The following is a 64,969-nucleotide window of genomic DNA, read 5'->3' on the forward strand; positions in this document are numbered from 1 at the left end:
AAAGGAACCCGAAAGGGAGTAAATAAATAAATATCACTTAATTTTATTCTTATTTTATTCTTTATTTATTTATTTGTTTCTAACAACTAACTATTCATCACTTTTGTACATTACAATACCATTAAACCGGTATTGGAATTTATTCCACAAAATCGAGATGATATTCAAAGGTACTAAATAATTATGTAATAGGGGATTGTTTACCATTATACCGGCGTTAGAATTTATTCTAACAAAGTCGAGATGGGGCGAAGAAGGAATGACTTATTCACATGATTATTAGAAGTAAGTTGTAACTGGAATATTCTTGAAACCATTATACCGGCGTTGGAATTTATTTCAACAGCCGAGATGTCGAACAAAGAATAAAACCGAGTTCACTTACTTAATCAAATAAAAAGGAAACACACCGAAATAAATGAGGATATTCCGCTTTCAAAAAATTACCGCCGCTGCCGCGGACGATTTGTTGAGAGGGGTAAAATCTCTAAGAAACTCTTTCAACAAATTAGCGTCGTTGCTGGGGGAATTGCTTTAATAATAGAACATTTCATATATATATGTCATTTATCAAATAATTGTGCATAACATTTTCTGTCTCTTTTGTATAAATATATTTTTCCTTTTGTACATCTTTATTTTTATGTTTTGTACATTTGAAAAAATTAAAAACTCAAAAAGAAAAAAAGTGAATTAGTGGAGTGAAAACTCACTAGTTAAGAAACCTTTTATTGTTGTTATAAAAATTTTAAGAGATGTGGAGGTACCCCTCATCAACTTTTTCAAAAGAACAACATAAAATGGATTGAAATAAACAAGGATTAGTGGCTAGACTTTTTGTTCAAGAAGGGAAGCCACTTAAATCCTTAAAGGTTTAGAATTCACCATGTACTTTTTGATGATGATACTTCATCTTGTGATACTTTAACCAAACATCTCCATCAACATGCCTTAGTAAATGATTTTGAAATTGTCAAATTAACTTTTAAAACTAAGAGCATGCTTGTTACATTTATGCCAAAAATGAATTTTTCCAAACTTGACAACTCCTAAAATTTGTGTTATTTGGTTCACCATTTAACAAAATAAATTCATGAAATTATGAATGGATTTATTTATGGATATTTGGTGTGATAAAATTTGTTTTGAAGTTCCATAAATTTTGTTTGGACTTCCATTTTATCACTTGGATTTGAAATATGATCGAAATGTTTTTCTATAAAAAAAAAGCATGTTGTTTGGTTGGAATTCTCTCAATCAAATTTAATTCATGAACTTAGTGTCTTAGGAAATTATAAATTCATGTGAATTGTTAGACTAACCTCAAAGCAAAAGAAAATTGCATGTTCGAAATGATTTACAGGAAAACAAGTCCAATAAATAGACAATAATGAGGAGTTGATGGCACCACTATCTAGGAGAGGATAGTGAAAACAAGGAGAATGAAATTTTTTGTTCTCCTAAAAATGGTGGTTAGTTTTAATTTTGTTTTTCATTCTTTCAAAATATTATACAAACTTCCCAAAATAAAATTTTGAAAGAATAAAATTTTGCTGTATTTTAAAATTTTCTGCTATTTCTGTTGTATTTTAATTCCTGAGTGTGTTTATTTTTTATTTTTGTTGTGCTTACTTGTTAAAATTATTTTTTAGTGTGTTTCTTTTTTTTCATTTTGAAGATTTATTTAAAAAGTGAATTTGTTGAAACTAAACAAGGTAAATAAACACAAAGTTGGCTTTAACATTTTTCAAGATCAATGACTTTTTAAATTACAAGCTTTTATGAGCAACATCAGATGAAAAATTGAAAATTTTGTGAATAATTCATGACGTTATAACTTGGATAAAATGCAATTTTTTTGGAAAATCATTTATCATGACCTTGTGAATTTGTTTAAAAATCAAAGAGTTGTACATAAACTAATCTTGTGAGGGAATGTAAGCCCAACACAATAATTATGTGACCTTAGTGAGAAATGTTTTGGTTTTGCACAATTGATTTTGTTTGAATCTTTTTTTACTTGGTTGCACACAATTTTATAGGATATAATCAAGGCAAGTTCTTTCAATTAGAATGAGCAACTTGACCAAAAAATGACAAACCAAAAATAGGAATATCCTTTGTTAACCACTTTGAGCCTTAAAATAAAATTATATTTTCAAACTCAACCCTTGAGCCTAATATGGAAAAACAAAAATAATCTCCAATACTTTTCTAAGTAAAAAGAGAGCAATTTTCAAAAGGAAGGTTTATGAAAGAAATTAAGTTGGGGGGAATGGTTGGTCATGTAACAAAGTGTTCAAAGAAAAATTCTCAATCTCTTTACAAATAAAAAAGTAAAGAAAAAGATCCAAAATAAAAAAGAGTGAAAAGAGATTGAGAAAATTAAAGAGAAGTTACACAAAAAGGTCAAGAAAAATAATGAGGGAAGGAAAAATGGAAATTTTTGAAAGGAGTATATGTTTTTAATGAAAAATTAAATTTTGCTCTCTTTCAATCTCTTCCCAAGCTCTGTATGCTCTTTTTCCGATCTTTATTTCATTCTTTCCCTTGAATGAATTCTTTTTCAAATTTGGGCAATTCATCTTCATGTGACCAGCCTTGCCACATTCGAAGCATGTAAAAGTCTGATTTGAAGTAGAGGCATCGTTGTTCTTGGTAAACTTTCTTATTTGTCCAGTTCGATCACCTTTATTCCTTTTGAGGAATTTTCTGAATTTCTTCACAAGAAGACTCATGTCTTCTATATCTTCTTTATCGGATTCATCCTCTGATGACTTATATTTGTCAACTTTTGATCCAGTTGGCTGAGTTATCTTCTTTAGAGAAATATTCTTCTTTTTCGTCTCATGTTCTACATGTTGATCCAGTTGGCTGAGTTCTAACTCGTGTTCCTGCAATTTTTGCAAATAACGGAACCAAAGACATTTTCGATAAATATTTCTTTTCAGAAATGCATGTTACCTTTGGTTGCCATGTTCTGCTAAGTGATCTTAGAACTTTCAAGTTCAAGTCACTGTTAGATAATACCTTACCAAGAGTAAGAAGGTGATTTGTAAGATGGGTGAATCTCTTATGAAGATCTAGTATCTTCTCTCCAGGTTTCATTCGAAACATTTCATATTCTTGACAGAGAGTGTTTAGCCTTGACCTTTTTACTTCCACTGTTCCTTCATGTGTGGTCTCTAGAGTATCCCACATTTCCTTGTTCCTCCTTGAAGATTTAGGCTTTATTTCCCTTACACTGTTTATAACTGTGAAGGGTTCATATGGTCTTTCTTCAATTGCGTTCCATATTACCAAGTCTTGGTATTCTATTAATATCTTCATTCTGATTTTCCAGAAGTCATAGCATTCTCCAACAAAACGTGAAGGGCAGTTTATGTTAGAACCTTCTCCTAGGAATGATCTTGCGGCCATCTTTGATATAGGATCAGTTTTGAGAATAACTTACTCAAAAAAAGCTCTGGTGCTAATTGTAAGATGCAACTAAGGGGGGGTGAACTAGTTGACTAGAAATTATGACCACTTTTTCTGCAAAATGAAGAGTTAAAGTGCAGCGGATAATATTGCAGAAAATAAACAAGAATAAATCAAAGAGCTAAGGGAGAAGAGAGTACACAAGGATTTTATACTGGGTCACCTTCTTGTCCACTGAAGACTACGTGCAATACTCTTGCAGCACAAGAGATTTTCCACTAAATATTATGAGTTGTAATTACAATATCTCACCCCGAGATCTCTATGTACCTTACACACTCACTAGTACTTATCACATTGGAAAACACAAGAAAGTAATTACAATAAAAGAAGAATTTGAATGATGGCTTGGACTGCCTTTACAAGTATGAAATATAATAACACTTCCAATCAACTCTTTTGTATACTTAGTAACTAATGATCTTTAAGTTTTACAAATCTTCAAAACACTTTACTTCAAGCAACTCATAAAAATAGCTTTGAAAGTTTGAGTTCAAGTTGCTAGAAATGCAGAAAACTATTTCAGAAAAGTGTAGGAAAGTTGTGAGAAAAGTGTGAAAGAGTTATGAAAGAGTTGTTTTCATTGTGAGTTTGTAAGGCCTTTAAATAGGCTTTCCAATCAGTCATTGTGCCTTTATGAAAGAATAAGAATTGTTTGGAATGAAGGCATTTCGTTTGGGATGAAACCTTGAGTTTCAAATCTGAAAAACTGATGTAGAACTCTCCGTAACCGATTACAGCAAGTGGGTAATCGGTTACCCAAACCTCACATTTTGAAATATTACCTTGAGTAATTGGTTATTCACTTGAGTAATCAGTTACTCAAACTCTCTATCCAACAGTGAATTTAAAATTCACTTAGAGTAATCAGTTACTCTAATTTGTGTAATCGATTACTCCAATTTAAATATTGTTGGATAACGGGTTCTCACTCATGTAAGCTGTTACTTAAATTTCAGTAACATGTTACACAGTATTTTGAAAAATGTTTTCATTAAAAACATGAAGTGTTTCAATTTCGTTTTAAAATATTTTGAGCATTACTATTTTGGTATATTAAAGAGTATAGGATAGAAGTAACTATTTAGACTTAGACTAATTGTCTTCAAGCTTTAATCTTCTTGATCTTCATAAGTAATCTTCCTTTTCTTCTTTTTGGTGATGTTGGGGTCTTCATGAAAACCTTGCCAAGGTCAGAAGCAAAGATCTTCTTCACAAATTTTCCATTTCATACACTATGTGACCAAACTTTTAAATGATGTGCAATGCAATTAAGAAACTATTGAAAAAGAGTTGTTTTCCATAATGTATGCTTTGGAAAAATTATGAAGCTTCCCCTTACGCTTTAAGTTAGTAATTCATAATGATCATGTTGTGAAGCTACCCCATACGCTTTAAGCTACCCCAAACCTCGACTAATATGTTGGGCTTTGTTGCTCCAAGAGTTTGATTTGGAAATTCGAGATAAAAGTGGAATAGAGAATGTCATAGATGACCACTTCTTGAGGTTGGTCAATTTTGACGTCACTGCAAGAGAAAGGGAATTCACTTATATGTTTTCTACTAAGGTTCTCCAATCTCAGTTTTATTGGCAATGCAGATTTGTGAAGCATGCTAGTGTACTGGGGGAAATGGGTGGCATAATGAGATGTCCCTAAAAAATATTCTAAAATTAGATGTGTTTGATTGTTGGGGCATCGCTTTTATGGGTCCTTTTCTATCCGCCACTATAATTTTTATATCATTGTGGGGGTGAAATATGTGACTAAATGGATAAAGGAAATTGCCTCTCCTACTGATGATGTCAAAACATATATCAAATTTCTCAAACGAATAATTTTTAACTAATATGGTACACCGCGAGTCATCATCAGTGATGGAGGCTCCCGCTTCTATAATGAAAATATTGCCAAGGTTCACACTCACTATGGGGTGAAACATAGGGTGATCTCACCTTATCATCCTCAAACTAATGGGTAAGTTGAGGTATCCAATCGAGATGTTTAGCGCATACTTGAGAAATTTGTTTCCTCATCTCATAAGGATTGGTCTTTTAATGTGGATGATCTTATTAGACAACTTTCAAAACACCCACTAGGTTACCCCCTTTCAGCTCATTTATGGGAAATCATGTCATTTACCTATAGAGCTGGCCTATATAGCTTATTGGGCACTTAAGTTCTTGAACTTCGATTAAAGCTTATCTAGTGAGAAAAGAATAACTCAAATGTATCAATTAGAAAAATTCAGGCTTGAGGCCTATAATTCATCTGGGTTACACATAGAGTGTGTCAAGAAATATAATGACAACAAGCTTCTCAAGATGGAATTTCATGTAGGCCAACATGTCCTACTTTTAAACTCTAGGTTGAGATTAATCCCATGGAAATTAAATATTTAGCGGTTTGGTCCCATTGTGATCAAAGATGTTATGCCCCACAAGGCTATTTAGTTGATGGACTCGACCACAAAAAATCGTGGATAGTGAATGAGTCACGAGTAATCAAATGTCAAGCTATTGACGTTAAAAGAGTGCTTCTTGTGAAGCAACCTAACTTATTTTATTGTTTTATTTTTGCTTTTTGTATTTTTGTGCTTTGGTGTGTGTTGTTGTGCAGATGTGAGCTTACTTTTGTTGGACTGAGGACAGTCTAAACTCCGCCCAGGGAGTGAATTTGAGCAAAGTTGGATACTAGTTCCAATCTTTAGAGAAATTCTTTTAATTTTATTTGATGCTGATTAATATTGTGTAGGATGGTTTTTGTACTGAAACTTTCTAGCATCTAAATGGTTGCATGATTAGGATCATATATTGCATGAAGAGTTAATTGCTTAAGAAATAACATGTTTATAAAAAATATATATGTACTCTGATTGTAATAGTCATACTTAGTCATTATAGTCTTATAAATTTACAATAGAATATGAAGTTGTAAACTCAGAACACTCTTCCATATTATGATCTGTAGTTCCATGCATCATGCAAACATCATTTTCATATCGATCTCCTTTCACAACTTCAATTGAAATTTGTCTCCACATCTCAATAAAGATGACTCTCAATGGTGTCTTTATATCTTCCACATTATCGACAAGAGCTCTCGCATCATCCCACTGCAAGACATTTATTCCTTGGTTGCTATGGTTGGGTAAAGGGTTGCTCGTGACAGTGGGAACATTATCCTTAAAATTTATCCATTTTGAGTCAATGAGGTCTTGCACCATGTGCTTCAATACTCTACAAGTTTCAATAGAGTGTCCTACTACCCTAAAATGGTAGGCGAAACTAGCATTAGAGTTGTACTAGGCGGTCATGGTAATTGGGATTCTCTATAATATAGGTGCTAGGATACGCTCTACCTGCATGGTGGTGAAAAGTTCAGCATATGTCATGGGAATAGGGTCAAAGACTTTTCTTTCCTGGGTTTGGAATTGTGCAAGTGGATTTTGGTGTTAAATGTTAAAATTCCAAATTTATTTGTTTTGTAGAGTGAGTTGTGAACTTGTGTCATTTATTTATATTTTGTGGTTGTTAAGTGATACTTTTGGATTGATATATGTTTTGTAATTTAGAATTTGAATTTGTTAAAGACTTAAAGTTGTTTGTTTATGTGAATTTTGAGTAGATTATGACTATGGATTATAAATTTGAGTATCTACCTATTTGAGTATCTACCTATTTGAATTTTTTTTGTTATAGGTTTATATATATAAATATAAGTATGTATGTCCGGTTTAACCGGCATGCGGTTTAATTACTGAACCACCGGTTGAACTACTGTACCACTATATCAGTACCCTGACCGGTTTGATAACCGGTACGGTTTTAACAACACTAATAATTAGTCAACCATAGTAATATAAGTATAAAGAACCTATTGAATATATTAACTAAATATACTTATAATGTATCGATACTTTGATAGGATAACGTATCGCATATTACATACTTGTATCGAAGAGAACCGCGTATCATGTGACTATGATCAGGCCTAAGAGAAAAGATAAAGTGTAGAAAAAAATCAGAGAAGGAAAGTAAGAATGGAAGAAGGTAAAAATGCAAATATAAAATGCAACCTCTTAAGCACTATGCATCCAGCCATCAGGGACTTGTAATTTAGGGTGTTGAAGCAGGTTCAAATTTTAGTTACACAATCAACATAATTAGGTAGCATAGATGAACAGTTTTAAATGAGATAATCACAAAGCAAAAGTCATGGCATATTGCTAAGTTTCAGTGGGAAATTCAATGTCACGGTCAATGGAGCGAACTTCGACTCCATTTTTCACGTCTATCATCTCTCCCTAATAGATTCATATTCAATTCACAAGAAATGAAAAAAATAATATAAAGACGTGGAGAAGATGATCCTAACCTATTTATCGAGTTGAGGCTTAAGGTTGATCTCCACTTCCTTCCACTACATTTTAGAACCAGAGTCATTGTGCTTCTCGTCGTGAACCACCCATGGTTGTGGCCTTCTTTCACCATCGTGAATCGCCACTAGAGAGGGGAACTGTTGGGTGTCGTGGATCACTTACTCTAGTTTTCCTATAATTTGCGCAAAACTAAAACACACTTCACTTAAGCCATTAGGTTTGGTTTTAATCGATTAAACAATGCTAGAACTTAGATAATTATGCTTGTGGATAATCGATTATCTGGACACTTGCACTACTTGATTCTTTGGTTTCTTGCACAGCAAGTTACCGATTACCAAATCTTTAGACAATTGATTGATTATTGAAGTTAGAGAAAAACAGTAAAATAGATTATAACATGCGACTCATATTAACACAATTAATCAACAAAGTAAAGAATAAAAGTAAAGAGATGTAGATAGAAAGAGGTGCACAAAGAATTGTTATCCTGGTTCGTTTGCGCTTTACTGCAAACTACATCCAGGCCTCCCCTTCTGATCTTGAGAGATTTTTCTTCACTGCAATTGTAAGTTTACAAACACACTTCCAATTACAAAAACATAAAAACTAAGTCGATCCTTTCTTAGAACCTATGAGCTTGATAACCTAGGTTTGACCTAACTAAATCGACTACTAAGATCTCCTATCCTTTCGCGATTCGGCCTCAGCCTCGGTATCGCTCGAACCAAGACCGCTTAGTCTCTATGAAGATTATCAAGATCTCTCTTATAGTGAAACAATTCACAAAGAGATCAACTTCCTTGTTCAAAACAGATTATATTGAGTTGACGTGAGTACTTAATACTCAAATTCAAGAATTGAAACTCAATCAAAAACACAAAGTAGAGAATCCGCAAGAACCTAATTCTAAATGAAATTTTAATGCATTAGGTTTTCCAAATTAGAGAAACATGCAATGATTTTAATCTCTAAGCCTAACTCATAATGCTCTCACTCTCTAAGTTTTCTAAATGCACTTTCTCACTGTAATGCAATCTATGAAAATGTATGCTTTCTAACTATTTTAGAAATATGCAAGTTATGTCACATTGGCAAGAATTACAGCATTTATACTAATCTTACTAATACTGATATTATTTGATTATTCATCCACTTAATCGATTAACAGACTATTAAAAATTAGTTTTTTTTATGTGTTAGTCGATTATATAGTGTCTTAAACGGTTAACGTGCTAACAACATTAGATTAGTTAGCAACTGAATTCTAGATAATCGATTACACAAACTGCTTAATTGATTATACTGATTTAAAAACGTTTTTCTTGATATATGGTAAACTACCTACATGATATGAACATACTATACATAGCTTTTCAAAATATAATGTATTTTAATGCATTAGAGTATGTATGTGTATGCATGAACTTACTTATCATAAGATATCTACATGTTATGCCTCAATTTTAGTCTTGTTCAATTTTAGTTCTTGTGAGACTTCTCATCTAGGTTTACCTAACCTAGACTCAATCTAAGACAATCATCTTAAGACTTCTAATACAAGTAAATATTATAACGCCCTAAGTCTATAGATGCAACCTATGAGTCTTCGGCTCGTTGTTTGTTGTACGATCATCAAGCTTTCTTGTATGTCCGTTTTCTTCATCAAAACTTTGGTCAGCCTTAAATGTGTATGTCTTGACTCCTTTCACTTTCAATCTCCCTTTTTTTATGATGACAAACTCTACACCTATTCCTTGTTTGATAAGTTTGATGATGATCAACATATGTTTGCTTAGGTTGGATAAATATCAAAGTTGTGTTGCTCCCCCTCACTTTGTTCTCCCCCTCAACCAAGCAATGAGATGATATACACAAGATTAGGTAGCAAACTTACGGAAGCTCAACAACTTGAAACACATCAAACGATAAAATAATCTTTCTCCCTCTTTTGACATTATCGAAAAGTGTAGACAATTAAATGATAATAACTGGTCAAAAGTAAGAAGATATATAATATTTTGTGAAGAGAAATTGTAATTAATCAGTAAGTATAGGCTTTGATTTGATTAACCAATTTTTAGAAAATTGAACATATGCACAAATCAGTGCTTTTAATTTATTATCAAGGACAATTAATCGATTAAACCTACAAAAAACAACATATGAACTAGGTTTGCATGACACATCCAACATGTAAACATTTAATCAGGCATGAAATGATTAATAGTTCTGATATATTCAAGTTAAGCATGTACTAATCAAACAAACATGCTATACACGTAAGATATGATCAAGATTCTCATAAAACCATAATCCATAAATTATTCGACATAATTGACCATTGTTCAACAAAGTATGAAATTGCGAATTTTAAAACGAGTACATAAGCAGAGTTTGATAACATATTACATGCAAAAAGAACACAATGCTCAAAATGACATGAAGTACAAGAACCAAACGAGATACTAGACGATAAAAGATCACACCCTAAAGGCTACACACAACTAGACTTTCCTAAGATGGTGAAGGAGGACGTCAGAGTTTGATAACATATTACATGCAAAAAGAACACAATGCTCAAAATAACATGAAGTACAAGAACCAAACGAGATACAAGACAATAAAACATCACACCCTAAAGGCTACACACAACTAGACTATTCCTAATATGGTGAAGGAGGACGTCTTGCATATGGATGTATAATGTCATGGGTGGTCCAAATGAGGAAGTCTAAAGAATTCATTTCTTCATTTAAACGGTCATTTTGCCTCTCAAACCTCGACTGAAGCATGTTCCTTAGAGACTCATAGTGTGTGTCAATGCGAGCATTGAGCCTTCGTTCCATAACATCTAAATGAGCTATTCTGAATAGTGGTTCTTGAGGCACAACAGAAGCTTCCCCCTGATTTTCTGGAATTGGTTCATTCATAGGAACATTTTCATAAGATAACTCCAAATCCACAGTTGTGTTTTGATCCTCCTGGTATTCCCAAACACTATTATACTTGTAGATCCCCATTTTGTGCATTAGATTATCGCCAATCAAGTGCTCACGGGAGTTTGTTGTGATAATCAATGTATTAGATGTATCTACTCCTAGATGGTCAATGATACGTGATATGAACATTCCATAAGCAAGCAACTTGGAAGATGAGGTCGAGATGCCATACATGACCTTTATAATTTCCCTAGGCCATTTGATCATTATGTTTTCTCGAATAGCAAACATGAATTTTAGGTCGTTGATAGTTAGCTGAGCATGATTAGTGTTTCTTTGTACTAGAATATATGCCACAATATAGTGCAGAAGACGGTTTTCAACCGATAATGATCCAGTCTTTGTTAACTCACCTTGCACGTGCAAGTATGGTCCCTTGAGAGAAAAGATTTGTACATTCCAGTTGCATCAAATGAGTTCCATAACTCATTCGAGCAGTCTCCAAGGTCGGAACCATCACCAGAAAACCCACCCACATCCAGAAATAATGATTCATTTAGCTCAAATAGTTTTCCCGAAGCATAAACCAATAATTACTATCTTTGTATCTGAAGTTAGCATAGAATTTCCTAACTAGATTAGGGTATACCTTACCATTAAGCTCGAGAAATAGGTTCACACCCTGAACTTCCAATCCGTGTGGAAACTCGAAGCCTTGTGCTATAATCCGAGCCATATCCGCATAGTGAATGTAGGTTGGTTTCCTTCCTTGTAAGTTTTCTAAACGAGTTTCTTGTAGAATTAGTGAGTAGTATGGGTCACCGCGATCCCTCTTATCACCATGGCCAGAACTACAACTGGATTCAGTTTTCCTTGGATGATTAGCAGTTGTTTTGACTCTTTTTTGTTTTCCATCAGCCATTTTTCTGAGGTTAGAGAGTTATAATCGATTATGTAATCAATTTGGGATGATTCTGGGCTAGGGTTTTAAGTTGGGAAAAACTAGATTTTCGAATATCTGAGAATTGGGAGCTAATAGGAGACTAGCAAGACTTAAGGAAGCTCGGTTTGGATTACTATAGTGATAGGATAGATCAATTTCACGACTTAATAGAGAAAATGATAGGAATTTGTGGTTTTAGGATTTAAAAAAGCTTTCCCAAATGCATACTGAATCTGTTATATGTCAGTGTCGTTAATCGACTAAGGCTCTTGTTAATTGATTAAGACCAGTTAACGTCTTAAGAATTTGAGCCCAATTAATTGATTTAAGATATAGATTTTAAAAAGCTTAAGCTACTAGAACTCAGTTTAATCGATTATCATAGAGGATAGTCGATTAACATCGGTAAAATTGCATATTGGAGTATGTTTTTGAGATTGACAAGGTATGCTAACACACTTAACCTAAGAAACTATTCTAGACAGAATTACACATTTCTAGCACATAAACATGAATGCAATTTATTAAGCACAAAGGGAAACATGAATTTAATATATAGCATGTAGATAAGAATATTTATCATACAAAAGGCACAAAACACCATTAACCAAACTAGTCAAGATATTACTCATCAATAATTCCAAGTTCTCTTCTAAGAACAAAGAATGAGTCCCGTGAAAGGGGCTTGGTGAAAATATCTACTTGTTGTTTAGTGGTTTCAAAAAATTCAAGAACACAATCACCTATTTGTACATGATCACGCAAAAAATGATCCTTATCTCTATATGCTTAGTTCTAGAATTCAAGATGAGATTCTTGGATAGGTTTATCGCGTTTGCATTGTCGCGTTTAATCAGTATCTTTTCTAAAGAGAGACTGAAATCCATAAGTTGTTGCTTCAGCCAAAGGATTTGAGCACAACACACACCAACGACAATGTACTCCGCTTCGATGGTCGTTAAATAAACACAAGCTTGTTTTTTGCTATGTCATGACACTACAGAGCTGCCTAATAGGTGGCAAGTTTCACTACTGCTTTTCCGATCTAGTTTACACCCAGTGAAATCATAATCGGAATATCCTACCAGGATAGTGAGACATCCGTAAGATACCATAATCTCATATCAAGGGTTCTCTTTAAATATCTCATGATACATTTAACAGAAGTAAAGTGCGATTCCTTAGGCATATATTGATATCTCGCACACATGCAAACACTAAACTTAATATCAGGACGACTTGTAGTTAAATACAATAGAGAGCCTATCATGCCATGATATTTAGTTACCTCTACCACTTTCCCTTTTTCATTATTGTCTAAGTAGCATGAGGATGCCATAGGAGTCGATGCTTCTTTACATTTTTCCATCTCAAATTTGTGTAGCAATTATTTGCAGTATTTTGATTGGTGAACAAATATGCCACTGTTTATTTGCTTGATTTGTAATCCTAGGAAGAATGTAAGCGCTTCCATCATTGACATTTCAAATTCATCATGCATCAAATCAGAAAAATCTATGCAAAGAAGGTCATTAGTAGCTCCAAATATAATATCATCAACATAAATTTGAACTAATAAAACATAATTATCTAATTTTTGGATAAAGAGCGTTGTGTCGACTTTGCCACGAACGAGCCCATTATCTGAGAGAAAAGTAGTCAGTCTATCATACAAGCTCGAGGAGCTTGATTTAGGCTATAAGGTGCCTTTTGAGTTTATAGACACGGTTTGGAAATTTGTAGTCTTCAAAATCAGGCGGTTGCTCAACATAAACCTCCTTTTGAATGAATCCACTCAAGAAGGCGTTCTTGACATCTATTTGGAACAACATAAAATTAATGATCGATGCAAATGCCAATAGCATCCTAATGGCCTCTAACCTCACATCCGGGGTGTAGGTTTCTTCGCAATCGATACATTCCTCTTGGTTGTATTCCTTGGCCACAAGGCGTGATTTGTTTTGTATTATTAAGCCATATTCATGAAGTTTATTTCTAAAGGCCCATTTAGTGCCAATTATCGGATGGTCTTTTTGTTTTGGGGAACAAATCCCACACATTATTTCACTCAAATTGGTTTATTTATTCTTGCATCGCTATACCCCAATGCACATCCTCTATGGCCTCATCTATGGTCTTAGGCTCTATTTGTGACACGAAAGCAACAAAATTACAAAAATTACGCAAAGAACTATGGGTTACCACCCGTAGAGATATCACCTAATACTTTATGAAGTGGATGGTCTTTCTTGATTTTCCATGTACTCGGAAAATCATGATGTTCCTCATTAACTTCTTGATCATCCTTATCTTCTTTGTCATTTTCCAAGTCCTTAGTGTATGCTTCTTCCAAAGCACATGTAACATCATCAAACAAAACCTTTCTCTTCTCTTTTTGAGAAGATTCATCAAAATGTACATGGATCGATTCTTCTACAATCATAGTGTATTTATTAAAAACTCTAAATACATCACTAAGCATCGAATACCCTAAAAATATACCATCACCACCCTTTGAATCAAATTTTCCTAAAGCTCGTTTTCGAATGTTTAAAATAAAACACTTGCATCCAAAGGCATGAAGATAAGATATATTAGATTTTCGGCCTCTCAATAACCTAAGGACTTTTTAACAATTTTGGCCTAAGAAGTACTCAATTTATGACATAGCAAGTCGTATGTACAACATCGGCCCAAAAGTATTTAGGCAATTTTATTTCATTAAGTATAGTCTTGGCTAGCTCCTCTAATACATGATTTTTCCTCTCAACTACTCCATTTTGTTAAGGAGTTCTAGGAGCCCAGTATTGGTACGGGATACCATATTTATTGCAAAACTTGTCAAACAAATGGTTCTCAAACTCACCACCATGGTCACTTCGTATATATACAATTTTCAGGTTAAGTTGGTTTTGGATTTACTTGGCAAGGCTTTTAAAAGATTTAAATGCACCGCTTTTAGCAGAAAGGAACAGGGTCCATGTAAACCTAGAGAAATCATCTACGATTACTAAGGCATATTAGCTACCTTCGAAACTCATGATTTGCGATGGTCCAAACAGGTCCATATGGAGGAGCTCCAAATGCCTTGTTATAGAGATCACATTTTTAGACGCAAATGAGTTCTTAACTTGCTTACACTTCTGGCAAGTGTCGCAAGCTTCTTAAGATTTGAAACGAAGTTTATGTAGACCAACAACTAAATCGTGAGATGACAATTTATCTAAGTGTTTAATATGTATATGTGCAACGCGTCTATGCCAAAGCCAGATGTCATTCTCTCTAGAGATAAAACATTTTGAGAACAATGTAGTGACATCCTCCAAATTAACCATGTATATGTTGTTTATATGATGACTAACAAACTTAGCATTATTAGATATACTACCACGAATAATGCAACAATCAGAATCGAAGGATACTTTATTACCTTTATCGCACAATTGGTTGATACTTAATAAGTTGCGCTGCAAGCCTTCCACGTAGAGCATATTCTCGATCATAGCTTGAGAAGTATTATCAATAGTTCCAACTCCAAGTATCTTCCCTCGATTATTGTCACTATAAGTGACATACCTTTTTTCTTTGAGTGAGAGATATAGGAATTTCGATCTGTCACCTGTCATATGCCTCGAACACCCTCTATCTAAGTACTAGTGATGTCCATGTATTTGTAGGCATACCTGCAAAACAAATTACTTGTCTTGTTTAGGTACTCAATTGATATTGGGTCCCTTTCTGTTAGTAACCATGGCATTTTGTCCCCTTTTCACCCAAATATAAGTTCCATCAGGCACACCATACTTTCTAATATAACATGAAGTGGTAGTATGGCCATAAGTGTCGCAGTAAAAACAAGTAGGCATGTGAGTGTATGACTTTTTACGATTATGGACTAGAAGTTTCCATTATGGTCTTTTCTTGCTAGTTTGGGGTTTATAACCTAATCTCATGTGGTTACCAACATTTCTAGATTCAACAAGTAAAGTGTCAAGGTTAAATCTACTATATGTAAGTTTTTCTTTTAAATTTGAATTTTCAATTTGCAAAGTCTCGCAAGTATTGCATATAGCAGGTTGACATAAATTATGTTCCGAGCCATTAGATGAGATACAAGATTAGATTAAGTCATGGGTTTCATTTTCTAGTTTTAATTCATCTAATTCTTTTTGCATTTTAATTATTTGATGTTGATGCAATAGGATTACCCTTTTTCTATCGATGTTAATCCTAACCCTTCTTGGTTGAGTCTCATATGTCCAACCTTCCCGCATTCATGGCAAGTGAAGTGCTTCTTTGAGTTCTTGCCCTTCTTGGTTGAGTCTCGCGCTTCTTTCTTCTAAAACCTCTTAAATCCCCCTTTTTCTTCAGGAATTTGCCAAATTTTCGAAGTAGGAGATTCATGGTTTCCTTATCCAGGTCGGAATCAGAATCGCCATCCTCTTCTTGATCTTGAAAACTTGTTGCCTTGAGAGAGACACATTTCTTATTCCGGTCTGAATATTCATTCATGGTCAAATGCCCTAACTCCATCTTGTGTTCCTGAAATTTTCCAAATCGAGTCGCTAAGGCATGAAATCTAAGTATTGTGACTTCGTGATTGCAGTTACTTTCGGCTGCCATTTCATGTCGAGGCAATGAAAAACTTTGTTAGTTAACTTTCCTTTAGAAAACGTTTTATCTAGGGAAACTAAATGGTTAACAATGTGAGTAATTTGCTTTTGAATTTCACTAATTGATTCATTTGATAACATGTGAAATAACTCATATTCATGTGTTAACGCATTTAGCCTAGTGCGCTTAACCTCACTCGTGCCTTCGTGAGTCACTTGTAAAGTGTCCCATATTTTTTTAGCATTTTAGCATTGCGATACTCTAAAGAACTCATCATAAGATAGAGTTGATGTCATAATATTTTTGGCACGAAGGTTATGCTAAACCTTTTTACGCTCCGTAAACGTTTTGGTTTTTCTTTAGGTTCATCGTCCACCAAGTGAAGTGGAACAAAAGGACCATTGACCACAGATTCCCAAATATCTGTGTCAATCACCTCAATGAATATTTTCATGTGCACCTTCCAATAGGCGTATCCCTTGCCACTGAAAATCGGAGGGTGGTTGATAGACGCGCCATCACCTCCAAAAGGGTTTGTGGAACCCATCGTAGTATCCTCTAGGATCAAACGAATATATGGTCAAGCTAGTCCTTTCTTACTAGCTTTGATACCACTTATTGGGTATCAGCAGGCCAGAATACACCTAGAAGTGGGGATTGAATAGCTGTTGTAGATCACTTACTCCACTTTTCCTATAATTTGCGCAAAACTAAAACAGACTGCACTTAATCAATTAAACTAGTTTTTAATCGATTAAACAATGCTAGGACTTAATAGATTATGCTTGTGGATAATCGATTATCCTGACACTTGCACTACTTGATTCTTTGGTTTCTTGCATAGCAAGTTACCGATTACCAAATCTTCACACAATTGATTAATTATTGAAGTTACAGAAAAACAGTAAAACATATTATAACATGCGACTCATATTAACACAATTAATCAACAAAGTAAAGAGATTAGGGATAGAAAGAAATGCACAATAAATTTTGATCCTGGTTCTTTGTGGTTCACTACAAACTACATTCAGACCTCCCCTTCTGATCTCGAGAGATTTTTCTTCAGTATTTCAATTGTAAGTTTACAAACACACTTCCAATTACAAAAACAGAAAAACTAAGTCGGTCATTTCTTATAACCTATGAGCTTGACAACCTAGGTTTGACCTAACTAAATCGACTACTAGGATCTCCTATCCTTTCACGATTCGGCCTCAGCCCGGGTATCACTCGAACCAAGCCCTCTTAGTCCCTGTGAAGATTATCAATATCTCTCTTGTAGTGAAACAATTCACAAAAATATCAACTTCCTTGTTCAAAACAGATTATATTGAGTTGACTTGAGTACTTAATACTCGGATTTAACAATTGAAACTCAATCTAAAATACAAAGTAGAAAATCCACAAGAACCTAATTCTAAATTAAATTTAATGCATTAGGTTTTCCAAAAATTGATTTGCTCTCTTTTTAGAAAAATATTTTCCTCATTTCTCTCTCAAAGAAATCAAGAACTATATATAAGAATGCACTACATATAAAACTAGAGAAAACATGCAATGATTTTAATCTCTAAGCCTAACTCAGAATGCTTTCACTCTCTAAGTTTTCTAAATGCACTTTCTCACTGTAAGGCAATCTATGAAAATGCATGCTCTCTAACTATTTTAGAAAAATGCAAGTTATGCCACATTGACAAGAATTACAACATTTATACTAATCCTACTAATATTGATATTAATCGATTATTCATCTACTTAATTAATTAATGGGCTATTAAAAATTAGTTTTTTTGTTATATAGTGTCTTAATCTATTAAAGTGCTAACAATATCAGATTAGTTAGTAACTGAATTCTAGATAATCGATTACACAAATTGCTTAATCGATTATACTGATTTAAAAATGTTTTTCTTGATGTATGGTAAACTACCTATATGATATGGACATTCTCTACATAACTTTTCAAAATATAATACCTTTTAATGCATTAAACTATGTATGTGTATGTATGAGCCTACTTATCATAAGATATATAGATGTTATGCCTAAATTTTAGTCTTGTTCAATTTTAGTTCTTGTGAGACTTCCTACCTTGGTTTACCTAACCTAGACTCAATCTAAGGAAATCATCTTAATACTTCTAATACAAGTAAGTATTATAATGCCTTAAGTCTATAGATGCAGCCTATGATTCTTCGGCTCGTTGTTTGTTGTACGATCTTCAAGCTTTCTTGTACGTCTGTTTTCTTCATCAAAACTTCGGTTAGCCTTACATGTGTAAGTCTTGACTCTTTGCACTTTTAGGAACTCGTCGCTGAGTAGGGGTGAAAGGGAGAAAGGGGTATAGCAACCACATCATATGGCAATGGAACCTCGTTCATCACCACCTTCCTCCGCCGTCGTGAACCATAGCCATCATAAACTAGAGTCGATCTTCTAACTGAAAATTGGGTCGTGGCAGCTGGCGACTCTGCTGGGGAATTGAAATCAGAATCCAACCCAAATATTTACATAAATGACTACACATAGATTATGATCAAGCTTCTCAATTACCCATCTTTACATAAATCTCCACCTGTGCTTTAGAGAGTCGTCATTTAGATGACCGATTTTCATGTTGATAGGGTTTAGGGTTGGCGTAAGATGGAGATTGTTGATATTCACTAAGGTGGAGATTGTTGTGCAATGGCTCATATCTCCATATAGGACAAATACAAGTTATGGACTTGGACTGATATAAAAGGGTTGGGGTAGAGGGCTATATATTTATGTTATGTAAACCTAACATAACAAGAAGAACAATAACTAAACACAAATCTTAATTCTCTAATACATAGTGGTAGCCTCTCAATACTCTCGGGGTCATAGGCACAATTGGTTGAACCTCGTTACCAAACTTCTCGTGTTATTCTCTTTTCCCTAATCTCTTTTACTATTTGAATGCTCGCTTATTTCCAACATATCTCACTATATATACTAAAATAATAGGAGGGGCTCTAACTATGTCATGTGTAACCATGTCAGTAAAAAATATAGAATCAGCGTTCTTTGACAGATATAAAACCTATAAATTGTATTACATATCTGAAGTGATAATTACTAGGAAGCTACAGGAGTGGATGAGACTATTGGTTTTTTCTCTATGAAGGAAACGTAGATGGAGGAAAGGTAGGAGTGACATATAAGGTTAATATGGTTTTTTAATTAAGAGTATGTACTGTAATTTGTTAAAATATTGAAGGGCAAAATTGGAAAGAAATTATTGAAATATCCTTTCACTTTCTAAACGCTACTTGAAGTAGCTTTTTGAAAAGTAGCTTTCAAACGCTACAAGCTCCTTTTTTTAAAGGTTACAAGTTACCTTCAATTTTTGTTTATCAAACGCCTCTAATAATTTTTGAGTGACTCAAAAAGCTACATGCTACCTAAAAAGCTACTTTATAGTTTTGTCGAATAGTGCAAGTGATTAGTATTTGGGTGGTGAATCAACATAATAGAAGAAGTAATGAGGAGAAACATTCCATAGTTTTCTTGGTTTGGAATTGAATAGAACAATGCATAATATTTATTCCTTACAATTATGGTCGCAATATTATAGTTTTGGAAATCTCCAAAATAGTATGACAACAACATTTACAGACACATTTTGTACATTTCCCCAATTTTCTAATGATTAACATATTTAATCACAACCGCCCAATTTTATTCTAAGTGCTAATAAACACAATAATCATTACCACAATCACAAGTTAAAACAGGGACATAAAGAAATATACTACCACGAGTTTGTAGAAAAAGTCTTTCACCATCCTACCACTTCTCACAACACTCCCTTGCTAACAAGAAAAAGTCTTTCACCCTCCTACCACTTCTCACAACACTCCCTTTCTAACAAAGAACTCTTACATTTCTATCTTATCTATGAATCAAATCCAACCAATACTCTAAATAAAAACTAGGACTAATTCCCCTTAATTTTCACCTTACAACCCCATAACAACTATCACTACAAGAAGAAACTCCACATTTCTTTCATCATTAATTAATGTCCTTATCTCATCTATCTCCCCCTCCTTTTCCTTTGTTTTCCATTTTTATTTCTTTTTTTCATATTCCTTTATAATTTTATGGCTTTGATTGTGGATCAACAATCAAACTTCAAGCACTTTTGTAAAGTTTGCAAGAAAGGGTTTGGTTGTGGAAGAGCTCTAGGAGGACACAAGAGAGCACATGGCATAGGTGATGAAATAAGGCACATGGATGATGGTGAAGATGACCCTGAAGTTGATTGGGAAGAGAGGCATGGTGGAAGTGTACCACCAAATAATAAACGAATGTATGCCCTAAGAACAACCCCTAATAGGTTAAAAAGTTGTCGAATATGTGAGAATTGTGGCAAAGAATTCTTGTCATGTAAATATTTCCTTGAACATGGAAATGCACCCCCGAAGATGTTAAATCTCAAGTCTCATCTCCTGTTTCTGAAGCTGATGATGATTATGATGGCATTGCCAGAAGAAGTTGTGGTTGGTCCAAAAGGAAGAGATCATTCAGATCCAAAGTTGGTGATAGCATCAATAAATATAATTGCCATTTAAGCGAGGAAGAAGATCTAGCCAATTGTTTGATGATGTTGTCCAATGCCATTGTTGATCCTCATGTGGTTGAGCTTGAAGAGTCTTGTCCCTCAGCAAGCAAAGATGAGGAAAGAAGAAACCCTGTGAACTTCATTGCACCATTGCCATGTAGAGTTAATCATGTTGATAACAAGTCTAAGGGGGTTGCAAAAGGCTTGTTTGAATGTAAAGCATGCAAGAAAGTTTTCAATTCTCATCAAGCATTGGGTGGACATAGAGCTAGCCACAAAAAAGTTAAGGGATGTTTTGCTGCAAGAATTGATGATAGTCTAGCTGAGGATGATGTTATAACACAAGAATAGTTTTTTCCTACAAAATCAAACTCCACTCTTCAATTTCATCATGGCTCTACATTACCCTCTTCCTCTAAGAGCAAATCCAAAGTTCATCAGTGTTCCATTTGTCATAGGAGTTTCTCTTCTGGACAAGCATTGGGAGGACATAAAAGGTGTCATTGGATTACATCATCAAATACACCAGATACTTCTACCTTGGCTAGATTTCAACAATTTCATGACCATAAGGAACAAATACCAAAGTTTGATAGCTCTTCTGGGCCAATTGATCTCAAACTAGACCTTAACTTTCAAGCTTCTACCAACGACCTTGCCAGAAGGAATGTGTCCACAGAAATTTTCTTGCAGCCAAGGGTAGGAACAAAGGATATTATCAAAGATGATAATAATAATAATAACAACAACCAATGTAATATTCACAACCAGCATAACCAAACTGACAATGACAACAACAATGAGAACAAAATTAATAACACCAACAATGCTTTGATGCAAAATGAGGTGGATAATGAAGCTGATAGTAAGGTCAAGTTAGCAAAACTAAGTGAGCTAAAAGACATGAACCATAGTAGGAGTTCTTCACCATGGTTGCAGGTTGGAATTGCTTCAACTACTGATGTGGAGACAGACCAGTGATACTTTTTTTTTAAAACTAAGAAACTGTAATTATTTATACAAACATGATCACAATTTACAATTTGTTTATCATAACTTACAGTTATTTTTTATGTACTGTATACTGTTATGATCTTAAGTTATACTCTAATATAAATAAATTAAAAGGATAGTTTTTGCACAACTTCTTGTTCATTTTAAGTTTTATTAGTTTTAGTAGTGTGACAGGAAATGCTTTACCATTTTGTGATCATTTGAGATATCCAGTTTCCATGTTCACCAATGCTACAAACATAATTTAGTGAGAAAAATCCATATGGAGAAAGAGTATATGAGTTCTATACATTATTATTGTATCATTTACTATTCATATTTAATTATTATTGTCTTTTCAAATAAAATAATCCAAATGAGTGAATAGTGATATAATGAATATATACAAATTTTTATATTGATAATTTATAGATGTTATACAGCATGAAATAATTGAATTATTGTGATTCATTATTATACACAGCAATTATATAGTAATATGATTGTAGAAGTTACCATAATATTGCAGTATATTAGGTGAAATGTTCTGCAATTTGATACAATAGTTATCCGTTTATTTCAATTTGTGCCATAGTTTAAATAAATCCTTTGGATATATACACTCTTTTGCCCTTATTATATGACATCTTTTAAAAAGTTTTGTTGATCACTTTTTTTACATGTTCCATACCACATTTGTTAGTTTTCCCTCATATTAAATGTTTTGAGTACCACTATTCTTTTGTTACATACCACATTTTATCATATCTATTACTCCAATTTCATAAATTTGAATGGATGAATATTCAATTCATTTGATTTTCTTTATATTGAAACTAAAAATACTATTGAAGGAAATCATTATTTTCAAAACAAATATCTCAACAAAACATTTTTTACAATCACCTTTTAAAAAACACTTTTATAATTTAAATTTTTTTAAAATTTTTTGAACTTTTTAAAAAAATGAAATAGTTTACAAGCTTTATGACAATTAAGATTCTATGTGTACAGTTTTTAACAAATATTTATAGAATATAATACCTATGCACTATCAGTATAAAGATTAATACATAATTATTATATCATCTACTATTCATTTGGATAACTTTCTTTGAAGAGTCAGTAATGATTAAATATAAATGTTAAATATGTGCATTTTTTCTCATACTTATATATGTTATGTACTTATGAATAAAATTTTAATATTAACTACATACACATGTATTATAATTGATATCAATTTAATAAAATATTAAAAGTGAGAGTGTGAATCATGGATGTATATGCTTGAATTTAATTTTCTTAAATATTAAATGAAATTCAAAAACAAAAGAATATCATTTTTGAATTTTTGTTTTTTTGATGGATTGATCCAAATCGATACATCCATGAATATCTATTTGATATAATGGATGAATTTGAGTTCATCTATTATCAACAATATTTATTCGATTATATTATTAGCTCTAACGGATAAATTTGGATAAATTGTGGATAATATTGTCACATCTAATTATCAATTAACAAAATATAATAATGAGGATGGAATTGTAATCCTATAATATTTTAAAATATTAGAGAAAAGTTATTACTTTATTGATATGTAAAATTTAGTTGAGAGTATTTTATAATAAGGATGAGATGGAATATTTAATAAAATTATTATTCTTTTTCTCAAAAATTATTCATTTTTTACTAAAATAGTTGTGTGCATAGAGTTTTTAGTCTTTATTGTTTCAAAACAATTGCCCATTGGTAAAATTATTGACGTTTTTATGGAGTATCAATGCTATTCTCTCTTTTTTGGTAAGTAACAAATTTCTTTTGGAGCTTGTGATTATTCATCTCAATAAATATTACTCTCAGGAATTAAATTCTCGACTTTAAGAATCGAGTAAGACTTTACATTACTAGATTAATTTCTTGTTACTAAAAATTATTTACTTAGTCTGACATGAAGCATGTATAATTGGAATGTACTCCCATTTTTCTCGGCCTACTTTATTATTCCCTAAGTCAGAGTTGGGTTATCCATGAGTTGACATAAGAAGACATAGGCAGATCAATAGTTTATGTACATCATGCGTTTTCTATGCTAGCCACTGAACATCTGAGCTGCGAGACTCCTCTTTATTATTGGAGAAGGCAGTTATGAGAAATAATATTGAAAAACTAAATGACAAAGACATTTACATCCTTTAATTTATATTATATATATATTTTTACTCTTTAAAATACACTACCAAATTACATTATTCTTTCTATTAATAGAGATGAGTCTAACTCCTGAACATCCCCTTGAATCCACCCAATTCAAACAGAAAACACTACTTTTTTATTACTTAATTTTGTAAAAAGCAATAAATTATTTCATTTCTTTAAGAATTGAACTTTGGCCATTGTCTTGGCAAAATGGATCATGTGGTGATGTTTCTCAAATTAGTTATTAACATGCCACTTAACATGGGGTTGAATTGTGTTGTAAAACATTTTGGTTAATCAAAACAATTCAATTTTTAACAGACAAGTTTGATTAATGAACGATGATATTCTACATTAGATCTATATCAGACAAACTGATTGAAAGAGCATGCTTTAGAAAATAGTCTTAAACGTGGGATTGAATCTAGTGAATTTCACAATTTTAAGATAATAATCACATATATATGGGTGTACATATCTGCTGTCCTACACTTAGTGTCACCCTATATGCCATAACTTTATGATTGGTTGAAAAAATTTATTGAAGTTAAAATTTAATTTCTAAGTTTTTTTGATCATTCATAACTTATAGTGTATAAAGTGATACTGATTATGTGATAATAAATGTGCTCTGAGGTATATAATGAGATAGGAGAGAAAAAAGCATACAAGCAAGTATCTTACTTCATCTCAATGTGTAGCTACGTCCAATATTAGCATTTAGCTAAATTATCAGAATGATAACTAAGATACAGCATTCTTTCTACACAAAGTAACTCCTAGATCGTATCATACATCATTTATATATATTATTTTTATTTCAAATTATTAACATATAAATTTGGATGATTAAGTAACAAGTTAAAAACTCTTACCTTATATATTATTTTCTTATTTTTCATTTCATTGAATGTTGTGATAAAAAAAATTATTTTTATAATGAGCTGAGATCTTCGTGGGTTTGTACTGTTGTTGTAATGGTTATTTCATAACAGAAGTCATCATTCATATTAAAATCATTGATTTTAACTAAAAGTTATAAATATAATTCACAACATCAAAATTTAGTTTTATTAGGTCAGTTAAATGTATAGAATAATATCATAATATTTTGTCATAAATCAAAATCATACTTTTGATCCATATCTTAGGTGTTTGGTCGAATATTACTTGATTGTCAAATGCAAAATACAACTTCTACATTTTATGTAAAGACCAACTATTTATATTATCAAATACACATATGTAGGATTATAGAAAAAAAAAATGATATAATTTGTGTGGGTATACATATGGATGGAAATGAGTTGAGTCGAGCTTGACTCAACTACTTTCAATTTGTTGAGGATATTGTCTTGAGTTGGATTTCGAGTTAATTTTAATGTGAACTATTTTTTTAACTCAATATCGACTCTGTCAAGATTTCTTTGATTATGGAGAAGAAAGTGGAAAGAGAGTTAGAGTGAGCAAGATGGCGTGGATAAAGAAATGGGATAAATTCTTGTGTTGTATAGTACAATAGAAATAGAAAAGAAAGATGTATTTACTTCTCTCCATCTATTTGGTTGAATAGGAAGTGAGGAAAAATAAATGATGTTAGTTTTGAAAATACCAAAATACCCAAGCGATTGTGAACAACTAATATTATCTCGCTTATACTAGAGCAAAGGAAAAAAGGAGATAAAAATGCATTTTGGTAACTTTAGTGGTTTTATAGGGTAAAATAATTTGTTGGTTTTATAGTAATTTTTATTTTTTTATGGATGTTATAGTAATTTTGTAGTTTTATAAAGTTATTCATGAATTATTATTTTCAAATGGGCATTATTGTAATTATTATGGTTTTATAGAGTGGCATAATTATTATTTTTTTATCTATTTATGAGTTTTAGAGTAATTTTTAATAATTTTATAAAGTCATTAAATTATTGTACACAAGTAGGGTCATTCCAATAACTTTTGTTGTTGTATAACGGTAAGTGAAATATTCTTACACGATGAATGGTGTTATAAGTATTGTGTTGGCATTGTAAAATTAATAAATATTTTATCACAAAAAAACTTGAATTTTTAAATCTTTAGATATCTAAAATTATTTTTATTCTTTAATTGTTAGATTCCTTATTAATAAAACTTTTGGTAATGAAAAGTTTTGTAATTAATTAATTAATTCATCTTGAGTAATATAATTATTTAATTGGGATGTTACAAAATCTTTATTTGGTATAATCAAGGTATCTTTTCACCCTATCAGTAAGGAATTAATTTGTGCGTGTTTCCTCCCAACAAGTGTTGCTATGAGGAATCAAGTCTTTGACCTTTTAATTTACTTGAGGATCCAATGAATCTTCCACCACTAAATCAACATCTTGTTTGTGGTGGAAAACAAAAAACAATCTATCGAAGACGCTAACGCAATCACCAGTCATCAAAGCCAATCATGGACCAGCCAATGCGCTTGTTCGTCAGCCACTAGTTCACTCAGATCTATGATGGATACTGACGGGAACAATCTATCGAAGACTAGTGCCCCAACTCCCATTTTCCCTTGTAGCAGAAGACATGTGACTCACTATGTGCCTTGTATAGTGACACTAACACATGCCGTCAAGCGTCTAACTCGTTGTTTCTTTGATGATGTTATACTACATTAGAATTTCAAAATAATAATGCTTAAAGTTGACATTCAATGACGCTTTAAGATGATATCTATGTGAACCCAATAAAATGTGCGGCTAGATTCAATAGCACTATAGAAAGTGGTGAATCAACAACGCTTTTAAAGCAATGTTGAAAGTGTCACTTTCAATAGTGCTTGTTCTAGAAAGCAATGTCGAATGTGTCACTTTTAACAACATTTTCTTAAACAGGTGTTGTTGCATGTGCCATTTTCAACATTGCTTCCTCAAATGTTGCTATTGAATGTGCCACTTTCAATAACGTTTCCTTAAGCAAGCGTTATTGAATGTGTCAAATATCGACTTTCAACAGCATTTTTTCAATAGTGCTTGCAAGATCAAGCGCCATTGATTCTCATGGCATTACTATTTTATATAACAATATATTAAACATTATTGTTATATCAAACAGTTCCTGCATATATATCAAACAATTCAGAAAGACATATATATCAAACACAACACATAATCAATCTCATTTATTAGTACAACAATAATTACATTGTCTATTTCAAAATCTATATTATCAAATAGTATAGGTAGTTTACAATATACTCGTATGTCTATCTATACTAATTACTATACTAATCTAATCTAAACAATTATACTTAGGACAAAGTTCACTCATTCTTCCCTATGTTGTGTAATCTAATCACTAGTATATGTCAATACATTATTGAAATTACATATAATCCCAACTTGTACCATGTTCCTTTATCGTTGTTGGATAATACCTACATGAAGTACATCACATAATAGTTGCAATCATATGTGTTGTTTTAGCTTAGGGCTACAATGAAAAACAAAATAACATTAACTCTTAAACACAAGCAAATACCTTTACATGAAACTTGTATACCACAATTGCATGAAATTTACCTTTACGTGACTCCATTTGATGATTTTTGAAGTAGCCTTCGAGCCAATTTATGGTCTATAAATATACAAGTCCTAGATAAAGTGCATAGTTATAATCTAAATTAATATTATATTTCTTTCAAAACAAGTTATAATTGAAATGAATTCACTTACCTTGTGAACATTTCCTTCATGTTGTAATACTTGTTTGCAAGATCATGAACCAATGAATCAAAATAGTATATTTTTTGTTTAATGTGATTTATGACGATAAAAAACCAATGAGTCCTACAATAGATTTGTAAGATAGTTAGAAAAAATTCTACAAAAAATAAATTATGTTTACAAAAAAAAATTACCACTCAATATTATATGGTGCAATGAACAATTCGTTATCGGGATTTTGTCGAAGAATATCATCAATCTAATGTTTCCTTTTTGCGTCATTGTTTCTATCATTCATTCAAAAATATATCATATTCCACTACGCTAGATATCGTAATAAACAACGGCCATTCAACAGCGCAATTTTGAACGATGCTATTGAAAATGAGGGGGAAGAACATCAACATCGCATAATAAAGCAGACGCTATCAATTTGTGTAACCTCAACAACGCATTCTTGACAATGCACTGTTGAACATCAGTAACGTTAGCGCTGACTTGAATGATTTATTTTTAACAGCACATTTGATAGAAAGCACTGCTAATGGGAACATATGCAACATTGCATATTTAAGGAAGCGCTGTTGAAGATGACATAGTAAACGCGTTTGCTTAATTATGTGTTGTTGATGTTTTACGACTTTTTAAGTGTCTGGGAAATTAATTGTGGAGTAGTAATGCGTCTCATCATTTGTTGAAATATTAATGGTTGAGTGGTTATGCGTTTCTTGGTTGTTGAAATATTGATGGTTGAGTGGTTATGCGTTTCTTGGTTGTGGAAATATTAATGGTTGAGTGATTATACGTCTCTTCGTTTGTTGAAATATTAATGGTTGCTCATCTATAAATATTGTGGTTCACTCAATGTTCTAATTCATCAGTAAGTTAAGATCCTAAGAGTATGTGTTTCTATAAGAGTATGTTCATGAAGATAGGAGGAAGAAAACACAAAATAGTAAAAAAAAAAAAAGCAATACTTCAAAGAGTGAAAAAAGAGAAAAAGCACCCAGATTTGTATAGAGAAGTCGAAGAAAAAATTGTGTTTCTGTTTTAGAATCATGTCAGGGAGGTCTTTAACAACTTTTGATTTTGCAAAAGGATCCAGATTTCAGAAGGAAGGTTGTCATACAAGATTTGCATTAGATGAAGATTTAATTTGTAAAGTATTGAGTACATGAGCTCTTTCCAATTTTTTCAGCTCATTGAAATCTTTTGATTTTCGACACGTGCCCCAATTTCAGAAGGAAGGTGGCTGTCATACAAGATTTGCATGAGATGAAGATTTATTTAATTGATCTCTTTCATTTGCAATTGAAAGGAAATAAAAGGAAAAGAGAATGAATTATTTAGTTCATTTAGCTCTTTCAACTTTTATTTATCTCTTTCAATTATTTTCCTTCATCATCTGCAGCAATTCCTAAAGTTCATTGATTTTCTTCATTTGATTTTCATGGGAAAATGACCGAGATTTTAAAAGGAAATTAATGAATTGTTGTACAAGATTTGTGTAGAGGAGTAGAGGAAAAAATTGTGGACAATATTATTTCCTCTTCTACCAAATCATTTAGTTCATTATATTCGCATGTACCAAATCATTTAGTTCATTATAATGTATTTTGTCTCTCTGAATGAATAATAAAACAATTATTTTGGATGTTAATTTCTGTTTTTTTTTGTTAATTATCTGGATGGTTATTCTCTTTAATATTTTTGCGTTGTTCCTTATTAATAAACACAATAAACAAATTATCAATACTTAATAATACAAACACAAATTAACAAAATGTAATGATTAATATTTTATCCAGTTTCGTATTAATAAACACAATTATATAGTAATAATCTACTTCATCACAACTTCGTGTTAATTTAAGTAAATTCATGTTGTATAAATATTTTCCAGTTGTGTAAAATATTAATTTAACAACGTATAACTACGAATACACTGTTAATTTAGAAAATGAGTTCAGTTTAACAGCGCATAATTACGACTGCACTGTCAATTAGATTCTATTCAACAGCGCATAATTTAGATAGCGTTGTCAATTAGATTCTAATCAACAGCGTTATATCTAGGTAGCGATGTTGATGTATTAATGAAAATAAGTAGTAAACAACTGGATATGCAACAACAACACAATCCTTAATATGCACTGTTGAAGATGTTGATACAACAATGCTACGTTAAATATGCGATGTGGAAGAGGTAGTGTTCATAAAATTATGATTTGTGTGCAGTTGATACACAACAACAACACAATCGTTAATATGCATTATTGAAGATATCAATACAATAGTCCTACCGTTAATATGCATTGTTGAAGAGGTCAATACAACAGTGCTATCGTTAATATGCGGTGTTAAATGGTTACTACAGTTTCAATATTTAAAACATGAGTCTTTTCCTCTACGCTCTCAAAATTACTCGAAAAGAATTCCTCACGCTCTAAGCAAACCCTCATACTCTCAGCAAACTCTCATAAACTTTAAAAAACTTCATCAATGGCTTCCCAAAGTGGCGATCATGTATCTCACAGTGGTAACGAAGCTACACCGACTCCACAAGACAAGCAAATCATTGTTCAAAAACGACCTCCACGTGGAATGACTTACATGAAGAATGTCATTCGGTCAAGAAGCAAGGATGTGAAAAAAGAAGTTCAATGGAACTCTAAAGGCCAGCCATTAAACAAGAAGGGTGGCAACGCCTTGGTAAGCTACATTGGTGTTGTTGTTAGGCAGAATCTGAAGCTAACACTCAAGAAATGGAGTGATGTAGAGAATGCCGTGAAGGAGCGTATTTGGAATGAAATAAGAGTAAGTTTATTTTTTCAGTTTTTTTTGTTTTCATGCAATGTACGTATATGTGTTATGTTTTCACGCAATGTACGTATATGCATGCAATATATAATGTATATGTGTTTTTATTTCAGGCAAATTTTGATGTTGATGATGAGCATAAGGATTATATCCTTAAATCGGTTGGCAAAGCTCTCCGACAATTCCGAACTGATGCTGGAAAATTACTCAGAGATGCTGATGGCAATGTCAACTTAAAACCTCCAACTAAATATGCAAATATTATTGATGAAGAGGATTGGAAGACTTTTGTCACCTTACACACACAAGACGAGTCTTTCTTGGTCAAATCATATTCTTTGTATTGACTTTTGTATATATGCTTTTGTATATGATTGTTGATATTAATTTTGTTTATTGTTTCATAAATTAAGTAATGTAAACTGCAAGAGGGAATCCAAGCCTTTATATCCGTACCGAGCTTCTCGAGCGGGGTATAGAGGAATCGAGAAAAGAATTATAAGTATTATTAATTTGTACATTATTGGTTATGTTTTGTATACATATATAAATATCTAATTACATTATTATTGGTTATATTTTGTTAGTTAGAGAACAAAAGCGATACACATATGACTCCACAAGGAGTAGAACTCGATGTTCTATGGGTGGATGCCTGTAAGAACAAGGATGGTGTCATCGACAATGAGGAAGTTCAAGAAGCGGCAAGACGTGTTGGAATTGCTCATATTTTTTTAATTATACTTAATTTCCATACTTTATTTATTAAAATGTGATTAATTAACATTATGTTTTTTCTTGATTTGGCAGGTTGCCCTAAAATAAAAGGAGGCAAACACGGATAGTCACATAATACTTGACAAGGCACTAGGACTGCCTATCTACCCTGGCCATATCCGAGGTGCAGGATTTGGGGTTAGCCAACGAACATTTGTTCCCCATCCAAAGTGTGCAACCAAAGCCCAAATGAGCCAGACTCAAAATCAACTAGATGGCCTCATGCAACAGTTCAACGAATTTGAGCAATCAATGAAGGCGAAGGAAGCTGAGTGGCAACGACTAGCTAGTAATATTGTCATTGTTCCTTCAACCGTCAATGAGAGTTGCACTACACCTGCACCTTACAACATTCTCATTCTGATTCTCATTCCTGAGGTAATTTAGCTAATTTATTTTAATTTAGTCGTTAACTAATTATATGTTTTAACTAATAATATGTGTGTGTAAGTGAGCTTCTGATTTTTGTTATTATTATTATTGCTAATTATAAGAGTTGTTGGCAACAAATTAAAAAGAACACCGTTATGGGAAACTAACCAGATTTAGTGCAGATGTTGACACTATAGAATTTGACTTTGTCGAGCTGGAGATAACCTATCAAACTACAAATATCTGTCGACCAGCAATGAAATTGGGTAGTGTTACACTAATTCATGGACAGATCTTTGATAAAAGATTATGATAGTCCCATACCTTTGAGCACAATTAGATAAAATCTATCATACATCAGTTGTTGACAAATAAATGAAACACCTAGTGCAAGAATGTTTTGGATGGTACAATGGATGCTTAATATGTCAATAAAATTGACAATGATTATGTAGGGACCATAATTAAGAAATAATCACCTACTCAACCCATCATATGAAAAAGGGAATGTTGCCAATTATTTTGCCTCATTTTTGGAGTTATATTTGAGTTATTTGGGACTTGTGTGTTTAGGATAATTTCATAGTGTTGGTGATTATTATATGTGTGTTTCTTTACTATTTTTGAATTGAAAGGGTATAACTATCAAAGTATTTTTGCTATTTTTTAAAGTTCCTCTTCTCCATGAATCTATGCTACTATTTATAGTAAAGAATTAGACATGTATCCTTTTTTAAAAACAAGTCTCTCTCATTAAGAATTTGGAGAAGATTCAAGGGATATTGTCCATCCTCTTATCAAATATAGATTAATGTGTTTTTTAGCCACATAAATGATTTTTAAATAAAAATTTGAAATTAATTCTTTCCTTAATTAAAAAAATTCAAATAAGATGTTTTGGGTCCCTAGCGATACGAGAAAAAACAATTTTTATTCTAAAATAGCCCAACATATTTTATTGAGTCAAAAATTATTGTAATAGCTCTAAACGAGTAAAACATAATTATTTGACTCTCAAATTTAAAAGTAGCCAAAATCCTCTATTTGTCCATGAAAAATATTTTACTTATTCTAAAAATCCTAAAATTATTGTATCACCTACAAATAGGTAAAAACAATCTTTTATATCTTATAAAATTGCATAAAGATATTTTATGTCCCATTTTTATTTTTAAATTAATTGGCAAACGAAAGTTAAAGGATTTTGGGCTAAGATTTTTTCAAATTGGAATTCTTTCTTAATTAGGAGTAAAAAGATTATTTGATATCCTGAACTTATTCCAATTGTAATTATTGTATTTTAAAATGCAACCCAATTGATATCGAATTTTTTGATTTCTTTTCATTTGCTTATTTTCAAATTATCTACTTAACTATTTATTGACCAACTTTTTGTGCAATCAAATATCTAAAAATTTAAGTTTTTAATAAAAGTGATTGGTGCAATACAATCAAATTGATATGAATTTTTGTAATTTGAATTTATTTTTATATTTTAGTATCACAATCTTTAATTTATTTGATGATTGAATTTTGATGAAAGTTAATCCCCCAAGATTCAATTTGTGTATTATAAAAGTTTTTTGTCAAATTTTATTTTGAAGAAATATTTTTTTTAGAGACAAAATTAGGTGTTAATAAACATATAAATATATACATAAATTTGATTTCTCTCTCTTCCTATAGGTAAAAATATTATATTTTATTATAAAAATATATTATATTAAATGATTTTTTATTTTATAATTATTTATTTTAATAAATAATTCATTAATTTAAAATTTTGTTATTTATTATACCTGTGTCACCATAAATCAACTTATTATTATCCATCAAGTGTAGTAACCCAACTTCATATATGTAGTATGCGTTGTATCCATTAATTTTAAATATGGCATGTTATATAAAATTATTTTTTCTCCACCAGAAGATATTAATTTGCTGCTTTCATAATTTTATTTTTAAGGGATAAACTTGTCATTGTGACTGAGGCAACCCAATTTCTCTTCACTTTGGTCACAAGATAGCAAAGAAAGGATTTTGGCTAGGACCTAGCTATTTTTTCTCCTCCCTTTTCTCCTCTTTGCCCAAAGAGAGAGTTAGGATTTTCTAAGATAAGTACATAAAAAATAATACAAAAAATAAAATGAATGACATTATTATCATTTAAATATAATTAGATGATATTTTTAAACTTAAATATAAATGCAGAAACCTAACTTATTTCATTAGTATTGGAGATGATTTTTTTTCAGACGAGAGAAGATATAAAATTTATATATTCTTTCTCTCATAACTAAGTCATGTCTACCATACACTACGTTAAAATTTAACAACTTTCAAACAAGTTATCAAGTTTAAATTTGTGTAAGTTCATCAATTTCAAAATCATCATATATGAATATATATGAGGAAGGATCTATTTATCCAAATTGAATTATATTAATTACACTCAATTTTATCTATTTATTTTTCAAATCTAATGGACCATAGGGGTAAGCTTAAAAGTTTCAAAGGTTTGTCTTTTTCTCTTTCACGGGAGTACATTTGCTGTCCGACACTTTGTGTCGCTCCATATACCATGGACTTATGATTGATTAGAAAAATATTTAATAATCAAATTTTAACTTAAATATATTTTTTCTGACCAATTACATGTTCATGGAAGATAAAGTGACACAAACTGTGGAGTAGAAAGATTATTTTTTCTCACTTAAATATATTTTTTCTCACTTTTGTGGTATGTTGGATTTGAAAAAATGCACGGATGAAATTGAGTTTAACTATGTAATTCAAATTGGATGTAAACATATCTCTATATATATATAATATAATATATAATATTATTATATTCAATATGTATATCTTTATTCTATATGATAATTATAATATATATATATATATATATATACATTATTATATATTGAAATATTTATATCTTTATATATATTATCATATACGGAGGGATCCACTTACTCCAAGAATATGTTTAAAAGACTTACTCCGCATCATAGCCATCAATTCTAAGGAAATCCAATGGTTTGAATTAGTGAATAAATATAAATCATTAGATTTTCCTAAAATTGATGACTATGATGTAAATAAGTCTTTTAAACTTACTCTTGAAGTAAATGAATCATATTTCTTATTATATATCTAATATGTATAAACTTAAATATTCTAGACATGATTATATATATATATATATAGTCTGAGCATACTCATATTGTATTGAATTCATTGATTTAATGATACTAATTTATAGCTCAAGTTCTATTTGCTTAATTGTTGAATAAACTAATTAATAAGTCGAGTTTTAAATGAATATCGAGTTTCAAATAAATGTTGAGTTTTAACTAACTTACGGTCAAATTTTTGTATAGAAATGAGAAATCAATAAGCATGAAGGTATAACCCCTTATTCTCTTGATTTAGCTGGATGTGCTGTAGTATAATTTCTGTTTTATAATCTCTTTGGTGAAAAAATGTTATATTATAAATCAAACCAAACTCAAATCTAACTACATCACTTACTATTGTACTATTTTTTACTATTTAATCATATTTACTTTATCCCTTTTACCTTTATTCTAATTTTATTACATATAAGCACAAATGAAATATGCATCAGTTATCTGACGTGCTTTTTTATTTTTCTCGTGTGTTTAACAATCTCTTAATTAAAATACCACATTGATGGGTGGGAGTAGTATAACTGTTTCATTTTACTTAAAAACTTTTAACTATTTTAATTTGCCCTTGTAATCTCTATTTTCATATGGGTACCATCAATCTCATAATTTTAAACATAAAAAATGAGTTACTTCTTCCACCATTAGGAAAGGTACATCTCATCTGTGGAGGAGGTCTTAAGGGACTGCGCCCCCTAGAATTTTTTAATTTTTTTATTAGAATATATTTTTTACCTTTTTACCGTCTAGAATAAATTTGTTATCTCAAAAAGTATGTTGTTTCATGCGATATTGGTTATTTTTTGATAGAAAAATATTTAATTATTCAACTTTTAAATTATAAAAAGTGACACATAGAGTGACATAATTTTTTGGAACACAAGATATATTTCTTTTACCTACACCTAAATAATATTTTTATAGAAACTACTTGAAACTCATATAATTCTTTAATTTGTAGCTTACTAAATTAATACACTCCAACTTGTATGATCTTTCTGGAAATTATACATGATGAAAGTTCTCTTATAAGTGTAGATATTGATGTTGATTATAATAATATAACTTCATTTGTGTTTATAATAATTTTACACTTTAAGAAAAAGATTATGCATGTATTGATATCTACTCTAATGATGCTTATAAGTAATTTAATATTCATTATATATATTTTTTGTCCAATAATTCTTTCCTGTGAATTTCAATGACCAAGGGAAGATTAATGTGAGATTCCAATTTCAAAATTTTGTTCTTGGTATCGTTATTCATTCAAGTTTAAAAAGTTATCAACCATATATCATCAGTCATATCTTTTTTATCAAATCGTTCATTTTATCTAAGTTATTTTAGTTTAGCTATTACATAAAATATCATTTTCAGTAATGAAGACAATCAAACAAAATTAAGTAGTAAGATAAAAGATGAAGTTCTTGCAAACAACACAGTGATATATATTAAAAAAGGAAAGTTTTTTTATATTTTTATTACTCAATTAATTTTTATTGTAATTAAATATTATTGTACCTCCTAAAGTTTAATTAACATCAGCCACTCCTTCTCATAGTGAATACTTCTTAGATTTTAGGATAAAGATAATTCAGAATATGTTTGATAGAGTTTTAATTTGATATTTTAGTTTAGTTTCAGAAAAATCATTTTTTCCTTCCTAAATTGATATTTTAGCTTAAGTTTTTATCGAGGACATACAATATGACGATTTTATTTTCACAAGCTCTTGTATTTTTAACATAAGCTCTCATTTAAATCTTATGATTATTTTTTGCAAGATTATTTTCACTTTCAAATTTTTTTCTTCTTCATATTCTCCCAATTCAACTACTAAATAAATATTATTAATTTGGTCATAAAATTTAGAGAATAAAGTTTTTTCTAATACCAATAGATAAATTATTTCCTTCACCCACTAAAATTATGACATATGTCCTTTTTTTTAGTTTTTAGAAATATTTTTGTAGAAAATGATAATTATTTAAGACACATAATGTCATAATTTTAGTTTATAAATGAGATAAATTATCTCCTTGAGGAAATACTTTATTCTCTAAAATTTATACATATTTTAATAATTTTCCATATAAAAAGGGCTTCTTTTTAAAAAATCCAAAAAAAAAATTAGCTTAAACATACTTTTTTTCAACAAACATACCATAATATGAAGATATGGAAAATATAATGGATAATTATCTTAAAATAATTTTTTTAGGTAAACCAAACACACTTTGTACTTATGTTGCCCAAGAATAAAACTTAAAAGAAAATGATAAAGAGTTTGATTGGTAAAAAATGTGACAAAAACCTTATAGTCGTCTATTTAGCTAGTTGAGTCAAAGCTTTTTAGCATAGTTGGATCTGAAATTAGCTTAAACGTGTTGAATGATAAAAATGACACTGATTTATTTTATTTTATTTAATATTAAGAAATTAATTAAAAAATAGATAATTTTATAATAAAGTTAGACCACATTTATATATATATATATAATTAAAAAAAGACAAAAGAAGCTAATTATTATGACTGTAAAAATATACATGATTAAAAGGTGATTGTAGAAATCACACGTGTTATAAGAGATATCTTTATATTTTATTTTTAGGAACTAGCTGCGAGTAAAATATATATAACGACTAAGCTTAAAAAATATAATTGTAATATAAGTCAATTTTCTTCCAAATTGTACTGCACAAGGATAACAAAAACTAATGTTTATCATCAAGGCAGTCCAATTTTTAATAATCTTAGGATCTATGAGACAAAACTAGCTTATATTTGTCAAGTTAGTTGAAAGATTTAAAAGTATATAAAAGTTTATAGGTACTTATGTACCTGAATGAGTTACTGGATTTTTTTTGTTACATAGTAAAATTGAAATTTATTAAATGACTAAAAATGACTTCTCAAGTTTCTCCCCTATGTGCTTTAACTAAAGAGTAGGTTTTTTGGTTGGGGTATATGATGAGATTTGGTATATAAAAAAAATAAAGGGTTAAATAAGGCATGTATTATTGGAATTCTAAATCTTATAATTTTTAGAAAGCTATTTAAAAGCTACAATCACCTTTTACAAGCTAGAAGCCTCCTTCAAAAATAAAGGGTTAAATAAGGCATGTATTATTGGAATACTAAATCTTATAATTTTTAGAAAGCTATTTAAAAGCTACAATCACCTTTTACAAGCTACAAGCCTCCTTCAAAAATAAAGGGTTAAATAAGGCATGTATTATTGGAATTCTAAATCTTATAATTTTTAGAAAGCTATTTAAAAGCTACAATCACCTTTTACAAGCTAGAAGCCTCCTTCAATTTTAAATCGCTGAATAACTCTACAAGCTTATTCACTAAGCCAAGAAGTTAGATACTATTAGACAAGCTCAAACACTAAAAATCTAGATAACAGGCTTACACTCATATGATACCTTGAAATCATAGGATCTAGAATGGATGCACACATCATTGTTTCATTTTGTAGTTTAATCAGTTTCTCAATTAATTTATGGATTTGGAATTCGCTACACCAAATGTTTGTCCTTTTTCACCCTTGTTATGTTTATTTTTTTATTTTCTGGAAATAACTTCACATGTCTATTACTCTCTCAGGTTACCTCTTATCTAGTTTTGGAAGAATTTTCCATTCTATTCAGTTATCCTTTTAGTAACTCAAGGATTTATTAATAACTAATTTTTCATTCTTACCTATTGTAGATTATGTTGCTATGCAAACTTCCATTGTTGTTGAACTCTCAAAGTCCAATATATATACGATAATTGATTCTTCAATAAGTTAATCGGTTATCTTGTTTGATGGGAAGTTTGTTGGGTTCTGTTGGTCTATTTCTTTTGTATTCGATAATCAATTATTCATTATGTAATCGATTATCTAATTAGTTAGTAGGATTGTTCAAATCAATTTTATATTCGATAATCGGTTATTCAGATGATAATCGATTATCTAGTTAGTTAGTTAGTTAGGATCTAGTTATCGAAAGTCTTGTATATGTATTAAGCTTTTGGCTTCCATTGTTAATAAGAAAGAAGAAGATGTATTATTTATTGAAATTCGTTATATAGTAGCATAGCAACTTGAAACGGCTAACAATGAATCAGAAAATCAAGGAACATTACTTTTAAGAGGTGATTTTCAAAACCCCTCTAGCCTCTACTATCTGCACCTTGGAGAAATTCCAAGGCAGTTCTTGTATCCCCTCCTCTTGAAGGAAGGAATTACCATTCTTGGAGCAAAGCTATGAGAAGAGCTTTTTCATTCAAGAATAAGATCAAATTTGTCGGTGGCTCCATTGGTGTCCCAGAGCTTAATGATCTTGGGTATGACATTTGAGAAAGATGCAACAACATGATTGTTTCTTGGATTACAAGGTTCATTTCCTTCAAATTGTCCAAATCACAATTTATATAGATAATGCTTATGATTTATGGAAAGACTTGAAAGAAAGGTTCACCAAAAAGGACTACTTTATATTCTCTGATCTCTTACAATAAATCCACTCAATAAGGCAAGGTGAAAGAGACATAAATGAATATTTCACTGCTTTGAAAACTCTACGGGATGAGTTGGAATCCCTAAGGCCAACACCTTATTGCAAATGTGAAGTGCAATGTGGATGTGACCTAATGCAAAATGTAAAGAACTACGAAGAAACCGAGTACGTCATATGCTTCCTGAAAGGGCTAAATGACAATTATCAAACCACAAGATCTCAAATTTTATTGATGGAGCCTCTACCTTCCATCAATAAGGGCTGCTCTCTTGTAGCCTAAGCTGAAGGACAAGTTACACGAATAAGTAGTAGTGAATCCAGGATGCTACTCAATTTCAACGAACAAAGCTAAGGCATGAAGCCCTCAATGACGAGAATGAATTACACAAAGAAAATGAACAAGGGAAGATTCAACAAGAAAAATAAGCCAGCAACCTCAAGAAATAGTCCTATTAAGGTTTGCACCTAATGTAGAAAAGAAGGACATATTGTTGAATCATGTTACTTCAAACATGGATTCCCTCCACATTATAATAATTCCAAGTCTTCCACTGAGGCAATCAACAATATCTGTGCAGAGGGCAACACCAATGAAATCACCAAACCTGAGATGAAGACTAAGGAATCTGGGTTACATCTGAGCTCTAATCAATATGCTCAGCTCACATCCATACTCCAACATGTTGGGACCTCGCCACTTACACACACTGTGCATCAACTAACCTTGGCCACCATAGATAACTCCAATGATAGGGATGACAATGATCATATTTTAGGTAAAAACCAACCTTGGATCCTAGATACTGGGGCTACTGACCATGTAAGTCTACATGCCTTCAATTTCATCAATTTTAGGCCAATTAAGCTTATTACTATAAGGCTTCCAAATGGAACAACTACGATTGCTAAACATTGTGGCACTATTAAGCTATCTAGTGAATTAATTTTATATGATGTCCTAATTGTGCCAAACTTCAAGTACAACCTTGTTTCTTGTAACAAACTTGCTAAATCTCTTAATTGCAGCTTAACCTTTGATGCTTCACATTGTTTAATCCAGGATATGATTACCTTGAGGACGATTGTACATGCTAAAGCATCTAATGGACTTTATGCACTCAACATGACTCTTCAATTAGGATGCTTAACTCTGCAAAATGCTAGTTTACTTGTAACCAAAGAACCTAGTATACATTTCTTTGATCTTTGGCATTTTAGGCTAGGACATCCCTCGCATTTAGTTTTACACAATGTATGAAATTTTTTCCCTTATGTCAATTTTTATTCCATAAATATATGTGATTACTGTTATATGGCTAAGCAAATTAATTGTCATTTCTTAACAGTGAACATAAAAGTAGCTTTCCTTTTGACATGTTGATATGGATATTTGTGCCCTATTGCTATCAATTCCATTCATGGTTACAAGTATTTCCTTACAATTTTTGATGACTTCAGTAGGTATACATGGATATTCTTGATGAAAAATAAATCTGAAACTTGTTCTCTTATACACAATTTTATAAAAATGACACAAACTCATTTCTACAAAGGAGTTAAAGTCATTAGAAGTGACAATGGTGTTGAGTTCCTTATGCCCTCCTTCTACCAAGAGGTTGGCATCATACACCAAATCTCTTGTGTCGAAACACCTCAACAAAACTCTATTGTTGAGAGAAAGCATAGACATTTAATGAATGTCACTAGATTCCTATTGTTCCAATCCAAACTGGGCAAAAGTTTTTGGTGTTATGCAGCAAAATATGTTGCATATCTGATAAATAGATTGCCTAACACCACTACCCCTGGAAAGACTCCTTATTACCTTCTATACAATCAAGATCCTAACCTGCAAGAACATAGGGTCTTTGGCAGTTTGTGTTTTGCCTCTAGACTTGTTGCACATATGTCTAAACTTGACCCTCGAGCCAGAAAATGTGTCTTTCTAGGCTTCAAAAATGGAACAAAAGGGTTCGTTCTCCTTGACCTACATAACAAGGAGACTTTTATTTCAAGAAATGTTTTCTTTCATGAATATATCCTGCCATATACTTCATCTGGTACAGGTCATTCTCACCTTGCTGAAAAATCTATCAATTCACAACACAATGTAGAGGACAATAATGGTCTTAGCTTTCTTGACTATCACACAGCTAGTCACAATACTAGAGATGTCATTTCTTGTTTTCCAGGCCATGATCCTACAACCCAACCTTCTGATCCTATTGATACAGATCTCACTACTTCTGATGCTCTGAGAAGATCTACTAGAACCAAGTCTGCCTCATCATATTTAAAGGATTTTCATTGTAGCCACATAAGTTCCACTGATCTTGCTTCATCTTCAGGTATCAAACACCCTCTTTCTAAAGTCTTGGACTATCATATATTATCTCCCATACAACTACATTATGCTATGTCTATAGTTATCAATAATGAGCCTAAAACCTACAAGCAAGCTAGAAAATGCCACCATTGGGTTAAGGCCATGTCAGCTAAATTAGATGCCCTCACTTTAAACAACACTTGGTCTATTGTTGATATCCCACCTGATAAGACTGCTATAAGAGCCAAATGGGTCTATAAAATTAAGTAAAATTCAGATGGGAGCATAGAGAGATACAAGACCAGATTAGTGGCCAAAGGGTATACTCAAACAAAGGGCTTGGATTACTTTGATACATTTGCCCCTATTGTTAAGTTAACCACTATTAGGATCCTTCTTGCTATTGCATCCTCACAGGATTGGTTATTGCATCAATTAGATGTTAATAATGCATTTCTTCATAGTAATCTCCATGAGGAAGTTTACATGGGATTCCCACCTGGTGTGATTCCTCCTAAACCAAATCAGGTTGGCAGATTACATAAATTTATCTATGGTTTAAAGCAAGCAAGCATGCAGTGGTACACCAAGCTGACATATACTCTCTTTGATTTAAACTACAAACAATACTCTCATGATCAATCTATTTTTACTAAGAAGAATGAAAACAAGTATACCATCCTATTGATTTATGTTGATGACCTCATCTTAGGAGGTACTGATCATGCAAAAATCATTCATGTTAAAAATCATTTGCATAAGCTTTTCAAAATAAAAAAACCTTGGACCTTTAAAGTATTTTCTTGGTCTGGAAGTATCTATAACCCATCAAGGGATTAGATACTGAATTCCTCTCCTTAAAGCTTCTATCTACTCATAAGTTGAAAACCACAAGATTTCATCAAAATGATGGGGAACCTTACCATGATCCTTCCCTTTATAGGAGATTGGTTGGAATATTGCTATATCTAATTAATAGTAGGCATGATATAACCTATGTTTTTCAACAACTTAGTCAATTCATGGCCAATCCTACTCAAACTCATTACAAGGCTTTAACAAGAGTTCTAAGATATCTCAAGTATTCCCCTAGTCAGGGATTATTTTACCCTGCCACTTCCCCTATGCAACTTAAAGCCTTCTCTAATTCTGATTGGGGAAACTGTATAGATACTAGGAAATCCATTTCTGGTTATTGTGTTTTTCTAGGTGATTCTCTCATTACTTGGAGGTGCAAGAAACAAAAAATTGTGGCCAGGTCTTCATTTGAGGCTGAATATTGAGCCTTGGCTGCCACTTCATGTGAAATTCAGTGGTTAACCTTTCTAATTGACTCATTCTTTGTTTCATTTATTACTCATGTCCTTCTTTATTGTGATAATGCTTATGCTTGTCATATTGCTAACAATGCTGTTTTTCATGAAATGACAAAGCATATAGATATATATTATCATGTTGTGCGTGAAAGGCTTCAACATAAACTCTTCCATTTGTTACATGTTTCCACTATTGATCAGTATGCAGATATTTTTTCAATGCCTCTTGATCCTGCACCTTTTTATCACTTACTATCCAAATTATGTTACTATGCAAACTTCCATTGTTGTTGAACTCTTAAAGTCCAATATACGATAGTCGATTCTTCAATAAGTTAATCGATTATCTTGTTTGATGGGAAGTTTATTGGGTTATGTTGGTCTATTTCTTTTGTATTCGATAATCAATTATTCATTAGGTAATCGATTGTCCAATTAGTTAGTAGGATTGTTCAAATCAGTTTTATACTCGATAATCGATTATTCAGTTGATAATCGATTATCTGGTCCGTTAGTTAGTTAGTTAGGATCTAGATATCGAAAGTCTTATATATATATATTAACCATTTGCTTTCATTATTAATAAGAAAGAATAAGAGGTATTATTCATTGAAATTCGTTATATTACCCTTATGTTTATTGGAGAACAAAAGTTAGAGAATTAATATAATTGTGGGAGAGAATAGTTTCTGAAATAATATTAAAACGGGTAGAATGTAAGAATGAAACCAATATGAATATTTTTGCAAGATAGCTATATTAATTAGTTATTAATTTTATAAAGTCAAATTAATATTTTTACTCATATATAAGTATGACAATAACTTCTATGATTTTATAATGATATAATGGTTTTTTACTCCATCAAGGTTACATTGATCCTTTCCATGAGAAATAAAAGTATTTGGGTCTTTTCACATTCAAAATTAATTTTATGAAAAAATTAAGTTATTTTTATCATTTTTGAGGATTAAAAAAATAAATTTACAAAGTCTAAGTGGTGTAATTAAAAATAAAAAATCTTATCACATAAAAAATATTATGAGCTATTTTAATAAAAATAATAAATATTATTTTTTTAATAAATAAATTATATCACATAATAAACATTATTAGTTTTTTGAATGGAGAATAATAAATCTCATGATTTTTTTTAAAAAAAAATGACATATTCCTTATTATGAAACCTCATATTTTCTATAATACTTATACTTCACTTAAAGGACACCAAAAAATACACAGAAAAAATAATCAAAAAGAATAAAGAGGATTGTCTTGATTTCTTGTGTCTTTTTTTTTTCTTTATCCATCAAAATAGGTTCTCACAATCAATTTATTGTGACACTAGTGTTGTTGTAGGTGATTGTCAAGCATCAAACAACTATTGGCTAACTACTAGACCAAAGATTACAGATTTTTATACCAATTCAGATATCAATCTCGTATTACGTGCATCTTTGATGAATCATATTGATACCCACATGACTAAACTGAGACACATTATGAGCCACTCTACATTTCTACACACCTTTGCGCACCCTTGCACATGTCGCATGTCACACGATTATCCACACTGCCATTACAATGTAAATCATCCACATCCTTGTATCTACTCTACAATTTGTGGAGGCAATCACATCAATGTCCCCGTTTCTCTCACATATTAACATGAAATGTTGTGCAACATTTACTTATCCAATCCTCGCTAGACTTGTGGCCTTTTCTTGTCAAATCTTTTACCAATTATATTTTTCATTTCTATTTCTATATATAATATTAAATAAATTATTCTTATTATATTACAACCAATAATAATGAAAATTTTAAAATAGTTAAATAATTAATTAATAATAATAATACTTAAATAATAATTATGTTAAAAATAAAATAAATTGTTTTTATAAAAAGTAATTTAATAATTATTAAACATTAACTAATGATAAAATGTAAAAATAAGGGTTAAAAGGACGGTAAGGACTAAGATCTTATCTTCCACTCTTTCAAGATGAGATGATGTAGCGAAGATAGGGCTGCTACTTGTCTCCTTAAAATGGACAGGCAAATGGTGATAAATGTTTGACCTTCCTACAAGATTGGAAGAGAAGACGTGATTATTATCGTGTTTTCTCTCTTTCCTTGACTTGAGATGTGATAGCAGACATATGGTTACTACTCCCCTCTCTCAATTTGTGAATTATGAACTACACTTGTACATTGTTTCTTCTCTCCAAATCTACATATAATAAAAATATCAAACTAGAAAACATTTTGTATTCAAGACAAACTAGACATAGGGATACGAAGGACCAAGACAAACTTTTGGCCGACATAAATAAAAATAATATTTTAGCCCTATAGGAAATATTAATTAAATAATAATAAATATTTAAACTGTAACGTGTCCCGAAAATTACTCCAATAACATTGCTCAAAAATGGGTAAAATTTTTTAAGTAATATAAATTTCAAATCCTTACATTCGATTCCTTTTCAGGACATCACGTTAAGTAACATAAATTGCAAAAAAATCAACAATCGTTACCTAATGATAACCAAAAGCAACTCAACATATCGTGGAATAATTTTTCATTGAAATAACGGAAAATGTTAGTATGAAAAACAAGGCGGAATAAAATCTTTGTCTAAACTAAAAACATAAAAAATAGGTTGAGCCATTCTGCACATCAAAATTACCCTACACATATACCCTCCTCAAAAGAAAAATAGTAATGAAAATGGTTGCTAGTGACTAGTTCTAGTGTTCGTGGGTGCGCTAGGACACTCACTTGGGTCCTCTTTTGTCTTAGAATTGTAGGAGAGGTCTACCACGTCAATGTGGTCCTCTATATAGATTAACTCCATACAGTCCTCCTCTTCGGCTTCTAGCTCCTCCTCTTCAGCCTCCATTTCCTCTTCCAAGTCATTGGACGAACCATGTGACCTACTCCGCGCTCCCATATCTGCCTGAAGATCGGACATCGTCCGTCGAGTAGCTCTCCTCCATGGTGGGGAACTGAGCACATCGTCCCAACTTAGTCTCTTAGTAGATGTCCCTGCATCAGTGGGTCCATGAGGAATCACAGACTGAATGAATGGTGCATCAGGTGCTGGTAAAGCCATCACAAACCATCTCCAAGTCCACATTATATATGGGAAAGCGCATCGTAGAGCCATCACAAACCATCTCCATCTCTAAGGTACAAAGGCATGTGTAGGTGTATCGGTGCCCATCACTGCTCCATGTCCCCTCCTGGGACATCGACAATCGATAGCTCCGAATTCTTGCACTACGGTCCATATGAACGAGAACGCGAACCGAAGACATGCAGAAAGAAAAGGGAGTAATATACACAATATGATTCATTGATGGCATTGAATTACACAGAATATGACATCCATATAGACACACATAATATACACAATATATTTTGCATACATAAATGCAAATGATGAATGATATTATATCTCAAACTATGAGAATCAATATCCATGAACTCAATGTATGAATACTATGTTTATTTCATCCATCCTTACACCAATATCCTCCCAATAAACTATTCGGAAATAACCGAGAGTACAGGTCCTATAACAAGCTGATTTCAATTCACCAAAAATGGGTTGTCAAAGATCATCTAGTTTGCGTTGTGAGAACTGCCTAATCCAACAGAATACCTCATCCAAAAATACAAGGTACTTGTCTCTCCTAGACTCGTCCTCAAGACTTTGGTGACGAATCACCGCCATCACCGTCCCTCTCAATATCGCGGGGCTCGTTCGTCTCTCGTAATTTTCCTCTCCACTATTTTGTTATTCATAATGAGTATGTGCATTAACCGAGGTTAGCTTATTAAATCATTTAATCATTCTTTGACATCATCGGTCCAACCTAAGACATCTCTCAAAGGAATGCTTCTTGTGAGACCCGGTCTTATGTCATTACGTAATAGAGGAATAATATCCTTGCCACTACTAACCATCATTGAATTACCTTGGACAACCACATGGCCAAGCCTCTTATGGTCAGACGACCTCGCTGTGTGGTATCATATAATCCTTTTTAGGAATCGCCTTACTCACGATGTCATCGTCGGAATCCTTGCCCGAATAAGGTGCAAGAACAAAGATAACTATATAAGTTTGTTGATTTGCTCATCGGGCTCCGCTCGAGCCACGATCTCTCCCAATTGTTAAATATAGTTCTCATTCAAGTTAGGGTAATTGTCTAAGCAATCAACCAATCAAAAGCATTGTATGCCTATCGCCCAAGCGAGAGACTATCGCTCAAGCGATGATTTCTTCAAAACAAACTCAATTCTCTGCTTAGCTCTCGCCCAAGTGAACGCATGTCTCTCAAGCCAAAAAATCCACCAAAAACTAGTCGAAATCACCCTATTGTATGCCTATCCCCCAGGACAGGCGAAACACCTGCCTGGCCCTAGCCCAGGCGAGAACCACTCACTCAAACAAGGCTGGCTCTCCTAGGAGAGGGTAGCCCAGTTGCAAGGACTACTTCTTCGCCCTTTTGGGACACCATATCGAAAATATTCGATGTTTTCGATCCCCACGCATTTTAGTTTCTCGATTGGTGTTCCTTCATGGATAAATACCATAATACTTGATATTTTAATCTACCCTAAGGCATACAACTTAGGAAATCATCCATACTTAATCCAGGCATGCAAACATTTGTTTATGTACGAGTTTCTTAAAAAAACACAAATATAACTCCCAACTTTTGAGGTAGTTTGGGAGGTCCAAGTGTCATATTCGGACACCACTTTGTCACGATATATTTTCCCTCAACTTAGGTTGTTGAGTGATTGATCTCCTTTAAGTGAATGGATAGGTTGTCTGACTTCGAACGCTTCGAAACTAAACACAAAAACAAATCAGTGATTTGCGAGTTAAATCTTTTACCTATGGTCCACTAAGGTAATGACATCGTTTTAATTTATTTTAAGAACTCCAACACTTTCATCCATATGGTCCAAGATTCATATTCTTAAACCATCATTTATCCTCGAAAGTCTTGTTCATGATTCTCATCGTATTCATGGTCATTTCAACACCTTCTTTATAAGTGTTGATCTCATACTGAAAACAATATTTTAAAATAAGATATCATTAGTTAGCCTTACCACTTTAAAGTAAGTTAACTAAGGTAGATTCAATAAGGGTTCATGATCCTTTCAACACATCTAAACATAAACATAAAGGTTAATAGGTGTTGGTTTCATAATCATGAACAACAATGAACCAACTTGTCAACAAAACTCATCCAGTTTCTAAATGGCAAACTACATACTTTCTATCTTGTCCAAGGCTATAGTTTCTCAAGCCGAAAACGAGTGAAAAGATTCCATTTTTACATGGTTCAGAACTCCTTAAAGGTTTATTTAATTTTATAATCATCCCCTTTCATTAAAATCAACAAAAGGCAAATTTTTAAACACTAAAACAGCCTCATGAACAACAAGATTTCATGGTTTCAAAATAACAATTTTCTAAGTTCAAGAAAACTCATTTTTCGAGTTCTTGAATATAACAAGAGTTATGAGGATTATTAGAAAATTTCAACGGTTGAAATTTTCATAACGTGCATATAAACGTCATACTAAAATATCATAAACACCTCATGGTTAGATTATAAGATATGAAGAAATAAAAAGTGAAGAATTACCTTGGAGTTCTTAGAGATTCAAAGTGAAGAAGAGTGAACATGCCAAGGGTTTTTCTCTAAGTTAGAGGGGGCTCTTAGGGATTTAGGGAGGGGAAAACCAAAGGTTTTTCAAAGCGTGAATTGTGTAATGGGTAGATGAGGGGTTTAAGGGATTTTGTGTAAGAGATGAGTACTTTTGCTTGCTAGACAAACAAGCTTCACTCATGAAAGTGAAGTGATCTCTTTGGCGAAACATTCGTGATTAAACCATTTCCAAATAATGTCGGCTAGTACTCGGCTGGATATTAAAAATCTTTCGATTTCGGCTTACAATTAGAACATCGAAACATAGAATTCGTAGTAAAAAATATTTAGAAATATGTCATGGACAAACTTGATGTTTATTTTGACTTGAAATAATATTTCGAAGTCAATAGCGCAATCAAAATTCAATTTCGAGCTACGAAACTCAAAAACACGTTATTGGGCCGAATTCTAGCAAATTTGGGCCCGACAGCAGCTCAAAAACTTTTCGTCACAGAAAATTACGAAAATTTACCACAAAATAGGAATTCAGAAAAAAAACTAATACTCAACTACAATTTAGCCTAAATAATTACCAATTAATTTCTAAAATTAAGTTTTGTTAAAATAAATAATTAATAAAACATACATCTAAAATTCACGGTGTTACAATCCTCCCCCAGTTATATGATTTTCATCCTCGAAAATTAAGTGTACCTCTTAATAAAACATATAGGGATAGGATTCTCTGATGGCCTCCTCAACCTCTCAAGTCGCATCTTCTCTATTTGCTTGGCTCTAGATCACCTTACCTAGGACAATCTCCTTGCCTCGCAACACGTTCACATTTCAATTAGCAATCCTCGAGGGCGTTGTTTCAAAAGTGAGATTAACTATTAGCTGGATTGAATCGGTATCGATGATATGCAATATGTCACTAATGTATTTTCTGAGTTGGGATACATGGACGATATTATGTAGGTTGGATAATAAAGGTGGCAAGGCTATTTGGTAAGTTACTGGTCTGACTTTTCTTAGGATTTGGTATGGTCCTATGAATTTAGGGGTAAGCTTATGGGAATTAAGCACTCTGCCAATACCGATTGTCGGGACCACCCTCATGAAGACATGATCCGCTTCCTCAAAACTAAGAGGGTTCCTCCTTTTGTCATAGTAGTTCTTCTGCCTACTCTGATTTTCCTTCATATTCTCCCTTATCATTCTTATATTTTCCGTCGTCTGCTGAACCACATCGAGTCCTAGTATCAGATTCTCCCATACTTCAAACCAACACAACAGTGTTCTGCACTTCCTGTCGTAAAGAGCTTCATACGGCGCCATGTCGATACTCAAATGGAAGTTGTTATTGTAGGTGAACTCTATCAGATGCAGATAGTCCGCCCAAGTTCCAGAGTGTTCCAAGACACATGCTCTCAGCAAGTCCTCCAAAGATTGGATAGTTCGTTAAGATTGGCCATCAGTCTGTGGGTGGTAAGCTGAACTCATACTCAATTTGGTACGCAAGGTTGTTTGCCAACCATTCCACCACTTCGAAGTGAAACGTGGGTCTCTATCTGAGATGATATTTGTAGGAATACCATGTAATCAGACAATCTCTTTGATGTAAAACTCTGCTAGCCTTTCCAAAGAGTATTTCATATTGATGGGTAGAAAGTAAGTTGTCTTCGTCAAATGATCCATTATCACCCAAACTGCATCATAACCCTTTTGAGTCCAAGGAAATCTTCTCACAAAAGCCATTGCAATGCTATCCCATTTCCAAACGAGGATATCCAAAGTTTGGAGTTCTCCTTCGGGTCGCCTGTACTCGATCTTTGCCTTCTGACATGTTAAGCAGCGTGAGACATACTCTGCTACTTCTCTCTTCATACCGAACCACCAGAAAATCTTCTTCAAGTCTTGATACATCTTGGTAGCTCCAGGATAATTACTTAGTTTGCTGTTATGGACTTCGTCCAAGAGTGCCATTTTTAAATGAGGGTCTCTTGGCACATAAACTCGGTTCTTGCATCACAACACTCCATCGGTTCCTTCTTGAAATTTTGGGGCTATTCCTTCAGCTAACAAGGTTCTCTTCTCTTGCATTTCTGGATTGAAAATTTGCAATCATTTTACTTGTTCCAGAAATTCATTTGTTACTGCAAGCATACCTAAAGTCAAACTCTTAGGTTTTACTTGCACAACAAGGCTTAAATTTCTGAAATCTTCAATCAACTCCATCTCCCTGACCATCATGATTGACATATGCAAGGACTTTCTACTCAAGGCATCAGCCACCAAATTAGCTTTCCTAGGGTGGTACTGGAGATCAAAGTCATAGTTCCTAAGGAATTCAATCCATCGCCTCTGCCTCATGTTCAGCTCCTTTTGGTCGAACATATACTTCAAGCTTTTATCATCACTGAAGACTTCAAATCTTACTCCATAGAAGTGATGTCTCCAAATCTTGAGAGCATATACGATTACATCCAACTCCAAGTCGTGCATCGGATAATTTTGCTCATGTATCTTTAGTTGTCTTAAAGCATAAGCTACCACCTTTTGTTGTTGCATCAACATGCAACCTAGGCCTTGTTTAGACGTGTCACGGTACACGTTGTAGTTGCCCTTCGGGTCTGGTAGAATCAACACAGCTGTTGTAGTCAATCTTTTCTTCAATTCTTGGAAATTTTCTTCACACTTCGCCTAGACGAAAGCCTTGCCTTTCCTTGTTTATGTAGTCAGTGGCAATGCCAACTTCGAAAATCCTTCAATAAACTTCCGATAGTATCCCGCTAAACCGAGGAAGCTTCTGATCTCCGTTATGGATTTCAGAGAATTCAATTCCATCATCGTTCCTAATTTAGCAAGTTCTACAACAATTCCTTCGCTTGATATCACATGCCCAAGAAAATTCACCGATTCTAACCAAAACTCGCACTTTGACAGCTTGGCATAGAGTTGGTTGTCTTTCAAAATCTGCAACACTATCCTCAAATGTTTCGCATGTTCCTCTTGATCTTTCGAATAAATTAGGATATCATCGATAAATACGACCACAAATATGTCGAGGTATGGATGAAAAATCTGATTCATGTAATCCATGAACACTGCAGGAGCATTGGTTACACCAAACGGCATCACGAGATATTTGTAATGACCATATCGCGTATGAAAAGCAGTTTTCAGAATATCCTCTGACTTCACGTGTATTTGGTGGTATCCTGACCAAAGATCGATCTTTGAAAACACAGTAGCTCCTCTTAGTTGATCCATCAAGTCATCAATTCTTGGCGATGGATACTTATTCTTGATGGTGACTTTGTTCAACTATCGGTAGTTAGTACATAGCCACATACTACCATCCTTCTTCTTCACAAATATCTCTAGAGCACCCCATGGTGAAACACTAGGTCTGACAAACTGTTTCTGTAGCAAGTCTTCCAATTACTTCTTCAACTCTGTTAACTCCAATGGTGCCATCCTCTAGGGAGCTATAGAGGTCGGTCCAGTTCCAAGAACCAGATCGATAGCAAACTCTATCTCTCGCACTGGGGGAAACCAAGAATGTCATCTAGGAAAACTTCGGAGAAATCCCTAACAACAGGTAAGTACTGAATCTCTTCTCCACCTTTCTTCTCCAATGATGCCAGCAACATAAATACTTGAGCTTGATACTTCAAGAGTTTCTTCATTTGGTTGGCAGTGGTGCATTTGGTTTCATAACAGGATTCAATGAGGTTCTTAGGATCGCTAAAGATTATTGTTTTGTTAAAGTAGTTTAGAAGAACATGGTTGTTAGATAGCCAATCCATCCCTAAGATGATATCTAATTGGGATAAGGGTAGACATATGAGGTCTACAGTAAAGGTTCGTTCATCTAAAACTATAGGACATTCAGAGCACATAGTTGACACTATGACAGGTTCATTAGTGGGTGTGGATACAATTAGGTCATAGGATAGGGATATTATAGGCAATGCTAATCGGTTGACAACATTATTAGATATGAAATAATGGGTCGCACCCGAATCAAACAACACAGATAAGGAAGTCTCATTAATACGACATATACCTTATATGAGGTCCTCATTGCCCTCAATCTTAGCTCCGCTCATGGTGAACACCCTTCTTTTAGCCTTAGGTCTTGCCGCTTGAACAATATCCACTTCTTCCCTTTTCAGTTTAGGGCACATCGGCTTGATGTGTCCAGTCTGGTTGTAGTGATAGCATACGGGGTAGTTGACACTGAAGTGCTTCCCCTTGCATTTCGAACACCAGGGTGGTGTGTTGTTGTTAGAGTTCCCAACATGTAAACTCATTTTGTTGTTGTTATTGTTGTTGTTGTAGTTGTTGTTACTATTGTTCCCATGTCGGAAGCCTATGTTATTACAAGGCTTGAAATATTTATGTTGATTCCCGGATGATGAAGCATAGGGTTTTTGGTTGCGGTTGGAGGGCTTTTCCCTTCCATGTCTTTTCCCGAAATTCCTTTAGGGACCATAGGAATTTCCGGGTGCTACAACACTTTTCAGCGTCGCATTCCTTGCCTTCACGCTTTCCTCATAAAGCCGACACCGATGAAATAGAGTTGCAAAATCTGGTATCTGCTGACGTAGAAACATCACCTTTAGGTCCTATTTGAGTCTATCCTCAAACATGGCACATTTGGATCTTTCGTTCCCCACTTGCTTGTAGTGTGAGGCATATCTCGCCAAATCTTCAAATTTGGTAGCATACTCCCCAACTGTCATGTTTCCCTGCTGCATATGTAGGAACTCCATATCTTTCTTGGTCCTCATATCCGCAGGAAAGTACTTCTACATAAATCTATCTTTGAAAGTTTTCTAGTTGATAACTTGTTGTTCATACTCCATCTGACGTCTGGAAAATTCCCACTTGTTCTCAGCTTCCTTAGTCAACATATAGGTCCATATGTAACTTTCTGCTCCTCAGTGCACATAAGTGCCCAAAAGATCCTTTCCAACTCTGGGTCCAGTCATTTGCAGCATCTGGTGCAAAACCTCCTTCAAACTTTGGGGTTGACGACGACAGAATTTGTCCAAGCCCCTATAATGAGTCGGTCCTTGGTTTGGCTGGGGTTGTTGTTGATTCAGCTGATGCAAATTTGCATTCACATTATGTCATTGCAGCCATGAAATCCAGGTTAGCAGTTCCACATCCAACCATCTTAAATATGTGAACATTAGACGTGTATGAGATATTTCTCTTACTGAAGTTATCTATGGGTTGTATTCTCAACCGAATAATTCAAGCACACAATTAAGTACACCAAGTCACACAAGAAATTATGTGAAGACATGCCCAAGGCCAAATAGAAAAGAACCGCTCTGATACTATGTTGTAACGCCCCGAAATTTACTCCAACAACATTGCGCAAAAATGGGTAAAAAAATTTTTGTGTAATATAAAACTCATTTCCTTACATTCGATTCATTTTCGGGACATCACGTTAATTAACATAAATTACGGAAAAATCAACAATCGTTACCTAATGGTAACCAAAACCAGCTCAATGTATCATGAAATAATTCTTCATTCAAATAACGGAAAATGTGAGTACGAAAAACAAGGTGAAATAAAATCTTTGTCTAAACTGAATACATACAAAATAGGCTGAGCCATTCAGCACATCAAAAGTACCATACACAGATACCCTCCTCAAAAGCAAAATAGAAATGGAAATGGCTGCTAGTGATTAACTTCAGTGTTCATGGGTGTGCTAGACCACTCGCTTGGGTCATCCTCCGTCTCATAATCGGAGGATAGGTCTACCACCTCAATGGATTCCTCTATATAGATTAACTCCACACAGTCCTCCTCTTCGGAATCCAGCTCCTCCTCTTCAGCCTCCACCTCCTCTTTCGGGTCATTGGACGAACCATGCGACTTATTCCCCACTCCCACATCTGCCTATAGACCAGAAATCGTCTATCGAGTAGCTCTCCTCGAAGGTGGGGAAGTGAGCACGTCGTCCCAACTCCGTCTCCTAGTAGATGGCCCTAAAGCAGTGGGTCCGTGAGGAATCACAAGCTGAATGGATGGTTTAGCAGGTGCTAGTCTCCGAGCAGGTAAAGTGAAAGAAGCCTCGAAGTCCGTATGATATGAGGGGAAGCGCATCGTAGAGCCATCACAAACCATCTACAGCTCTAAGGCACAAGGGCTTTATGTAGCTGCATCGGTGTCCGTCACTGCTCAATGTCCCCTCCTGGGACATCGAGAATCAGTAGCTCTGAAGTCTCCTAGTACGGTCCATCTGAACGAGAATGTGAACCGAAGACAAGCAGAAATAAAAGGGAGTAAGACATCTAATGAATATTATTCATTAACGGCGTGGAATTCCATAGAATATCACATCCAGATAGACACACATAATATACACAATATGTTTCGCATACATAAAAATTCAAATGATTAATGATATTATATCTCAAACTATGAGAATCAATATCCATGAACTCAATGTATTAATGCTATGTTTATTTCATCCATCCTTACACCAATATCCTCCCAATAAACTATTCAGAAATAACCGAGAGTATAGGTCCCATAACAAGCTGATTGAAACGCACCAAAAATATTCCTCGCAAGGATATATGATGGTTCTGTTCTGAAGAACTGTCCATTTCAGGATGGTGTCGTACCAAAAAATTTATGGGCATCCCTCTGATCGATCCTGATTCCAAAGATGAGTTGTCAAAGATCGAATAGTTTGTGATGTGAGAACTGTACAATCCAACATAATACCTCATCTAGTAATACAAGGGACTCGTCTCACCTAGACTCGCCCTCATGACTTTGCTGACGAATCACTGTCATCGTTGTCCCTCTTAACATCGCAGGGTTCATTGGTCTCCCGTAAATTTCCTCTCCACTACTTCGTTATTCATAATGAGTATGCACACTAACCGAGGTTAGCCGATTAAATCTTTTAATCATTCTTTTACATGATCGGTCCATCCTAAGACATCTTCCAAAGGAATGCTTCTTGTGAGACCCAATCTTACGTCATTACATAATAGAGGAATAATATCCTTGCCACTACTAACCATCATTGAATTACCCTGGACAACCACATGGCCAAGCATCTTATAGTCAGATGACCTCGCTGTGTGGTATCATATAATCCTTTTTAGGCATCGCCTTACTGACAACGTCATCGTCGGAATCCTTGCCTGAATACAGAGCAAGAACAAAGGTAACTAACTGTATAAGTTTGTTGATTTGCGCATCGGGCTCCTCGCTCGAGCCATGATCTCTCCCAATTGTTAAATATAGTTCTCATCCAAGTTAGGGTTATTGTCTAAGCAATCAACCAATCAAAAGCAATAAAAAACATTGTATGTCTCTCGCTCAAGCGAGAGACTATCGCTCAAACGACGATTTCATTGAAACATACTCAATTCTCTGCATGGCTCTCGCCCAAGCGAGCGCCTGCCGCTCAAGCAAAAGAATCCACCAAAAACAAGTCAAAATCACCCTCTAGGTCTCACCCGGGTGTGATAGTGTTGCTCAGGCACCCAGAACTACCCAGAACAGGCGAAACGCCTGCCTGCCCTTCGCCCAAGCGAGAACCACTTGCTCAAGCGAGGCTGGATCGCCCAGGCGAGGATAGTCCATTTCCAAGAACTACTTCCTCGCCCTTTTGGGCCACCAGATCGAGAATCTCCGTTGTTTTTTATCCCTACGCATTTTAGTTTCTCGACTGGTGTTCTTTCATGGATAACTACCATAATACTTGATATTTTAATCTATCCTAAGGCATACAACTTAAGAAATCATCTGTACTTAATCCAAACATGCAAACATTTGATTAAGTACGAGTTTCTTAAAAAACACAAATATAACTCCTAACTTTTGAGGTAGTTTGAGAGATTCGAGTGTCATATTCGGACACCATTATGTCACAATGTATTCTACCTCACCTTTGGTTGTAGAGCGGTTGATCTCCTTTAAGTGAATGGGTAGGTTGTCCAACTTCGAATGCTTCCAAGCTAAACACAAAAACAAATCACTGATTTGCGAGTTAAATCTTTTACCTGATAACTCTAAGGTCAAGACATTGTTTTAATCTATTTTAAGAACTCCAACACTTTTCTTCATCCGGTCCAAGATTCATATTCTTGAACCATGCCTTATCCTCGAAAGTCTTGTTCACGATTCTCATCGTGTTCATGGTCATTTCAACACCTTCGTTATAAGTATTGATCTCATACTCAAAACAACATTTTAATCAAGATATCCTTTGTTAGTCTTGCCACTTTAAAGTAAGTTAACTAAGATAGAATCAATTAGGGTTCATGATCCTTTCAACACCTCTAAACATAACCACAAAGGTTAATAGGTGTTGGTTTCATAGTCATGAACAACAATGAACCAACTTTTCAAGAAAACTCATCCAATTTATAAATGGCAAACTACATACTTTTTATCTTGTTCAAGGCTATAGTTTCTCAAGCCGAAAACAAGTAAAAAGATTCTACTTTTACATTGTTTAAAACTCCTTAAAGGTTTCTTTGATTTCATTATCATCCCTTTCGTTAAAATCAACAAAATGCATATTTTTAAATTCTAAAACAGCCCCATGAACAATAAGATTTCATGGTTTCAAAACAACAATTTTCTAAGTTCAAGAAAACCCATTTTTCGAGTTCTTGAGTATAACAAGAGTTAGGGGGATTATTAGAAAATTTCAACAGTTGAAAATATTCATAACATGCATATAAACATCATACTAAAATCTCATAAAAACCTAATGGTTAGATTCTAAGATATAAAGAAATAAAAAGTGAAGAATTACCTTGGAGTTCTTAGAGATTCAAAGTGAAGAAGAGTGAAAATTCCAATGGTTTTTCTCTAAGTTAGATAGGGCTCTTTAAAGAAAATAAATCTAATTTGGGAAGGGAAAATCAAATGTTTTTTAAAGAGTGAATTGTGTAATGGGTAGATGAAGGGTTTAAGTGATTTTGTGTATGAGATGAGTACTTTTGCTTGTTTGACAAGCAAGTTTCACTCATGAAAGTGATATGACCTCTTCGATGAAACATTTGTGATTAAACCATGTCTGAGTATTGTCAGCTAATACTCGACTGGATATTAAAAATCTTCTGATTTCGGCTTACGGTTAGAACTTCGAAACATAGAATTCGGAGTGAAAAATATTTAGATATGGGTTAAAAGACCAAATTTTACATAAAGAAGGTTTTCTATGTTTATCCGTAAAAATGTAGATGTGATTTCAATTTTGTAGGATGATAATGAAATCTATTCCCTCTCATTACCTCTTCTTAATCATGGAATCCAAGAGAACGGATGTGACAATTATTGACTCCATCCAAAATATTCATAAGAGAGTTAGGCCCAAAATCATTGACTATATTGATAAATCTACACTTTTAAAGCTTATTTTTTATCAAACTATTTTTTTTTTGCATTCATCACTTTTGCAACTTTTATTGTTTTTGTTATTAATAATATTGTTATTAGTATTAATAATATATATAGGAAAATGCTAGCATGTTTCCCACACAAAAAATATATATATTTGCAAGTTGGTACACATGTATGTCGTAGACATGAGTATTAGAGATTATTATAGGGTAAGAGAAGCATTTGAAAGTGCAAAGTGTCAAGGATTGCACTAGCAATGTTTTGCCTATGTTTTGATGAAGACAAGGAGTTAGTAAAAGCTTGAAGATGACTTAACAATCAACACACCTAGAACTCAATGGTAATATCTAGACTAGGTTATATCAATAGAGTTATATTTCTAAGTAGTATGGGATGTGTGCCTTAGTTAATGAGTCTAAAACTTAGATGCAAGTCTCACAATCCATAAATATTGACATATCATATTCATGAGGCATATCATCTAGTTTATTATGTGTTCATGCATTAATCATACATGTTATATGTGCATATTAGGCATAACATAATTGCTAAAATATGTATAGGAGTCAAGCATAACATATAAGTAGTTTACCATTTAATCATGTATTGAAATATGTTGGTTAATCGATTAACATGGAGTCTTAATCGATTAATATGTCTGTTTTCTATTTTAACTGTTTTCTGTTTTAACTGCGTAACTGAAAATAATGGTCTGTAGAGCCAAATCTGTTTTGTATAAATTCTGGTAACTTGAAGAAACGTATAGCATTGCCTATTATTGTTTAGAAACTATTAAAGATCATATTTTCGTGATTTACTACATTATCGGCAGAAGAGAGATGTATGTGTGAGAAAGAGAGATTAATATGCTTAGTTGATATTGTTCATGACGTATTGCATATAGTTTTCATGTGCTTAATCTCATTCATTCTTTCTTGCATGTTCGTGCATTCTGTTTAGAGATTTTAGAGAAAGATTTTGCATAATCTGTTTTGTATTAACTCGCATACATTCATGATGGCTTGTGTTACATGAGGGTGGGTTAATCTTTGAGTTTTCATTGTTATAATTTTAGCATATTAATGCTTAGTAAAATTCTGTTTTTGTATACTGTTTTGTACATGAGGTTTTGGCTCTTGGTGTCTTACCACCATTGAGATTTAGTGAATCTTCACCAAGGCTTGGAGTTCTTGAATTTAGAGCGAGAATATTGGTTGGGGCTGGATCGTGTAAAAAGGTTTTCTTGGACAATAGGGATAGTCAAACCATGGTTAGAGGTTCTTGAAATTCAAGAAAGAAGCGTCTAGAGTCTTGTAATTGAATTGGTGTATGTCAAAATATAAAGTGTTCAATATAGGAAGAGAAATCTCCCAAGATCAGAAGGGGAGGCTTGGATGTAGTTTGCAAGTGGACCCGCAAATGAACCAAGATAAAAATCCTATTGTGTCAGTTGTTCTTTCTCAATCTCTTTTATAATTCAAGATGTTTTAATTCGTGTATTAAGTTGATATTTTGCATACTCCTACTTTGCCATATCCTTGTTATTTGTGCATAAAAATATATGTTGTATCTCTGCTTGTTTGTTGGTAAATAACTCTGCAAGAAGCCAATATGTCACTCTGTTTCTGATACGTGTTAATCGATTAAGCCCACTGGTTAATCGATTACCTTGGCTGTTTTCCAGAACCGGGTTTTGGTGCGAGAAGTGGTAATTGATAACCGCTACACCTATTCAACCCCCCTTCTAGGTGTGTCTAAATCACTGATACCTAACAAGTTGTATCGAAGCTAGTACGACGTGCTAGCTCAACCGTATCTGCATGATCCTAAGGGAATTAAATGGGTTCCACCAACCCCTTTGGCGGTGATCGCACATCCATTAACCGCCCTCCCGTATTTAGTGGCGAGGGATACGCCTAGTGGAAAGTCGAGATGAAAATTTTTATTAAGGCCATTGATTCGAATATTTGGGAATCTGTAATCAACGGGTCCTTCGTCGCACTACACTTAGTGGATGACGAACCGAAAGAAAAACCTAAAAGTTTGCGGACCGATGAGGAGCGCAAAAAGGTTTAGTACAACCTACACGCTAAGAACATAATTACATCAACCCTATAATATGATGAATTCTTTTGGGTATCTCAGTGTCAAAGTGCCAAGTAGATGTGGGACACTTTACAAGTGACTCACGAGGGCACTAGTAAGGTCAAGCGCGCCAGGATGAATGCCCTGACACATGAATATGAATTATTTTGAATGTTACCAAGTGAATCTATTAGCGATATGCAAAAACGATTCATTCATATTGTAAATCATCTTGTTGTACTTGATAAAAAATTTACAAAAGGAGAACTTACTAACAAAGTTTTACGCTATCTTGAGAGGAGATGGCAACCTAAAGTAACGGCTATCATGGAATCTAAGGACCTTGATTCCATGCCTTTGGCAACATTATTTGGAAAGCTTCAAGAGCACGAGACGGAGCTTGGACGCCTGATCATGCATGAAGAGTCAGACCACAAAAAAGAAAGGCATATCTCTTAAAGCAACAACATCACAACCTATTGAAGAGATAGATAATGATGACTCTGATTCTGACATTGACGAAGAAATGTTAAACCTTCTCGTACGAAAGTTTGGGAAATTCTTGAAGAAGAAAGGAGGTTTCAAACGTTTCCAAAAGAAAGAGGTGTGCGAATCAACAAGAAAAGGCATGAATAAAGAGCTCTTCACTTTCCATGAATGTGGTAAGTCGGGACACATGAAATTCCAATGTCCCACTTACCTAAAGAAGGTTGATTCAGAAAAGAGCACTCCCTGGGACTTCAAGTTGAAGAAAGCTTATATTGTCTGGGATGTACCGGAGGAGGAGACGTCATCAAGCACCTCAGATGAAGAAGAGACCGCCAAGCTATGCCTAATGACTAGAACATATGAGGCTTGCAGATCAGGTAGTACAAAGGATGCTGATAATGAGGTATATTCTGACACATCATCCTCTTCTGATAATTCTCCTTCGTATGAGATTTTATATGATGTGTATGTCGAAATGCATGAAGAACTAAAGAAATTAGCTAGGATTAGTGCCGATAGAAAAAGGGTAATCCTACTAAATGATCCAAAAATATTAACTCTACGAAAAGAATTAGAGGAGCTGAAATTAGAAAATGAAACTATAGATCTAACTTTTTCCTGTAATTCATGCGACTGCTCTAACGATAAATTATATCAAACAATTGTTTGTGAGTCTTGAGAGGACTTGAGAAATGAGACTTTTAAACTTAATGAAAAACTAGCAAAACTTATAGAGAGCCAAAACCAATTAGATACCTTTCTAAATAAAACAAGAAATGTTGGTGACCATACTGGATTAGGGTATATCCCCCCATTACGTAGAAATAGACAATATAGGAAACCTATAACTCGTACTAATAAAAAGTCTTATAATAAGAATAGAGTTCCTACATGTTTCTATTATGGCACACATGGTCACACCTCTTACTCATGTTACATCAGGAAATATGGGATACCGAGTGGTGTTTACGCTTGGGATGAAAAGAGAGATAACTCACTGGTTACTAACAGAAAAGGATCCAATATAATTTGGGTACCTGAAACCAGCAAGTGATCTATTTTGAAGGTATGTCTACGAACACATGGACAACATGGGTATCTTGACAGTGGATGTTCGAGACATATGACAGGAGATAGGTCAAAATTCCTGGACCTATCATTGAAGGAAAAAGGTTTCGTCACATACGGAGACAACAACAAAGGGAAGATCCTAAGCACCGGAAAAATTGGCAACTCAACTCATGCTATAATCGAGTATGTTCTATATGTCGAAGGTCTAGAACATAATCTTTTGAGTATTAGCCAACTCTATGACAAAGGTAATCGTGTGTCATTTGATTCTGAATGTTGTATAATCTGTGACGTTTTATCTAATAATGTAAAGTTTGTCGACTATCGTGTTAATAACATATATATGGTTGACCTGGAGGATGTCACTTCTCTTTTCTCAAAATGTTTTATTTCAAAAGAAGATGACATCTGCCTTTGGCATAGGCGGGTCGCTCATATTCATGTGAAACATCTAGAAAAATTATCAAAAAATAATTTGGTTGTTGGTCTGCCAAAACTTGATTTTAAAACTCAGGATTCTTGTGACATGTGTCAAAAATGTAAACAAGTTAAGAATATTTTTGGTAAAAAGAATGCGATATCCACTACTAGATCTTTGGAGCTTCTCCATATGCACTTGTTTGGACCATCGCAGATCATGAGTTTTGGTGGAAGTTTTTATGCTTTGGTAACTGTTGACGATTTTTCTAGATTCACGTGGACCCTATTTTTGGCGTCTAAGATCGATGCATATAAATCTTTTAAATGTCTAGCCAAAAAAATTCAAAACTAGTTTAACCTTAAAATTGTTTACATACAATCTGACCATGGCGGAGAATTTGAAAATCATAAGATTAATAAATTTTGTAATAAGCATGGCATCATGCATCAGTTCTCGGTTCCTCGTACCCCTCAACAAAATGGAGTTGTTGAGAGGAAAAATCGAGTCCTAGAGGAGCTAACAAGAACCATGCTACACGAGAGCAAGGTTCCCAAATATTTCAAGGCTGATGCAGTACACACTGCCTGTTATGTGATGAATCGTATACTTCTTAGACCTACTTTTTCAAAAAATCCATATGAGATTTTAAAAGGATGAAAACCGAATATTGCACATCTTCATGCATTCGGGTGCAAATGTTTTATTTTGAATAATGGAAAAAGATTTTTGGGAAAATTTGACTCGAAGACTGATGAGGGCATATTCCTAGGGTATTCATTACATAGTAAGGCTTTCTGTGTATTTAATAAGTATTCCATGCAAGTAGAAGCGTCTATTCATGTTCATTTTGACAAATCTTTTCCAAAAGAGATGAGAAAGGTCTTTCCTGATGATGTTTCAAGTGTGCTAGAAGAAGCATATTCAAGGGACATGAACCATAACAGACAAGAAGAAGCAGAACAAATAGTTCAAGATGAGCATCAGAACATGCCGATTGCGTGGAAGACCAAAAAGTATCATCCACTAGACAAGATGATAGGTGACATATCTACGGGGGTGGTAACCCGTAGTTCTTTACGCAATTTCTATAATTTTGTTGCGTTTGTGTCTCAAATCGAGCCAAAGACCATCGATGAAGCTATCGAGGATGTATACTGGGGTATAGTTATGCAAGAGGAGCTAAACCAGTTTGAGCGTAATAATGTATGGGACTTGGTCCCTAAACCAAAACAACATCCAATGATTGATATGAGATGGGTCTTTCGTAACAAGCTAGATGAATCTGGCTTGATCATTAGAAATAAGGCTCGCTTAGTGTCCAAAGGCTACAACCAGGAGGAGGGCATCGATTATGATGAGACCTACGCTCCTGTAGCCAGACTTGAGGCCATTAGGATGCTCTTATACTTCACATATATCATGAATTTTAAGCTCTTCCAAATGGATGTTAATAGCGCATTTTAAATGGCTATATTCAAGAGGAGGTGTACGTAGACCAACCACCAGGATTTGAAAACTTCAAATACCCGAACCATGTATATACACTCAAGAAGGCCCTTTATGGCCTAAAACAGGCTCCCAGAGCCTGGTACGATAGATTGAGTTCGTTCCTATTAGAGAAAGGGTTCAAAAGAGGTATGGTCGACACCTCTCTCTTTATCCGTAGATTAGATAATCATGTTTTACTTGTTCAAATGTATATTGATGATATAATCTTCAAATATACTAATGACATCCTTTGTAAGGAATTTTCTGAGATGATTGATAAGTGCCAAACATACCTAAAAATCATACACTTTCATGGCACTTATCTTAAGCATAATAGAGAAAAACCAACTTAAAACAATACTATTTGTATAAATGTCACAATTTAGTATATTTGTGTTTGTATTGTCTTTTTATGTATTTTTTAGAAAATAAAATGAAGAAAAGAAGAGAAATGATTCATGGTCAAAAAGCAACAAAAGTCAAGAAAACCAAGGTGCTCAACCAGGCAGCTGAGCATGGAACAAGCCTCGTTGAGCTGACCTTCCTGACCTGGCCACCTACCTGACCTGGACCAAATTGCTCAACTAGGCAGCTGAGCGGACCTGCTTAGCCGCTCAGCCTAGCACCAGACTAGGCCTCACGGTCAGAAATATGCTTGACACGGTCAGACACGAGCTTGGCACAAGCCAAGCTGCTCAGCGGTCAAAAGCGGAGAACCAAACTCCTGGCCAAATCAGCAAGCACCAAGCCACGTCCCAGTTAACACGGTTAGAAGTTGTTGAACAAGCAGCTCAGCGGTGAAGCAGGTTCGTTGGGCGGTGCTTACCAGACTTGACTTAACCATCAAGCAAACCATGAAGTCATCCATGACCTCACCTCAAGTAGCCCACCATAGGCTTTTCAGAAGTAGCTCACAATAGCTGGTCTCATAGCCCGCAACTAGATATGGTGAGTCATGCACAAGGAGGTGACTAAGCTACTTGGTTAAGGGACCAAACACATGCTGAATGGTTTGGTCAGCTACTGAGCGGTCCATCTCAGCAGCTCAGCGGTCAGGATGTGAAGCCTATAAATAGAGGCCATTTCCTTCGAGCAAAACAGATTTTAATTGAGCATTTCTTCACTAAATTCTCTCAAAAAACACTTGAAGACAAAA

At 33.4% G+C, this 64,969-nt stretch overlaps 1 pseudogene; it reads left to right on the forward strand.

Annotated features, from left to right (window-relative positions):
• LOC109342415 lies at nucleotides 20,423-21,936 on the forward strand (annotated as a pseudogene).

Source organism: Lupinus angustifolius, chromosome LG01 (assembly GCF_001865875.1).
Source record: "Lupinus angustifolius cultivar Tanjil chromosome LG01, LupAngTanjil_v1.0, whole genome shotgun sequence".
NCBI classification, from domain to species: domain Eukaryota; kingdom Viridiplantae; phylum Streptophyta; class Magnoliopsida; order Fabales; family Fabaceae; genus Lupinus; species Lupinus angustifolius.